Source organism: Silene latifolia, chromosome 3 (assembly GCF_048544455.1).
Source record: "Silene latifolia isolate original U9 population chromosome 3, ASM4854445v1, whole genome shotgun sequence".
Taxonomy (NCBI): Eukaryota; Viridiplantae; Streptophyta; class Magnoliopsida; order Caryophyllales; family Caryophyllaceae; genus Silene; species Silene latifolia.
The window spans coordinates 19077979-19150067 of NC_133528.1; the positions used below are offsets into that span (position 1 = coordinate 19077979).

The 72089-nt window shown below is 39.6% G+C and overlaps 2 protein-coding genes and 1 non-coding gene across 3 annotated transcripts; all 3 read right to left on the reverse strand.

The window, feature by feature from the left end:
* Window positions 1–11135: 11135 nt before the first annotated feature.
* Window positions 11136–11206, reverse strand: TRNAG-CCC (transfer RNA glycine (anticodon CCC)). Its single transcript has one exon. It is a non-coding gene; the product is annotated as a tRNA-Gly (tRNA).
* A 5251-nt stretch (window positions 11207–16457) lies between these two features.
* Window positions 16458–19839, reverse strand: LOC141647345 (formin-like protein 11). The gene is made up of 4 exons (XM_074455487.1): window positions 18067–19839; window positions 17800–17990; window positions 17426–17661; window positions 16458–17312 (listed from the first exon to the last, which is right to left on the reverse strand). The coding sequence occupies exons 1-4, from the start codon at window positions 19440–19442 to the stop codon at window positions 16596–16598; spliced, it is 2520 nt and encodes an 839-aa protein (XP_074311588.1). The 5' UTR covers window positions 19443–19839; the 3' UTR covers window positions 16458–16595.
* Window positions 19840–25042: 5203 nt separating this feature from the next.
* LOC141648783 (uncharacterized) lies at window positions 25043–25726 on the reverse strand. Its single transcript, XM_074457499.1, has one exon. The coding sequence runs from the start codon at window positions 25724–25726 to the stop codon at window positions 25043–25045; it is 684 nt and encodes a 227-aa protein (XP_074313600.1).
* Window positions 25727–72089: the final 46363 nt, after the last annotated feature.

A 72089-nucleotide genomic window follows, 5' to 3' on the forward strand; every position in this document is an offset into this window, starting at 1 on the left:
AAGATCGAACCTTTTTCTTGAGATTATTTACCTCATTTTCAGAATCCGAATCGGAATCAATCGAGTGAGCCGTAAGACATTTGACGCATTCTTTTTTTGATGAATTTGCAACATCTTTAATGAGATGAGAAGAAAGTCACAATTTGGCATCTAATTCTTCATCAAGGATATCATCCTTCTCCGAATCAGACATTCCCCAAATATCCGACATCACTTTGCTTTTGTATTCTCTTTTGGCAAAGTCACATTTTTCCTTAGATTTGATGTCATTCCACTTTGTGCATTCTTTGATTTGGTGACCATTGTCACCACATTTAAAGCAACCAATTGTGGAACTTGACCTTTTCTTTGGAAAACGTCGTTTGTTAGTATTGTTGTTGTACCTTTGAGAGTTTCGACCATTAATCATTCCAACAATGTTTTTAGTGAACATTACAAACTCGTCATCTCCATCCTCCTCATCACTTGAGAGAGCATTGAGAACGAGCCATTTTCCATTAGAGCTTTCACTAGAACGCTTCATGAGGGTTAGCTCATGAGCCATAAGCGAGCCCATTAGTTCATTAAGGGTGAGGAGTGATGGGTCTTTAGTTTCCTCAATAGCCGTAACCTTCGGTTGCCACTTTTCAGTTAAGCTACGAAGGACTTTACGGACTAAGTCCTCGGATTTAAAGTTTCTACCTATACTCTTGAGGTCATTGACAATACTAAAAAACGAGAAGACAAACTATTAATTGACTCATCTCTTGTCATGTTGAACTCTCATATTGTTGCACGAGAAGATCAACATGATACTTTTTAACTTGTGACGTTCTCTCATATGCAAGGCTTAGGGTGTCCCAAATTTCTTTGGTCGTGGTACAACCGGAGATATGTTTAATCTCTTGTTCACCAATGCCATATTAAAGAATGGACATGGCTTTAGTGTTCTTTTCGACGTTTCTATAATCAGCCTCAACATATTTATCCTCGTCTTTAGGGGCACTAGTACTATCGGTATTAGTGGCTGTGATTTCGAGGGGACCCTTTTGAATGATCTTCCAACATTCATAGTCCGCACTTTTGACATAGTGCTCCATGCGGTGTTTTCACCAGGTATAGTTTTATCCCTTAAAGATGGGATACTTAGTGTGTTTTAAATCGTCCAAAACTATAGGATCAACTCTTTGGATTTAACCAATATCAAGAGCACGAGGCTCAGATACCAATTGAAGAGTAAAGAACGATAAAAACCTAAGAGGGGGATGGGGTGAATTTGGTGTACCTTTTAAAAAATTTCTCCTTTAATTGGTTAGAGACTAACACAAGTAAGAGCTATTAAGTACAAACTTGAGAAACTTAATGGATTGTAAGTTCACAAGAGGTACAGAAGGTCTATGCAACAATATGAGTGACTGTTGCACAACACTAGCAGCGAGATTGATGAATAAAAATAGTATGATAAGAGAACGTAAAAGTAAATAAACAAACAAGATGATATTTAAAAATTGGTTCAGCTCCTACTCCGGAGCTTACGTCCAACCGTTATTTTATTGCTTATTTAGAAATTTACTCAAACTTAACTAAACAATTACAATGAAAACAACTCGCCAACCTACTTCGGTTGCAATTGCTTGAAGCTACTCCGCTTCAAGACTTTCTCTTGCTCAAAGCTACTCCGCTTCAAGACTTAAGTTCTATCTCAACGGTTTACAGAGTCAGAATCTCAGTGGTTCACTTAAGAATATGGAGATTACAATTAAGACTTAAACACAAGAATCATGGAACAAACTCATTATGTCACAGTGCAGCGGACTGATACATGGAGACATTTCAGCACTTTTGAAAACAATTGAATACTTTAAGACTTAAAAACGTTTTTGCAAATACTAAATAAAAACGGAATTTTTGACTCTGAAATGCTTTGAAAAGATTACTCAATAAGATGCTCTTGAAAGTTTTAGTTTTGAATGAGGTAATGAGCTCCTTATATAGGCAAGGAACACAAACCCTAAGAGTAAAGAAATTATTATAAAAATCTAAGCTTTGGAAATGATGAAAACTTTTCATTATTTTAAAATAATTTTAGAGTAGTGTAACTGATTAACATCTACACAAGACTCAATGAAAATATTTCATCAACTCTCAAAAGATTTGATAATAAAGTAAAACACATAGTTCCTTAAGTTAAGGAAGACAAGGTTTCCTTCTTTAAGGAAAAGTATGTGTACTTTCTTTGAGTCCAAAAGAGCTTAGATATTTTCATATGATAAAGTATGTTCCTCTCACAATTTTGCTTAAAAGATTTCTGAAATGAAAATTGTAAACATTTGTAAGCTTGAAATTTTCTTTGAAAAATTATCTCCACCGTTTTATCAGAAGCAACAGTGCATTGCACTGTTGCATGGTTTTAAAGTCACTTGACAAATTGAGTATGTTACACTACCTCGTCTACAACATTTGACTTAGGCTAGGGATATTCTTCGTCTTGATCATTCTTGAACCATCTTGATGGGTAATTCTAAGCTTCAAATGTTATTAACAATAACTAAGAAGCAAACCATTAAATGACAATGAAAATTGGCATCATCAACCAAGTGTGGTCTAACACTTGGTGAATCACCGATTTGCCAATTGTTGTTGGGGTTGTATGCATTAGTGAAGGGAGTTGGTTCTTGTTCATTAGTTAATAATATAGTTAGTTAATTATGGTAATTAGTAGGTTAGTTACTAGCTTATAAACATTGTTAGTGAGTTAGTGATTAACATTAGTATATAATGTAAAGAATTTATATAATGTAGGCTCGGACTTGGTTTAGGACAACTTTCGCTCATACTTTACTAGTTGGATTGCGACCATCTCAGGTAGGGAATCCTACTCAACTAATTATTATTGTTTCTGGTTTGGTATATTTATTGTGTATGGAATGTTAATAGAATTCTTTATTATGAACGAATATTGTCATTATGGATGTTATTCTATTATGAGGACATAATTGGTAGTGGAATATTGAGATTGACCGCAGAGTCAATCGGCCATCGTGCCGTGAAATTGTCCATGAAGCCGTATATTAAGTTATAGAAGTTGACCGCTGAGTCAGATGGCCGTTGTGCCGTATATTGAGTTATAGAAGTTGACCGCTGAGTCAGCTGGCTGTTCTGCCGTATATTGAGCTATTGCGGTTGACCGCTGAGTCAGACGACCACTGTGCCATATATTGAGATTTAAAACTATCGTGACAAGAGATTTCATTACGTAATAATGGCCTAATGGGAACGATTTGAATGTTATAGCTGTATTTATTAATTTATTAATTAATATTGTTGTACTATTGTTTAAGATTTCCTACTCAACATTAGTTGACGTGGTTATTTTTTTGTCTATCTTAAAACCACCTATGATGATCTGTATGATATTTTTTTTTTGTCATATTGGAGAGCAGATTGAATTACAGGTTGTTTGATTTTGTCTTGGGAAGCGTGATGGGGATGGATGGATCACTTGGAGAGCTAGGCCTCATTCACACCGAAGTGTGTAGCCCTGCCAGGTTCCCATCGTAACGGGAAACCCACACCGCCAGTGGGGGGCCGCAGCCTTTCCCACCGAATCCCCACTCATCGCAATGAGCGAACCCAGATTATTAATGTGCACATCCTTCTTTTGAAGGGAGCCACAATGGGTGAACATGAGGTTAGAACCATCTCTGAAAATGGTCCCATAAGAATAACCAATCAGCAGTATAAACTCAATAACAATGATAACCATGCCAACCAATCAATTAATATCACATCTTATAAACTATTATGCAATCAACTGAGTAGGGAAACCCTACCTTTTCGCTATTCTGTAGAAACGCATCAATCATACTACGCCAAGCAAGACTCCATATCATGTCCTACAAACAACGACCATAATTTATCACAAAGCTATTCAAGATCTACTGAAAGATAAACAATTATTCACAAACTCACCTTGAAGTAAAAACTGATGCCGATGGCGACGACAACCCGACTCGATGACTCCTGCATATGTTATCTCCCTTCCCGGATTAGTGTTCAAGGCTACTAATGATTGGCAGAGAGGGAGATGAGAGAATTGGGAGAGAAAGGTAATTAGGTTTATAAATGGTGAAATGAATCGTGGAAATGAATTACGTCTTAGTCTCCGTGTTTTATATTAACACGCTGTCAGACGCGGTACTCGGTACATACTCGGCCGAGTACACCACACTCGGTCGAGTTACTCGGCCGAGTGGCCTCTACTAGGTCGAGTATCGAGTTACTTTGGCCACATAATCTCTCCCTTACTAAGGATCTCCCCTGGTCAATAAGTCGGTCAACGGGTCTCTAATAGGGCGGGTATTACAGTATTCCCCCTCTAAAAGGATCCTGTTACCCAAAGTTGATCCCACACACCAACCGTAACGCAACCGATATCATAAAAGATCACGTAGTACTCATTCAATCATCAAATAACTCCAATGTATCTACTACAAAGTTATTACTATTACATGCCTAACACCACAAAGTTACCATGACATGATTATAACAACCATAAAACCAATGTTTGCCAAAAGTAAAATTAGTGCATACCCAAACAACTGTAACGCCCATGCCCTTCCACTAAACCGTTTAGAAAACAAAGTTGATAAAATTAAAATAGTTTAAGTAGCAACGATTAAAATTTATTAGAGCAACAGTTTTAAGAATTAAAAGCAACAATTTAAAGAAGTTTTTGCAAGTCCTTTTGTCGCGATGTTATCTTACCCTCTAAAAAGGAACTTCGTCTCGGAAGTTCACTCCCAACCGTACAAGGAAGGTATAAATGTTTGAAGACAACAATTAATGAAAGCCACCATCACCTCTCTTAACAATTATAAGCATGCACGAAAGTGATCTAATATAACCATACTTGCATGAAATAGAATTAACATAACTTCAAATCACAGATGCTTGTAAAGATGTATACCATTCACAACACTTACTAGTACCATATGATTACCATGTTTCTATCTATACCAATTCACATTTCACATCCGTCTCAAGTCTCAATTATGTTGTTGGATCATCGCAATATCGTCACACTAATACCACAACATTTACACCTCTGTACCCCTAAACCTCGTCAATAAACAAATACTAACCTTAACAAACTCATACATCCACGTAACGGGGTTACGTCGTCAAAACACGGGCCATAGCTAAGGGTACTCGATCGAGTACCAAGGAGCACTCGGTCGAGTATGCGGTACTCGGTCAAGTACCTTGAAGCAGAATTAGATATTTCTTTACTGGACACTATGGAACGCAAATATTTACCTGCAATACGAAGTTAAACCATCGACTAATCATAGAAAATCAAGTCTTAAACACAACGTAACCTAAGAAAGTAAAGTCTCGGCCTTATGGCCATATTACACACATCCACAAAAATTCACGTCTATTAGCCGGGTCGGACTAGCATAGACGGCTGAAAAGAACCCTGGGAGCTCTCCATTTCTCGAAATTTCGATTGTAATAAATTGTTGATGCTCATAAACCGGTTTAACAGAGACCATATCAGTATTCCAGTACAGCCAATTACCGCCACTAAAGCCAATAACATTAACCCTTGAATGTTCTTTATACTCGAGAATATAACCCAATTTTACAGCATGACCACCTCCCATATGAGTTTTAACTAGAGAAAGAACAGAGGGCTTGTACATTCGTACTACTTCTTTGATGGCGCTAACATTAACAACGTTGGGAGCCACCTTTCAGCCCACGGAACTCTCCAATATACCAATTACTCATGTGTTAACTCCAGCTCTACAGAAAGAATTAGAACGCAATCAGCCAGAGGAAGCAACGCACGTGCAACACGTAAATAGAGCAGGAATCCTGGTGTCAGATGAAAATCAGCAGGTGGGTTCATATTGGAGAAAACCTTATATGGAGTGGTTGAAAGATGGGAAACTCCCAGAAGACAAGAAAGAAGTACAGAGTTTTAGGATCAAGGCCTCCAGATTCATGCTAATAGATAACGTGCTCTTTAGAAGATCTTTGGCAGGACCTTATCTCAGGTGTCTGAATAAAGAGGAAGCTAACACAGTGCTATAGGATGTACATAGCGGAGAATGTGGGAATCACGCTGGTGGACGAAATCTATCTAATAAGATCTCAAGGCAGGGGTATTTCTGGCCTACTATGAGGGCAGACACTGTAAACCATGCCAAGCGCTGTGACTTGTGCCAAAAGGCAGCCCCATCAATTCTTCAGCCAGGAGAACCAATGCATCCGATCATCTCCCCATGGCCATTTATGATGTGGGGAATGGACATAGTGGGGAAGCTACCCAGAGCTCCAGGGAACGGAGTATATATGCTTGTCATGACCGACTATTTCTCAAAGTGGATTGAAGCTGAAGCAATGACAGAAGTAAAGAAGGCTTGGGTGATCTCTTTTATAGAACGTAACATCATCAGTAGGTTAGAATACCATCTGAAATCATATGCGACAATGGATCCCAATTCATATCTGATAACACTGAAGGGTTTTGTTCACGTTGGAACATAACGCTGAGGAAATCTGCTCATCGTTACCCACAGACAAACGGCCAAGCAGAATCCAGCAATAAAATCATTGTGGAGAACCTCAGGAAGCGGCTGGAGGAGCTAGGGGGTAAGTGGGCAGACAAGTTACCACTAGTACTCTGGTCAGACAGAACGACACCAAAGGTAGCAACGGGGCAGACGCCATTCATCCTGGTATTCGGGGCAGAAGTAGTAATTCTAACGGAAGTTCTGGTACCAACACACAGATATGGCTGCCAAACAGCAGAGCAGAATCAAATCAAAATGACCAGGAGTCAGGACACAGTTGACGAGCTAAGCGAAAGTGCTTACATATGCATGGCATCATACAAGCAATCTGTAGCCAGACCGTATAACAAGAATGTTAATGTAAGGACCCTTGCAGTAGGGGACCTGGTACTCAGAAGGGTATTTGAAAATACCAAAAATCACAAGGCAGACAAGTTTGCTTACAAATGGGAAGGACCATATCAGGTCGAAAGCATTGTCAAGAATGGGGCATACAGGTTGATGACCATGCAAGGTCAAATCCTGCACAAACCCTGGAACATTCACCATCTGAAGCAGTACTTTGTCTGACAAAGTGGTGAAACCTTAGTGTACAGAGGACCTTTCAACAGTCCATGAAGAAAAAAAAAGGGTGGGGATAACATATGCTGTAGGTTATGGTTTGTTTTTTACTTTTAATTGTTTTTATTTTTTTTCGTTTTTTGAGCAAATTGAGTCTTTTTTAAAACCAAGTAGTCCAGGCTGTGGCTTCCTGGATCCAGCTGTTGCTTTAGAACACCATGAGATAGCACCAGGTAATTTGTACTACTTGAGAATTTTGTGCTTCTAGGAAGAAAGGCTTTGAGTACTAACGTTGGTTACTTGTCAGACAAGATATACTTTGAGGGTCCAACCCCTGCCATGTGGGCCACGAGACGTTACTAAGTCAGCCACATAGAGGGCGTACGGTCTGGAGGTAGCAGGGAACGACGATACAAAGACCACCTGAACCTCACCGTTAATCCCAGATAAAACCATAGCTACGATGTGGGTACTAAAATACCGGGCAATATACATAGGTGCATGCACGAAAATGCAAACGCTGGAACCATAAAGAACGCAACATTCCTTGTTAACCGGAAAAGACAATGAGAGGTACGCTTTAACAAGCTATCCTATTGATAAAATATTTTACGTCATTGGTAAAATATTTTATCAAGCATCTGCCACCAGGGACAGAGGTTGTGTACCTGGAACCAGGTCAGCCTCCTGGAAAATCAAAAGTGGGAACTAATCCCCAGACTAAGAAGGCACACCATAAATCAACACAAAGTATAGCAAAAGGGGCCTATGAACTAGGCCTAATGCAATTCAAAATAAGGACACTTGCTACCCATATCAGGTGCCAAAATAGTTTCAAGCTTGCACACCGGCAGGCGCAAGTAAACATAAAACTAAAGAGTTATAAAAAGTATAATTACAAAACTTGCACCACACAGGGCCAAGTTTCCAGAAATATGATTAAACTTTTTTAGGAGAAGTCAATCCTCTCAACAGCAGCATCCTGACTTTTGCCATGCTCCCCATGCTCCATCTACTCCTTTGATGCAGGTACCTGATCAGCCTCAACAGTCACTGTAGCATCACCACCAACCGCCTGTGCCAGGATCTCCTCTACAGCATTTGCTTCAGAGATAGTTCCAAAGATGTCCATAGAAAGGAATTCAGGCTCAGGATTGGCAACCTCAACATCAGCAGGGAACAAAGCGCTCAAGTACATACCATTGAAGAAAGCACGGGCCAATTCAGCCTGCTCCTCCTCCAGGTTCCAGGAAGTGTGCCTCCCCTCAGTATAAGTCCGGATGCAGTCAATCCTCCCTTCGAAGGCGGTATAGACTCCCACGTTTTTGGCCAGCTCAGCCATCTCTTCAGCACGAGCCTCGGTCTTGGTCAACCTAGTGGTCATAACACGGTTAGCCTCCTGCATCCTAGCAAGCTGGTCCTTGGCTACCTCCTTCTCCCTCTTGGCCGCATAGAGCTGCTCCCTCAGTTTAGACTTTAGCACATGTGGCCGTAAGCTCCTTGTTCTTCCCCACAGACGCCTGACATTCAGTCTTGGCTCTCTTCAGCATCTTGCGGAGGTAAAGAGATGATTGTATAGCCTGGGGCACATAAGGAGGCTATCAGTCAGAAAGAAAGTTGGAATAATAAAAGAAAGGGATAGAGGCAACAGGAAACAGACTTATAAGAAAGTATTGCTCAGCAGTCAGGTCGGTCATCTCTTGGGGGTCAGTCTCATCAAACATCTGGGTGCAGGTTGGTGTCAAGAGCCGCTCCAATAAGGGCCAGTAGTTGACATCTGCGTCCCCAAAGTCAGCAGGAAGACAAATCAGCTGATCATCAGCGCGAGTTGCGGAACCAGGGGCACGGGATATGGGAGTGACCTCGATAGGCTCAGGACTAGGACTGGTTGAAGACCTTCTTTTCGAAGAAGCAAGCGAAGAGGTAGACTCAACAATCCTCTTCCTAGCCTGGCGCATCAGGATCTCAGAGGCAGTTGGACGTGTACTTCCTATAAAGAACGCCAGAAGACATATATAAATTTACATGTGAGTGGCTGCTAGAACAAGCAAGAGTCAGAAACAGACACTCACCAGAAGACATGGTTTCTTCAGCAGCAGGGTTATCGAGGCCAGAGAGCAGTGCAGGGAACATCCTTTGTTCTTCAGGGACGGAGAAGAGCTTGGCGACGGAGGTGTCCTCGTCCTCAAACTTTTCAGGGTTCTTGAGTTCTACAATGAATCACAGGGTAAGAAAGGTAAGTAGTAGAAGAAATCAGAGAAAGAGACATGCAAGCATACCTACTCTTGGCCAGGATCCAGTGCTCAAAGAGGTAATTGGCATGCAGAGGAATAGAATCAAGCTTGATGTAAAAGAAACCCTCGTACCAGCCGTCGTCTTTGCCTTTGGCCGCAGACTGAAGGAAATTTTCAGTCTTCTCCATGGCCCTGAAAGTATATTGGCCATTCCCAAGTGACCGACACTCAAACCTGTGAGCCAAATCTGAAAGCCCGATCTCAGTATCTAGGCTATTTAAGAGCAACGGTGGATAGAAGAATTCTCCATGCATATGGAGCAATTTGAGCCATGGGGAGGGAGTTCAAACGAATAAACTCTTGAATCATAGAAGGATAAGGAAAGTTGAGACCAAGGGCAAAATGGTACGTGTACAAGCAGATCCACCCCTCACGAGAGGCGTCAGCTTTCTGACCGGGGCCAGGGATGTGAATCACCACGTCATCACCTAGACCCAGAAAAGCTTTGATTCTTTGGACGTCGCTCTGGGTTAAGGTGGAGTCGCAAAAGTGTGGTTTTTTGAGGATATCTTAGGAAGGGAAGGTGTTGTCCTCAACGAGATCGACGGTGGCAGACGAGGAGGCGGCTAAGCGAGTTTTTGCCATAATAAATTGAAGAAAAGGGAGAAATGAAATTACCTGAGAGACGAGAAGGGAAGGCGGCGTTGACGGCGAGGAGAGAACGAGGAGGCGTTTTGGAGAATCGAGATTTTGAGGGTTTTGAGGAGTTGAAATGATTGAAGAGAGAGAGAGAGAGAGAGTAAGGGGGGACGGATGAGAATAAATAGGGAGAGTAGTTGGGGGATTTGAAATGTGGAAATTAAAGGATTGGAAAAGAGTATGTGGAAATTAAAGGATTGGAAAAGAGTATGCTGTTGTTGCTTGCTTGCTTCATATGCCCCTGACTCATAGAGTAAGACATGAAAGTTTTACAGAACCAATGGGAACGAGGAACGACTATGCGCCGTTTAGCAAATTAACACTTTCTGGTTATCTATTGAATGGTTAGCTGGCTCATTTGTTCGATTTCAAATTGGAAGCAAAGACTCGCTATTCTTGGGGTGTGAAATATATTAAAATAACTCACAAAACTGCCTATGTGCATCCGACACCTCCTTATTATAATCATAGCTCGTTGAAGAAATGTCTCATTTGTTCCATTTCCTTGTGTCTTCGATTTTCAATTTGCTGTCCAGCAGTCCAAGGACATATTTTCAGTTCCGATTTGTGAATTTCAACTACACTTACATGTGCTGCAACAAATTGCAACAGTTACAAGTACGATTCAAGAGTTCAATGGGTTTTATATTAAACAAACTTAAGCTTCAGCCTTGTTAATAGATTTGAACTCTACCTTAGAATCATGGAATAATGTGAATTTGGAATTTAGATTTCTTCGTTTGAGCTTTTAACTGTGCCTTTGAAAATTCAATGTATTTAATATTTATGTTGACTATATATACAATCACTATAAATAAGAGCTGCTAATATCTTGGTAGAAACACTTCTATTATGCTAGAACCAATTCAAAATGATAATGACAAAAGTAATTTTTAATTTCTTTTCGTTTCAAGACTCCAGCAGACTTAACTTTGGTTTTCGACGGTTTAAAGTAGAAATTTTATCCATTTAATGTATATGTGGAGATTGTGGACTGTGGCATGAAGCTTAATTTAAACTTTAAAGTGTTAGTGAAAAAGTTTAAAGAAAAGAGAGTGTACCGCAAAAAAGAAAACGATGCGCATCCGGGGAATCGAACCCCGGTCAGTACCGTGGGAGGGTACTATGATACCACTACACTAGATGCGCATATGATACTTTCTTTCTACCTTACTTTTTTATATTCTGAACGATCGCCAGCTACGTCAATGCACAAAATCTCATTGAAGACGGGCGATATTCGTCACAAGCTTGTGGTTTCCTTTCACAAAATATTCATTAAAAGGTGAGTGAGAAGCACATGGGGGGTGGCTCACCTTGTTCCCTCTCCCTTTTTGTGAGAGGTCACAAGCTTGTGACGGGATTAGCCCATCACAAACAAGACTAGCTGACGTCAATGTGCCTACTCTACAAATTTATTAGTTGTAATTAGTAAAACCACCGTTCCTAGAATTAAAAATATTGTTTTAATACTTTATGTTAAGATTTTACAAGTTAATATATTCTACAACCAGTTGTACCCAGTTGTATGCTCTAGAATTCGAGCTATATAATAAAGTTTTCGAGTTTTGTTTTAAAGAAGTCGAGCTATACCATAAAATTTCTGAATTCACACTTAAACATAAAAAAAATTAACTTTAAAAAAGCTCAATAAAATTACACATAAGCTCGATAAGATATAACTTGGTTGTATGATACTATTGTACCACTGGAGGTATAATGTTATTTGTGAAGATTTTATATTTAGAAATATTTGGGTAATAAAAATCGATAATTTTAACTATTTTTTGGAAGTTTGAGGTTGCAAGTGTTATCCCTTACTACTAGCTACGTTCCCCCGCATCTATATCTATCTATCTATATATCTATATATAAGAGTATAATAACCAAAGTTGGCTGGTGTGAGTGGTAAGGGCTCTCATCTCTTAAACAAGTGGTCAGGGGTTCGATTCCTGACTCTTGCGAATGAAAAAGCCAAACTTGGGAGGGGTCAACCCATTAAATTGCCTTCAGTACCCCGAAAGAGATTGCCCCAGCTGTCGGTAGGGGATACTCCTGGTCAACACCAAAAAAAAAAAATTGCCTTCAGTACCCCGAAAGAGAAAAAAAAAATATATAAGAGTATAATAGAAGAACCACTAGATATTTTACTGTACACGTGTCAAGTCCTGGTGAGTTATTTTCCCGCCGAAAGTTAACCTCTATTTTTTAACTCTAATTTTTATTTAGCCGTCATATTATAATCTGAAAATATCCTTCCTCCATTGCTCAAAATCCCAAATCTAAAATATTCCAGAAATAAGGTGTATTTTGCTATTCTCAACATTCGATTAGATGCCTAATTGTTTGAATCTATTCACATGTTAGCTTTGTATACCATTTTTGTCATTTTTTCATACATTGCCAAGGATGAAAGGACTGAAGGTAAAAGCTAACAAGGTGCTATTATTTGCACTCTTACTATTCGAGTTGTATAGGCTCTTACTTTGGCTTTTCTATGCGACGAAGTATATACGAATATTATATAGCGAATTTTTACAACTTTGTTTTAAGAATGAATATCGTTCTTTGTAAGAATATACTACACACTCTATTTACTACAGAGTATGAATTTTTTATTAGTGTTAAATTACGGATAGCGAATAAAGTTTTAAATGAAATAAATAAAGTAGGATTAAGGTCACAAGTTATAGTATTAAATGGTATCACACCGTTAGATGGTCCATTTCTCTATAAAATCATTTCATTTATTTGTAATAAATAATTTATCTTTTTACATAATAAGGCCATCTTACCGCGTGAGACCGTCTCACGCAATAAATTAATAATTACTGGAGTATGAATTCTATGCATTTCGCTGCTTCAAATTAGTCGAAATGTTAAAAGGCTTGGGCTTGAATGCTTTCATAAGAGTTGCGTATTAAATTATTATTACAATATCTTCTCCGTTTGCTATTTCAACAGCTTGGTATAGTGATATTATTATTTTTGTTTTTGAGGTAAATAGGTATAATGACATTATTGATATGTCAATGTATAGAGTATTAGAGTGTTTGGTTCTTGAATTAGTTATAGATTTTCCTTAAAAAAATGATCATATTGTAGGTAATAAATGACACTCATGACCGTGAGTTAAGTCATAGTATTGGATTCTAATAGCAAAGGTTCTATCATTTGTGCCCTTATTAATCGAGTAGTTGTATCGGCTTTATTTTCATAAACAGGAAGATTGTTCTCATATTATGCTCTAAAGACTAAGGGGGCGTTTGGTTAGAGAAAGGGAAAGGGAAAGGAAATAAGAAAGGGTAAGAGGGGGAAAGGTAAGGGATTACCTAAAACTTAACTAGTTGTTTGGTTACATCAACAAAATGAATTGTGGTGGGTTGTGGTTTGTTTTGGTGTGCGGGTAGTGGTTTAGGTGAGGTGGTTGTGTAGGTGGTGATGGTGGTAGTGGTGGCAGTAGGTTGGCTGTGGTAGTGGTGATGGTGGTGGTGCCATCATGGTGGTTATGGCGATGGTTGTTTAAGTGGGGTGGCTGTGGTGGTGGCGATGGCGTCGTGGTGGTTGTGGTGGCAGTAGGTTGCTGTGGTGGTGGTGTTATGGTGGTTGTGGCGGTGGTGTTGTGGTGGTGGTTGTTGTGGTGGTGTTTGTGCTGGTGGTGGCGATGGCGTCGTGGTGGTGGCGGTGGTTGTGGTGGGGGTAGTGATGGTGGTGGTGGCATCATGGTGGTTGTGGTGGTGGTGGTTTATATGGGGTGGCTATGGTGGCGGTTTTGAAGGTGGTGGTGGTGGTGGTGATGGCGTGTTGATGGTGACTTGTGTGGTGGTAGGTAAATAAGGTGGTTGAAGGGTAACAGGGGTAATGAAATCTGATACCTTGGGGGGGTGGGGGGTAAGGAATTAGATGGATTGAGGGGTAAGGAAGGGAGTTTCATTCTCTTTGTTTGTGGCAAACAAACACCAACAAAGGAAATCAATAGCTTTGTTTCCCTTTCCCTTTCTTATAGACCTCCAACCAAACGTCCCCTAAGAGTGTACACAAGTAACAAAATACATTTTTGAGTTGTTATGTATTTTTAAGACATCTATTTTTTCAGCACAAATTCTCACTTGTGACGGGGATAAATGACGGGTCAAATACTACCTATGTGGGTAAATAACACAAGAGCAGAGTGTCTAGGGAGTATTAATTTTTTTTTTTTTTGTCTTATCTACCCACATGGCCCATGGGTAGTACTTAAACCGTCACTTTTAGAGTTGGCATAAAGGGCCGCGGGCCGGTGGGTGGCACGGCCAGGCACGGCCCTCGGCACGGCACGACACTGCCCGGTGAGAAAATCGAGGAAGCACGGGCACGGCACGACTGGGCTTGAGACGGGCTCCGGCGCAATTTTCTTCAAAAATCCGTGCCTAGGCCCGGCATGGCCCAGGCACGGTGGAGCCCGGCACGGACAAGGCACGACGGGCTTGGCACGACCCGGCACGAAGAATGACCCGTTGATCATTATTTATTAAACAAAAAGTACATTAATATTTAATAAAATATATATTTAAACCATTAATTATCATTTATTGAACAAAAAGTACATTAATATTTAATAAAATATATATTTAAACCATTAATAATTATTTATTAAACAAAAAGTACTAAAAATATATCAATTATATAACGTTTTTTTTAAATAAAAAAATATTAAAGCACATGGGCCGGCCCACGGACAAGGCACGAAAAGCCCATGGGCCAGGCACGGCCCGAGCACGAAAATGACCGTGCCTTGAGCGGGCCACGGCGTAGGTTTGGATTAGTGGGCCTGGCACGGCACGGCCCGAGGAGCCCAATATCCGTGCCTGGGCCGGGCCAATTTCGGGGGAAGGCACGATGGGCCGGCACGCGGGCCGGCCCAGCACGGCCCATTGCCTACTCTAGTACTCACTTTGTGACTGATATGTCTGCACAAGGGAGACTTGCTAATTTTTCATGCACTTAATTGGTGATATATGAGACCGTTTTATTATTTTATGTGCTCAACAGACTTTTATGATAAATAGGTCATGGAAAATGACTAAGTCTTCTGAGGTACCGTCTCCATTAACATTATTGTGAGACTAGAAAACAGTTTTAGTGTATAAACACGATACTTAACATGAGTATAATTTATAAACATGATATTTGATAAAAGTATAACCATGCGTTCATGATTAAGCATTCGGTAGAATTCAATGTTATAGCTATAAATTTCAAGACTTATTTATTTATATAAATTTTCTATTTATGTCTGTGCAATTTTGCACGGGTCCTAAACTAGTTCAGTATATGTTGATACACAATTTCTCATTATAAACGGACACTATCCGTCTATAATGAATGACGAGCCGAATACAATACCACTTTTCTAATAGAACAAACAACAAGTGGGATAATAGGGCAAAAAATATTACCACTTTCATTGTATTTGGCCCGTCTATAGCAATAAGACGGATATACCCGTCTATAGCAAGACTAGCTGAAGTTGATATTTGAAAACACAAATTCTCACTTTAGACGAACACTATTCATGTAAAATTGTAAACGGGTCAAATATCACACCACTTATTATTTAGGTGGTGACATATTTGACTCGTCTACACTCCAGACGGATCTAAAGTGAGACTAATTGATTTGAAAATCGAGGGGATGTGTCTTGAATGGGTCGGGTAATAAATTTTCAGGTTGAATTGGATTGGGTTGGATTAGTTTTGCCAGGTATAAATTTGCCGCCAGTATTTTGATAATTTTCTTCTTTTTGCATCAAAGTGTTGATATTGGGTAGTGTAGGTAATGCAAAGTGTACTTCCTTTGTTTCATTGAATTGTTTACGTTTTTCAAAAAAAAATCTCACATGTCTTGCTGTTTCAAATTAACACCAATTTGCAGCATTTTGGAAATATCCAGAGACTGTGTAGGTTCGTTTGTAAGGTATGAATGTAGGAGGACGTCTTCGACGTAGATGGTTTATCTTGGTAATTACATGTCTTGCTGTTTCAAATTTGTTAGCCTCCATGAAAGATCAGCCTGGATAAGCAATTCGGGGTGTTTTAAGGTGCGCTTTCTTGTTTTTCATCCTAAACTTCTATTTACTCTTTGCAAATTTGGCTTCTAGTTTCCATGGATTTCGGAGAATATTCATTGCATGAGCTTGGTGATCTATGCTATAGGTTAGTTGGTAAAGTCATTTAGTGGTGATACTCATGACATGGGTTTGAAACCCGTGATAATCAAAACCTGTGTCTCTTTACGCCTTTACCCGGGGAAATAAATTGAACTGCCAAGAGCTTGGTGATCATTGTTCCAAATGCTTTCACTTAACTATATTTGCGATGAAGTTGTACTTAAGGAAGCACTATAAATCGTTCTTCGATTAGTTATTAATGCCATCACACAATCAGCTTGAATCAGAATAATAGACAACTAGACGCGTCTAAGTACAACACATCCCCCCTATCAAAAACGCAAATATGGTTACAAACTCTATCAACATTTAAACAACAAGAGTTTTCATTTATCGGAATGGAGCCAGAGGATTTGGGCTTCTCGGGGTTTTAAGGGTTTTCAGTTCTCTACATACTTGATCTAGCATCCCTAGGAAGTCCCTCACAACTACAAAGATTCGAAGGGGGTTGATTTCCTCTTTGCTCACATCGCCGTGATAGTATTCTGTGATTTGTCTTACGCTAAGGAGAACCATGTTTTCTGCAGTTTGTAGCTCCTTCAAACTGGACTCAGCATGGCTCAAAAATGTCTTCATGACAAGGACAAAATTATCGTTTGCTGCGCATGAGTCTGCCAACTGCTGCAACTTTTGCATTCCGTCTGATAGATTTGAAACAGATGTTGCTAAAACATCCAAGTCTAGTGAAGCAGTTCGTTTCACGTTGTGAAGTTCAGTGCTTAGTCCTGACACCAAGTCTAAACCCATCCTCTTGTAATCATCTTCTTTATCCTCCATTGTTCCGCTCTTGTTAGTTCTATCTATTTGTCCCATGATGCTGTCTGACATGCGGATTCCCTCTGATCGTATTATTTCTTGGACAACAAAATGGAGTAAAGTTGTTTTCCCATCTGTACCTTTCACATCAGCAAGCTTGAGAAGGGCATCTAGCTTGAATGCTTGCGCACCCCCTCTGATCGTTCCAACATTCATTCTGTTTCCTGTCTTCAGCACGGCTTCTAATATTTTTAAGAAAAGCCTGCTTGATCTCAGTTCTTGGCAGGCTTCCTGTCAAGAAAAACATGCTGAATGACATTAACCTCTTGATCTCAGTTCTTGGCAGGCTTCCTAATGCATTACTGATTTTGTATACGCTTATTGATTTTGTAGTTAAACCATACCTCAAGCATCGAAAATGAATTCCTCAAGTGAACAACCTCGTCATCAAAGGTGGCTTTAAACAGCATTGCTTCCACCCTTTCAAAGGCATGTGGTATTCTCAGCAATTCCTTAACAAGCTTCTCTGCTGATCCGAGATCGTAGATCTCTCCCTTGTAACTAGACAGCTTTGCCTCTTCTTCTTTTGTTGGCACCATCTTTATTAACGCCTCAAGTTGTTGCGTGTTTAAACCTTCTCCTGCTCATGGAAACACTCAACTATGTTAACAATAATCATCCAACAGCTAAATATTTGCCAAGGAGCAATAATTGTTCTTCTCAACCCTGCGTAGTTGTTGCAGTAACAGTCTGCGCAGGTTTAGAAGTTTACATGTACCTTGTACTAGAGCCGCGTATACTTTCTCAGCCGTCACATTTAGAGCTTTAGAGAGTATGGTTATGTTCTGAAGTCTTTTGGGTTCAAGGACATGCTTGCTAGGGGAAGGGCTTTTGCTCTTTCCTTCGTCATTAGCAAATTCAGTCTGCATGCTATACCCAAACAGTGACTCTATCGTCTCCTCGTCCAACCTGGATGAAATTCAGTATAAGTTATTTACAAAAAAACGGGATTTCTGTGATACTTAAACAGGAGTTTGGCACTCACTCGAAAGAGCTACATCGTAGCTTGTCCCACACCATGGATCTATCTGGTGTAGCCCTTACTTTGTCCCAGTGAAGTGGTTTCAGTTTTGGCAGCGGATTCCCATCTTTTCCCATTGTTGTATATGAAGGCGGTTGCCCTGGTAGAGTCAGCTGACCTCTAATTGTGTTCCCTTTGTTGTGTGGGTATGGTGGTGGACACGGTGGAGGTGGAGGTGGAATGGTTGATAGACCACCTTGATTTTTTGGGGTTGATGGTAATGAACATAGTTCATTTTCCGCCACCTCCTTTGATCCTGAAGGCAGATCATTATTTGGAGGAGGTGAACTTTTTAGGAAATTGGAAGTTTTAGAAGTCTTTGGTGGTGAAACACGTGCAAATGGTAGTGGTGGTGGAGGAGGAGGCGGTGGTGGTGGAATTGAAGGCATATTTTGTGATGAACTAAGTATATTTGACCGGTTTGGTGACAGAGTTTCCTCTGGATCATTAAAACTACTAATTGAAACATTTGAAAGCCGTAGATTGCTAGAAGTACGCGATTCACAAAAAGAATGAAAAGATTCATCTCCTGAGGAATGGTGATCATCATCAACCACCTTATCACCAATTGAAGAGCTTTGTTCGTCAGAATCGTTTTTACTTGATTCCGAATACTCATGAACTGAGATAATTTCTTCTGCCCGAGCATCGTGCTGCAGATTATTTCTTTCAGGTGACGTACTAGCAATGCTACCTCTGAGACGCATTTCGGGTTCTAAAGCAGTAGTTAGAGTATTCATGTAAAATGTATCATAGCTAATATCATGACTAACCTTGGTTGCCAAATTCTGTGATGTTACAGTTTTTGCTCTAATAGAAGCTATTCGTGTAGCCGCTTTCTTTTGCCGATTAAACCTCCTGATAACAAAGAATACTCCTAGTGCAAAAATAACCAACACTAATCCAGTAGACAAAAGGACTATTAATATGATAACTTTATGCTTCTTTTTCTGTTTGTGTTGAACAGAGAACCTGTGCAGTGGCAGCATTGGCCGAGGCCGGGGTGCTCGATGGTGCTTGTGATAATGATGAAGATGGGAATGAGGCGACAGGGCAGGACCCAGAACTGGCCCTGCAGCATGGGTTTCAGCTGGAGACGGAGCTGGGGCAGGTGATCCATTTTCCCAAACCCCATGATCTGATTTAGTTTTCCTGTGAAAGGTACCAAGCCCTAGCAAAACCCTGTACTTTTCAAACACTAACGGCGTTGTTTGTTCACTCTCGTTTTCCTGAGAATCATAAATTTTCAGAATGCCGACAAACTGAATTGTGACGATAATGATGAAAACCATCATTACCGCGATTATTTTGAAAAAGGTCATTTTATGTAAGATTTTCATTATTGTCCCGGCTAACCAGTAGAAAATAAATGAAAACCCGCTTTTTTGTACCTACAAAACTGGGCACATTTTAACTGCAATTACCATTTGTTGAAGCTGTAGGTATGACAGTAAGGTGAAGGAAATCTAACAGGGAAAAATAGAGAGAGAAAGTCTTTAATGTTACTCCAAGGAACCCCTGAAAATGCAGCTGTAGGTGTGTATACTGGGCCTCTTCTTTATTGTCTTCTTCATTAAATCTTCTGACAAATTACTATTTAAGCTTTGTTATCAATTATCAATTTGCCTAATTCGTCTTCTCGGTTTTCTTTAAGACAGACAATTACGAGTTTAAGTTTACATAATAGTATTAAAGTCCGCCTCACAATAGCATTCGTGTAATGGTCACAAACAATTCAATGTCAACCAACTATACAGTACAATACTGTGTAATAATATGTTATTGTAAGACCGTCTTTCAGGAAACAGACTGTAATTGGTGCATTACAAGTTTTAAGTGTCGGTCTTTAGGAGAAATGTGTAATGAGTCATGATCTTCACAGTTGGGGACATAAACCTTTTTTACAATATGAGTAGTTAAATCATAATATCATCAAAACCATGTAAAAGTTTTTGTGTGTGTGGGTCCCATTGTTGGTTGAGTTTTTGCCAACCATGTAGAGGAAGCTGACCTACTATCATAATCATAGTCAGAATACGGTAAGACAGGTTTTAAGTATGAAGAGACACAGCGGACTCAATTATATCACACTCATTGATCTCCCTTCATACGCTCATTTTCGTCTAAAGGCTTCAGACGGGCCTTATGTGACCCATTTACAATCAAATGTTCTATTTTTTGACAAAAAGTTACCTGAACAACAAACCCTAATTACAACATTGTGTCGTTAAATGGTCACATTTTACCATAAAAATGATCACATAAGGCCGTTTGAAGCTTTCAGATGAAATGAGAATTAGTGATCATAGTAAGAGCTTCAAAGTATACTTGTTAATGCAATTATACAAGCACGACATTGGAGTTTCATCGTCTGTAGAATCGAAAAGTCGTAGGGGCGTTGATAAAAATGACACTTTGGGATAGCAGAAATCGGAACCATTGACTAATTTTTTTTTTTTTTTTTGGGAGTTCTGGGGGGGTGACGGGTGACTGCTTCTCCTTGCTACTAACTCACTCCGCCCCGTGTGATGAGGTATTACTTATTAGCCTATCCCCTCTCCTAGCGTAATCTATATATATATATAAAAGAGAGTTTTTTCGAGCGATTCTAGGCTGTCCACATCATCACAAATTAATTTAGGAAAGTTTTATAAATAATATTTTTGATGTAAAAAATAAAGTGGTAAATCTTTTAATTACTATAATAATATATATTTCCTATTTTATAGTCAAGCGATGTTTCTAATTTTTATATAAAAACTTTTACATTTCATTTGGCAAAATAATGTCGGTAAAAAAATTATGAAAATAATATAAGGTGGATGATCCTATAGTTATAAATAGGAGTTATCATTGGAACCTATATATCAACCAAAAACCTTTTGAGTCTCTTAAGTATTGTTTTGGAGAGCTCTTAAGAGTTTATATCATTATCTTCACAGTATGATATATATATTTTCTATATTATGTATTATATTCAAGTGATGTTTATAATATTTATATAAAAACTTATACATCTCATTTGCAAAAAAGTATTATAAAAAAAATTATGAAAATTATATTATAATAGATTATTGGTAAAAGAAATGCTAGCATTAGAATACAGTATCATATTATTTACATATATTTTTAATTATGATAAAAAATTAAAAACAAACGTACGAATATTAATAAATAGTACTCCCTTCATTCAAGACCAAATACAACATTTTCATTTACAAACTTGCCAAGACACAAATTACAACGTAAATATCTTTAAGTTTACATTATAAAAAATTTAAAAATTTGATATTCTCATTGTACTTTATAGGTGAATCAAATAAGATCTCACATGACCATATTTTGTCTTACATATTGCAAAAAATCGTAAAGATTTTATTCGTTCATGAATAATGTAAAAAAAGGAATGGTGTATTTGGTCTTGAATCGAGGGAGTATAGTATTTGCTCATTATTATTAACTCGGGTTAGATGTCGAATTATGTGAGAAAAAGATGGTGTATTTCTAAGTATGTTATTTGTCCCACATTGAAAAATATGTTGGTGTGGTGAATATATTACGTATTAATAATAGAATTGTCCCACATCGAAAGTTTAGCGTAAGGTGGGGTGATCATATGATTATAAATAGAAGGCATCCTTAGAACCTAAATATTAACCCAAAACCTTTTGAGTCTCTTAAGCATTGTCTTGGATAGCTCTTAAGAGTTTCTATCATTATCTCCACTGTATGATATATATATATATTTTTTATATTATGTCCAAGTGATGTTAATAATTTGTATATATATAAAAACTTATACATCTCATTTAGCAAAAAAGTAACATCAATTTTTTTGGAAAAATTATATAATTAGATTCGTGGTAAATAAATGCTAGCATTAAAATATAGTATCATATTATTGCACATATTTTAATTATGATAAGAAGTTAAAAAAAATGAACTATACGAATATTAATAAATAGTATAGTATTTGCTTATTATTATTAAACTGGGTTAGATGTTGAATTAGGTGCGAAAAAAATGGCGTATTTCTAAGTATATTGTTTGTCCCACATTGAAAAATAATATAGGTGTGGTAAATATAGTACATATAAATAGTTGAATTGTCCCACATCAGAAAATTATCATAAGGTGGGGTGATCCTAAAAATTAATTTAGGAAAGTATCATAAATAATATTTTTTGATGTAAAAAATAAAGTGGATAATCTTTTAATTATTATAATATTTATTTTCTATATTATATTCAATTGATGTTTCTAATATTTATATAAAAACTTTTACATCTCATTTGGCAAAAAAATATCATTAAGAAAATTATGAAAATAACATAATTTGATTCGTGGTAAAAATGCTATCATTAGCGTATATATTTCATATAATTTGTACATATATAAAATTGTGTAGTTTTTAGTATGTTACATGTCTCACATTGAAAAATAATGTAGGATTATATAAAAATAATAGAATTGTCCACATCGAAAGATTAACATAAGATGTGGTGGTCTTATGATTATAAATATGGGGCATCCTTTGAACTTGGGTATCAACCCAACATTTTTTGTGTCTCTTAAATAAGGTGTTTTGACTTTTGATTATATTTTTTTGGTGAATCACTTTTGATTATATCTAAATAAATGATAATTAGACATAAGATGTAAATATTAAGACCTTATAACCATTTTTTGTTACTAAGTTAATTATCCCGTTGCAACGCACGGGCATCCAAACTAGTTTCTATGATTTTGGGATAATGTGTAGTGCAAGTGTTATGGTAGGCAGGGGCGTCTAAGGCCATGTTCAGCCATGAGTGGGGGACCCGGGCCTCAAGTTTTAGCGATCAAATTTATAAGTTTTATTGATAAACAACATACGAGTATTTGATAATGTATACAAATTTCAGTAATTTCAGCCTAAACTAAAGTGTCGAAGTGTTGTGCCAGGTGAACATCGTGTCCGACACACGTCATGTATGATGTACACGACAAGGTACAGAAACAAAGTACTAATTGACATATGTACCTAGAGACTAGAGACTGTGGAGAGGAAGTATGAATGTGGAATAGAGTTAAAAATATAAACTCTAATGTCTGGTCAGAAAATGAGCAAAGTTAACCAACGATAGATATTGCTGGTATTTGCAGGCAAACAGTGTCTGGTATCAATTTCTTCTAGTATTAAACCGAAGGGTAAGTTTCCCATGTGCTTAGTCTTCTCCCTTACCTAACACTTCAAGGTAGAAGAACTTTGGTGTTAGGAGACAACAAGTCGTACAACAACATACTTCTACAATTTAAGCACAATTGCCTTTACTTACCCGTCACTTGGATTCCACCAGCAATTTTTTTTATTTGGTCAGGACCGAACCCGGACCACATTCTTTTAGGTCTTGTTCTCGGTCCTTATTTCTTGAAGTTTCGGTCTTCGGTTCGGTTTGGTCCGGTGCAAGACTGAAATATATGGCTTTCACGTCTATTTATTGAAACTTTGTAAATAAATTGAATATTTTACGGTAAAATCTCATTATAAACTCAATTATAGCGTTTATTTAAAGTAAAAAATAATTTAAATACCTATTTTATTTTATTTGATGAATATAAATTCAATAATTTATTGTCTCATATAACTGTCGTTATAAAATCATACTTCTACACTAAAATCTCATTATAAACTCAATTATACTGACAAATCATACTTTTTCGGTCTATTTCGGCCAAAATCCGTCGCATTTGGGCCAGTTCAGAACCGAAACTTTTAGGTCTGTTCTCGATCCACGAAATTTATTTTTCAATTTTCGGTCCGTACAGTTCTAGACCGACCCTAATTTTATTACACAAATTATAAAGGAAGTTTTACAATAAATGCACAAAATCTCATTGAAGACGGGTGATATCCGTCACAAGTTTGTGACGGATACCGTTTCCTCTCACAAAATACCCATTAAGAGGTGAGTGGGAAGCACATGAGGGGTGCCCCACCTTGTCCCCTCTCCTTTTTTGTGAGAGGTCACAGGCTTGTGACGGGATTAGTCCGTCACAAGCAAGACTAGCTGCAATAAATGTTAGAAAAATTATCTATTGTCTCATTAACTGTTGTTATAAAATGTACTTGTAGTTACAAAGTATATTAGTATAGGCAGAGCTGTTAGATAAATTTGACAGATTTGATTATGAAAGATTGTTTAAGGTTCCATAATATAGAACAACTTATTTCTTGTGGCAGATTGAACTCGAATATGGACATGTAACTAGCAAATTATACTAAAAAAGTGTTAGCGTATAAAATCGATTTTGAAACTCTAATCATTAGCATAGATATGGTATAAGAGCCCATGGTTATGTGACTTGGTTTCATGGGCCAAGTTTGTGTGAAAAGGGATCTTACATGTGAGGGGGGTGTTGACTGTTGAGAATAAAGCTCTAACTCATATGATTTTCACATGTAATGATCCCACATTGGAGAATTAGAGAGAGCATTTCATTATATAAGGAAAGGGATACTCCCTCTATAACCAATTGATTTTAGAGTGGAACCCTCTTGAGCTTGTATTGTGAACTCTTTCTTCTCCGTTTGGGCATAGCCTAGGCCCGTTATTGAATTTAATATTAAGTTTTTGGTTGAGATGGTTTCTTGACTTGGTATTAGGGCCAGTGTGACCAAAAGGTCACGGGTTTGAATGCCACCGTATTTAATTCGAAAGTGGAATATTAAGCATCAGGTTATGGGAAGCTTGCAGTTGCATGACCACACTTCAAGCCCAACGGATATTCGTGAGAGAGACGTGTTAGAGTATAAAACCGATCTTGGAACTCCAACCACATATCAAGCCCAACGGGTATTCGTGTGAGGGGATGTATTAGAGTATAAAACCGATTTTGGAATTCTAACCATCACCTTAAGCAGTTAAACTTTTTTTTTTTGAGAAAACCCGAAAGGGTATTACTTCATAGATAAACGATCACGTGCGATACAGTCACCAATGTTTTGAGGCACATCCTCGTCCCATCTCCTACAACCACTGAGCCAAGGGTCGATATGTGCTAAACTATGAGCGACACTATTAAAATTCCTACGAGTAAAAGAAAACACGCAAGACTCAAAATAAACACAAATATCAAAAATCTCTTCGTAAATTATGAAAATATCACTTTGTCCTTGTCTTCGCTTTTGCAAATCCTGGATGATAGTTAGGCAGTCCCCTTCCACAGCTATTCGCCTCATTCCTCTTCGCTTAGCTTCCCGAACCCCGACAAGAATGGCCAAAGCTTCCGCCTCCGTCGGATCACGCTCCACAGTCTCCTGCTCAGTCAAAGCCCACACCATATGACCTTCCCCATCCCGGCAGATTGCTCTTAATCCCGTCCCAACACCACTAATAACCCCTGCATCAACATTGATTTTAAACTCCCCGCCCTTAGGTCTCATCCAACCGCCCTCTCCCTCACCAAGCAACTCACCTGACCCGCCATAACACTCCTCATCCACCCCCTGACCCTCCAGCATTTCCCGTAAGAGACCTCGGATCCTCCTCACCACCGCCTCAGGATTAATCGTCTTGCCCTCAAAGACCCACTTATTCCTCGCCTCCAAATAGCCCAACACCCCGTCATAAATGTTAAACATTCTCTCGCACTCCACTCCCTCCACTCCTCTTCCACCCACTCCCTCACCCTCTCAATCCCATCTCCCTTATTTAACTCCAACCCGACCCCATCCCATACCCATCCCACCCACCCACCCACAGTCGCGTACGAGATGAAAGCTAGACTCCTCAAAGCTGTTACAGATAGGGCACAGAGTATCCGTTCCATTTCTCATCCGTGTAGCAATCTTAGTTCGCGTAGCTATAGCTAGCATCGAGACACAATTGTCAGAAAAAGATTTTAATGCGGGGGAGCGCGTAACACTTCCAAACCTTGTTCCATAGCAATTGGTCAGCCGTGCCATTTGATTGCCCGAGGCCATCATCATCACCTGTTCGGAGTAGAAGATATGCGGACTTCACCGTATAAATCCCATCCCGTTCTGGGTCCGAACACCATTCATCAACCTGTCTGGTATGACTAACTCGTAAACGAAGGATTCTCTTTTGCTCGAAAGGCAAGAAAACCTCCCTGATCTTCGTCTCATTCCAATCCGTGCCATCCTCATCCATAAGCAGTTAAACTTTTAGTTGAGATAAATTCTTGACAAAAAATTTTAATCTTTTTATGTGTTTTACATATGTAAAACCGGTTATTTACACCTTTTGTATACCGGTCATATTTCAGGTTCCAATCCGAACACATCATTTTTATCATCCAAATTTGTTTTGTGGAAATTATTTTAGGAGCTTTTGACTTGAAAGTCAAATCAAAGGCGACATTATTGCATTGCAGAAAATTTCCGCTGCCATAAATGGAGAATATAAATACAGTAATGGACTTGGTTTGTTCTGGTCAATAAAAGAAATATTTGTTTATTTATCATTTAGGCTCTGTTTGGTAAATGGCATATTGGTCAAATTTCAGCATATTGGAGAGGTTTAGCATGTTTGGCTTACGAATATATTATTTAGAGCGTTTGGTTAATGGCATATTGAAATAGCATATTGGGGTCCAATATGCTATTTTGCAATATGCCGCTCCTACCAGCATATTGGCCCTGTTTGGTAAACAGCGGATTAATTTCAGCATAAGCAGATTGCAAAAGCAGATTATAAATGACAGATTTTATCAGAAGGTTTGACTAGCATATTATAATTAGCAGAATTGATTTGAGTGTTTGGTAATTGGCAGATTACGATTAGTAGATTGTTAGTTTTCTTTGTAAAATAGAGAAAAATTTCCTATTTTACAATATGCTAACCAATATGATGGGGTAAGCAGCATATTGTAAAACAGCATATTGACCCCAAATATGCTGTTTTAATATGTTGTTTACCAAACACTAAAATTAGCATATTGATTGGTCAAACATGCTAAAAGCCTTGAATATGCTAAAATTTGGCCAATATGCTGTTTACCAAACAGCGCCATTGAGTTAGCGGATTAGAAAGAAAAAAATTGTCTTATTTACCCCCTTAAAAAATATTAACTTTCCTTTTATATATTAATTAAATAATTTATTCATATCCTTATTTGTCATTTTACAAATATCTAAACAATCTGCTAATCTAAAACTGTCAATTACCAAACACCTCTAAAACAATTCTACTAAATAAATCTGCTAGTCAAACCTGCTAAATCATTATGCTAGTCAAATCTGCTTTCTAAATCTACTTCTGCTAATATTAATCCGTTGTTTACCAAACAGCGCCTTCGTATTTTCCCTAGTTTTGACGGAGCTCTACTTCAGTTGGAACAAGTCCGCAACAAATAATAATCCATACTATCGTAGTACGAATATTCTAAGTAAATTAGATGTGTTTGTTTTCTAAATAATTGTTCGGATTATCGTTGTGAATCACTCGAAGACGATAATGTTTAGTTGTTAACGTAATACTTTGTAAGCCTAATTCATAACACGTTCAGTTACGTTCTCACAACAAGGTTAACAATGGAAAGTCCTAAGAATTGAATTTCCATTAAAAAATTAGAATTTTTTTTTTCTAAATTGACTTTCCTAAGACACTTATTCTCAATCAAAATCTCATATGAAATTAGTTAAAACGTTTATCTACTCCAAACACAAGGTCGCTTTCATACAATAATCATATAAGTGTTAATTGAATAAGACTCTCTTTGGTAATCAATGGATTAATTTCAGCGTAAACAGATTGTAAAAACAAATTATAAATGACAGATTTTATTAGAAGGTTTGACTAGTACATTATAACTAGGTTTGGTGACCGGCTTCGCCCGGGCTACCTCTATTTACCATTAAATTTTATTTTCAATGAAATAAACTATGTTGGAGTTGTCTAACTCACACGTTTACTATTTGTAATATATTTTTCTACGGCATATCTTACAATTATGATGAAATGTAAAACTTATTTTCAAATTATGAGACACGTTCACTACCCCGCTATTAATATTATTATTTTCACGACATTATTTCTTAATATCATTACGTTCACTACTCCCGTGGTTACTATTGTTTCTTTTACTAATTCCTCTATTTTTTTCTTTTAAATTCATTATTCCCATTAATTTTATCCGGCCTATATTTAAATAAATAAAATATTTTCTTGAGTTGATTGGTTATTTAATTGTTCATACTTTTTCTCATTGTTACCACTGTTACTTTCACTATATTCGTACTTACTTTCACTATTCTCACTATCATTATTATAACTGTCACTACTACCACATTAATATCGTTAATTTTATTAATCTCGTTGCTGCTACTATTACTTTTACTACATTTAATTTAATGTATAATTCTATGATGATACTAATTAATTCCATAAGTGGGACATGCTAATTTTAAGGAAAATCACTATATTCTTGTATTTAATTTCTAAATTTAATTACTTTAATTTAATCTAATTTCCATAAATATTATTCATCAAGGCATCTTTGTATTATACTTTTAACCAAAACTATATAATATTTACATTGAGGTCCCTTTATCAGGTCCATCACACGGTGCTATCGATTTAAAACTATATAGTATAATTAATTTGTATAGATTTCTTTAATTACATTGAAATCCCTTGGTTTCTGGAATTAATATATAGGACTAGTATTGGTGCCCGGCTTCGCCCGGGCTACCTCTACTTACCATTAGTTTTTTTTTTCATTAAATAAAATTATTTAAAGTTGCATAACCCATAAATTTATCATTAATATATTTTTCTATGACATATCCTAAAATTACGATGAAATAAATTTTGAGACAAATTTACTACTCTTGCTATTAATATTTTACTCTTATTAATGAAACAATAGTAATAATATTTCACCACTTGCCCGTAATCATTGTTACTTTCACTACTCCCGCCGTAATTATTGTTACTGTCACTACTGCCGCATTAATATTGATAATTTCACTACTCCCGCCGTAATTATTGTTACTTTTACTATTGCCGCATTAATATTGATTATTTCACTACTCCCGTTGTTTCTACCACTTTCACTAATCTCGCTGATAATATTGTTACTTTTACTATTCAAATGAGTGATTACTATCATATAGCTATATCCAATGTTACTACAATTCTTTTCTTTACTGACGAAATTACTTTTACTACTTAGGCATGCAATTTAAAGAAGATTATATATTTATATAAATATATTACATATATGCATTAAATCAAATCGAAAGAATTATGTAATATTATATATTATGGAATCTAACTTGAATTATTATTTATAACCTACTTATATTATATTTTTGTATGTTAAATAATTAACATCTCTATACATATAATAAACTATAAAATTTAATAAAATTACATAGATTTTAAATTTAATATATAATTTTATGCTGATAATAATTAATACCATAAGTGTGCATGTTTATACTAATTAATTATTTTATTTTAAGGAAATTGGCCATCTTTTAATCTTCTATAAATATTTAGGAAAATTACCAAGCATCTTCTTTCTTTTTAGTCTCCTTGAAATTGACCATCTTAATTAATTATTTTATTTTAAGAAAATTGACCATCTTAATTAATTATTTTATTTTAAGGAAATTGACCATGTTTTAGTCTCTTACAAATGTTTAGGAAAGTTATCAAGCTTCTATATAATTTAATTTTAACTCAAACTATATAATATTTGCATTGAGATCCCTTAATCGGGTCCATGTGCTAGTGATTTAAAACTATATAGTATAATTAATTTATATAACTTTCTTTAATTTCATTGAAGTCCCTTGGTTTATGGATTTAATATATAGTATTGATTGATTGATTAGTTGAATTAGTTTGAGTGTTTGGTAATTGGCAGATTAAGATTAGTAGAGTGCTAGTTTTCTTTGTAAAATTGAGTAAAATTTCCTATTTTAAAATATGCTAACCGATATTCTAGGGTAAACAGCATATTCTAAAATAACATATTGACCCTAAATATGATGTTTCAATATGTTGTTTACCAAATACTAAAATTAGCACCAAGCCTTCCAGATGTATTGATCAATCATCAACGCTCAACTTTTACATTTAACACAAGGCCTTCCAGATGTATTGATGGGCCTATCCATAAGTATTTCGATTAGAAAAGTAATACAACGAGAAGAGTAGAAGACACCACCAAGTTGTCTCTTTCTCAAGGAAGAGACAACTTGAAATAATATATTCACAAAAGCGGAATGATTACCTAAAATGCATTTGATAAAAATAGAATAGCGTTTAGATGCTACAATTTTTTTTTTTTTTTGGTTTGATGCGTTTATAAGCAGTTATTTATAAGTATATTATAAGGGTGAGATTATCAGTAAGACTCTCCCAAATCTTAACTCTGTCACATCAGCTTTCCACTAACTTTTACTATTTCTTTATTGTTCAGACCCACCTTAGACTCACCTCAGACTTTATACATTATCCGTTAAACTCTACTTTTCCACTTTACTCCTTTTTTTCACAAAAAAAATGACACATGGGATTCATTTATTGGTAGTCTTGAGTGAGTCTTATCTCAAGACTTACCAAAGTCTTGTCTCAAGACTACCAATAATCTTACCCTAAGTTTTTGGGATATTCTGTAATATATCCTTGAGTTTTTCGATTTTCTATGTTATACTCCTACATTTTTGAAATTTTATGGTATACTCCTAAACTCCACAAATTATTCTATACCATAGTCCATAACTTTATTTATTGTCTTGCTAACTTAGTTTTTACTTGACCTATTAAATCGTTTATTTACCATTATAAGAGGCTGTTTGGTTCAAAGTGTGTGAATGGAATGGATTGGGATGAGAATCCAGGGTAGAATGGAGTTAGAACCCCATTCTTTTAACACTTGTTTGGTTCAATTTTCTAATGGATTGTAATTGCCATTCATGGTGTTTGGTTCACACTTGGAATGGATTCAATATCCATTTTTTTCTCTATTCATAATAGGTAAGTTTATTAAATTATAAAAAGAGTTGTACATTTTTTTCCATTAACTATAACTTACTAACGAAAAATTATAACCAAAGAACGATCCAAATTATTCATACCAATATTAAGCGTCCAAAATAAAAATATTGTTAAACAAAAAAAACGCATGAAAAATGTTTCATGAAAAATACCGGTAAGTCTAAACATCAAACAAAACAAATATTTGACGGAAGACTTACGTAGAGTAGAACAACAGCAATTTGGGTTTTTTTTTCTTTCTTAATTTTAGGTTTTGTATCCAGGGGGATTGGATCTAGAAACTTAGGGAGGAGTAGAGTATGGGATTCCAAAGGATTGGGGTGGATTGAGAAACCTTTGGGTTTCTAAATCCATTCCAAAAGTGGTCAACCAAACACTTGAATCGGTGATATCCATTCCATTCCATTCCATTTCATACCCCCCAACCAAACACCCCCTAATTAGTTGATAACCTACCCATTTACTTATTAGTTTTTTATGTGCAGATAAGCCCATTACAAGTTAACAATATGGATATTTGAAATTAAAATTCCTATATTTTTCAAAATCTTTACTATATAAGTTATTGGACTAAGACTTGTTCGATTACTCAGACGTTACATGATAATATAAGTAACACTAATTTTGTTTTTTAAATAAACTTTTTTATAGGACTGATCAAAAAGAAGAGAAATCGAAAATTAACATTTAGTTTAATTTATATTTTAATTTTATTTTAACAACACGACATTTTAAGATAAAAACTAACATATTTAAATATACAAGTTATTAATATAAAATTTTAATTTATCAAAATAAAATATTTTTTTTACAAGTCTATTAAGACCCTGTTCTTTTGGATTGAAACGGATCTGATCTGAACTGACCTTATAGGATCTGAACTAGGGATGACAGTCCCACCCTTACCCTGTGGACTGGGTAGCACCAAAACGGACACGGACACGACACAGACACGTGATACGGCATCCCATGAAATTTAGGACACGGGACACGCTATTTAAATTTAATAAAAAAAAATACTCCCTCCTATTCTAAATAACTCTCCCTATTTTCTTTTACGTCTATTCATAATACTCTCATTATTTCCTTATTTGGCAAACTTTTATACTTATTTTAATCACCCCACCCCACAACAATACCCCACAATACTAATATTTATCTTATTTTAATCACTTTACCACGCAACAATCCTTATTTTAATCAACTTACCCCACAACAATACTTATTTTAATCACACAATACCTTTCATCTCTCCAATCTCCTACCCTACTCCAATACTTTATCATATAATACTCCCCTCCCTTAATTCTCGTGCCCTCCATAAAAGGGGAGGGTTATGTAGAATAGGAGGGAGTATATTTTATGGTTATAAATAGCGTATGATTTTATTTTTGTAATGTATTTGATTCTAAATTTAATGTATTTGATACTAAATTTAGGTAATTGAAGGTAAAATTCGACCTTAACTATAACTAATTCTCATTTCTCTCCCAAACCAATATTCTAATCAATCTTTTTTGACAATTTTTTCCTCGTCTAAACAATAAAAATTTTAAGCGTGTGTCCGACGAGTGTCGGGTGTCCGGGTGTCCGACACGGTGTCGGACACGGGACGGCTAGTTAGAAGGAGTGTCCGTGCTACCTAGCCTGTGGATATCCATCCGCCCGAAATTAAATGGGTGGGATATGGATGACGAATTTTTTTCGAATTTAGGGTAGGGTATGGATATGGGTGACTTTAGGGTGGGATATGGATTATTGTCTCTCACCCGCTTAACCACCCTGTGAATACCCGAAATTAATATTTATAATTAATTTGTTATTAAGTTAATAATTATTTAGGTTATTAATGATTTCCTTGCAAAAGTATATTTTTTTTATTAGAAATTTTACTTAATTTTAATATCATATTGTTATTTAGGAAAAGTAAAACTTGTGTTCATGTGAATATTTTTATTTTCACTAATCAAAGTAACTTACTTTTGTTAGTTTAATCAATAATAATGCGTTGGTGGTTTCTTTGTAGTTGGCGTGACATATTTGTATGGTCACTTGTTTTACAAAGACACTTTGTTGTTGGATATATACTGGGCTGCTATTTCCTAACACACATTGTTACTTTAATGATATATGCCTTTTAATTTTATCGCCACAATTTTTTTTACGATATATTATCTTTAAATTTTAAAAGCTGTGAAAATATCCAACGGGTACCCGCTCCACCCGTTTCACCCGGTGAATATGGATATGAATGGATGAAAAAATATTAAATGGATGTAGGTGGGATATGGATGACCATAAATTAAATGGATATGGATATGGATATGGCTTCACCCCATCCATATCACACTCATTGCTATCCCTAATCTGAACTGAACTGAACTGAATTTATAGGATCTAAACTGAACTTACAAGTCTATTAAGGCCCTGTTCTTTTGGATTGAAACACAGACTTTTATTAATCAATCAACTTTTTTTTTTTTTTATTATTATTATTATTATTATTATTATTATTATTATTATTATTATTATTATTATTATTATTATTATTATTATTATTATTATTATTATTATTATTATTATTATTATTATTATTATTATTATTATTATTATTATTATTATTATTATTATTATTATTATTATTATTATTATTATTATTATTATTATTATTATTATTATTATTATTATTATTATTATTATTATTATTATTATTATTATTATTATTATTATTATTATTATTATTATTATTATTATTATTATTATTATTATTATTATTATTATTATTTTGTTTTAAAAATAATAATGTATATATGTATCGAATAATTAATAATGTCAAATGTTTTTGCGTCGATTTTTAAAAATAATACTCTGTATATAACTTTTCTAAACTGAATTTATAGGATCTGAACCTATAGAATTTGAACTGAACTTATAGGATCTGAACTGAACTGAACTGAACTTAAAGAATCTGAACTGCTGAACTTATAGGATCTGAACAGAACTGAACTTATGGGATCTGAATTGAACTTATAGGATCTGGTTAAACTGAGCTGAACTTATAGGATCTGAAGTGAACTTAAATTAAGTGACTTTAAGTTCAAAATAACTTTGGGGTTTTTGGTTATTTGATATAAAAAGGGAGTTATAAATTAATTGTTTGGGATTTTGGGTTATGGCCTATGGTATGATGAGAAAAAGGATCATACATCAGATGTATTACCTCATACTTTACTTGTTTTTGAGCACATGTGTATTTTTTTTCTGAGCTTATTACCTGAAACTTTATTTGTTTTTGAGCATATGTGCATTTTTTCGGAGTTTATTAAAGTTTATAAGTTAGATTTTAATTTTGTTTCCATCAAAACTCAAGTTTAACTAAGTTTGTATGTAATGTTTTTGAGTTTTATTGTAAATTTTTTGAACTTAAATGTTTTAGTGAATGAATTCGGAAACTTTATAGTAAACTCATAATTTTTAAAACAAGACTCAAAAATTTTAGGGTTATTTGACGGGAATAATCCAACATATGACCCATCGCCATCTTCTCAAAATAATCCAAATTACATTTTAACTTGGAATAAACCGAACTTGTAATACCTTTCTCTCAAAATAAACTCGGTGACTTGCTACCTTGTCAATAAGTAATTTTATTTTACTTTTGAAATAAAACCAAACTTTAACAATATACTCTATCATATTCACTGTATTCTTCCCCTTTCCTTTTTTACACAAAAAATAAGCAAGTGAATTTGGACCACACAAAACACACTACCCCACATGCAATTGAATTTGAACCATACAAATCAATCCAATAAAGGAAATAGGGAAGAAAATCACACAAATCACCTTTCATCATCAGTCACTATTAATCAATCACTCAAAACTCACCCGTCAGTCCGTCACCCACTATTAATCACTCAAAGCTCATCACCCGTCATAGCCTAACCTCACCACTGGCGACCACCACACCACCATGGTCATCGACCACCGGAGATCTCCCTAACACTCCTCCACAAGTGTTATAGTCGGCCACTGGTATTTCAGATCTGGCCGACCATCATTCCAACTCTACCACACAAGTCAATCAAAAAAAGTCAAAACTTTCTCGAAACTCCTCCACCAAGTCCAACAATGTAATCAAAGATTTAACCTTTTATCACATATTTCCATTGCAAAAGAGTAAGAGCCCATAAACAGCTAAAAATTACAAGGAACCATCTTTTAGTTGATAAATCTGTTTACACGGTAACCGAAAATTCATGTCAAAGATACAAACTTTCAACTTTCAAGGTTGAAATTGCTAATCAAGTAAGAGTAACATACATAATACTTAGGCAAATATACCATACAAACATTTGAAATGGATCAGCGAAGTTTCGATTTTGATGCTAAAATTGAGTAAAGGATAACTTAAGTATGGAGCTGAGATCCAGATTTCAAAATTTTAACAAAAATTCAAACTTCGGCATAGAGATGAGATATAGAGTACTACCTCAGAGCATAAAACATACACAACCTCTCCAAACTAATTCAGACAATCGATGGCGGCTGTGTAAGTGGTTTTTGGTGGGATTGGCCGATGTTGTGGGGCGGCGGAGAGTACGATGGTGCTTAGTGTAACCGCGAGTTTGTTAAGTAGGACCGCTGATGAGGCATGTCGCTGATTTGGCAGTAGATATGGTGTTGGGGAGGGGAGGGGATGGTAGTGGTGGTTGTTTAGGTGGTCTGGGTAAATTATCATTGAAGGGCAGGAGTTATTTATCTATTAGGACAGTAATAGAGGTTTATTATGAGGTTTGTAGGATGATATGTCTATTATTTTAGCCCGATTCGTAAATATCGACGACGTTTTAGTAAACATCGACGGCGTTTTCATTCCAAAAGACAATTTTGCCCTTCACATCTTACTAACTCTCTTATTTTCTTTCTAAGTCCAAAAATCCCCAAATATTCACAACATCAAACACCATCACCACCTCCTACGACCACGCCGCCACCACATACTGCCAGTACAACACCGCCACCACACGCCGCCACTACCGTTTAATTTTTTTTTTTTTTTTTTTAAATTAGCTTTGCAATTGAAATTAAATCGTTTATTGTTGTTGTTAATAGATTATATGACTTTATTTTTTAGTTTTAATTGATTACTAGTTTTACACCCGTGCAACATTGCACGGGTATATTTTTAGGAAAATGTAGTATAATTGATTGTTATTAACAAAACATAAACGATATAATTGGGTTGAATTTATGTGTAAAACAGGACCCTTCTATTAACCTGTATGCCATACGATTAGAAAATTGGCCAAAGTTTTTAAGCGGTTCAACAACGACCAAAACCTAACTCCCTTAAACAAATTAATAAGCTCCTACCAAGCCGTACTCCATACAATTTTTACGAACATTCCATCTTTCATGTATCAATGACGATAATTCAAACAATTAACTTTTAAATTCTTTTAAATAGTTATCTGCTTCTAAATATGGGTCTCACACATTTTGACCCAGGGACATGTGAGATTCGCATCCAAGTCAGTCTTAGACTCTTAGACGTGGATCCCCCACATCCAGTCATTGTTATATATTATAAATGTTAGAATTATCGCCAATGCGATTGACATTTGTTGAATTTATTCATTTTTTTTTTAATCTGTATAGATTTGTAATTTTTTCAATTGATTTGATTTTAATTTTTTTTATTGGAAGAGTGAAAATGAGATGAAAAGTAATCCACTATCTCAATTATCATTTGTTTATCTTTGACTAAAACATCCCTTAAAAATATAAAAAGTAAATAAATGACCGATACAGAGGGAATAGGATTTTAAAATTAATCCCCCATAAGAAAAAAAGAAGATTTTAAAATAAATGAAAAATTTAAGAAAGTGGGGAAAAAAACGCATAACTATTTATAGTATTTTGTCAACGGTTTATAACAACCCCTATAATAAAAACCATCTACTCGGTATAGTTTATGTTAATTTTTGGCCTGTTATATATTGATCAAATACAAATAACATTGAGACCCAACAATACCACAACTCACCTAAATATCAATATCAATTATATTATTACCGTATGACAATCTCTCTTTGTCTATAGATACCACGCTAACCTATATTCTAGCACAAATCCTTGTTTCAGATTGATTATTTTCGTCTTTTAAAAAAAATGGAATTTTGTGATTAATTATTTAATTTAAAAATCTAAATAATTTCTGAATTTTGGTTAACGTATTATGTTTGGTTGGGGATTGTTGTAAAAATGATGATAATTTTTTTTGTTCTGTTGTGAAGATTTAGTTTACAAACAATGTAAAAAAACTAATTGCAAGGCTGAAATAAAGGAAAAGAATACAAAGGGCGGTGGATAATTGTTTGATTTGTTTGTTCATGATGGGAAGTTAACAATTGTGTAAAAAAGCAAATGTGTGACGTGGTTTAACCTCATGGCTTTAAATGTTTGTGTTTTAATAAAGATAAGATTATAATTTATCGTTATTTAGTGTAATATAAACTTGATGTAATTTATTGTTATTTGATGTAATGTAATATAATACAATAATATAAAAAATTCATAATTTCATAATAAACTATTCACTATTCATAAATAGTTTAACTTTATTTGTTAATAAATATTTAAGTCGTTAAATTATGATTAATTTATTCCGTTAAAATCATAAATCATAAATGTAATATAAATAAATATATCCGGAAAATTTTCCGAAAAAATCATAAACGTAATCATTTACGTACAAAAAGTTACGTACAAAACATCAACAATTTTTTTAAAAATTAATTTCTTTACTTTTATGTGGGTCCCGCATTTCACAATTTTATATAAAAAAAAATTGTATGAAATGATGTGGACGCACAGAAACTCTCTAAATGATCTTGTATTTATGAAGATAAGATATGCTTCGATTTGGCTAGTTAACTGAATTTTTTTGATTATATTAGGTTTTATTAAATTTTATTGAATTAGTTTTGAAAAATAGATTGTTGTTTGTATTATTGTAATTGTATTTTTGTTTTTGTTGTCAATCTTTTGCTAATTAGTTGTAATTGTATAGTTGCTTGCGTAAAATAGATCAATTATATGTCGAATAATGTTGTTGTTGTTGTCGAATTTGAGTCGAAAAAAAATGGGGAAGGGGAGACCATGGATGAAACATGGGAATTGGTTGTTTCATTCATGGTGAAACGTGAATTTTGGACGTTTGGCCATGGAGAAACGATGGTTTTGGCCGTTTGCCCATGGACAAACATTGGGTTTGGTTGTTTGGCCATGGTCAAAACGTTGGAAGCCCACGTTTGGCCATGGTGATTTTTTTTTTTAATTTTTTTTTTAAAAAAGAAAAAAAAACTCCATGGCCAAACGTGGGATTCCAACCTTTTGACCATGGCCAACGTTGCTTCCCCACGTTTGACCATGGCAAACGTTGGTTTCCAACGTTTGGTCCATGGCTGAACGTTAGATTTTAAAGTTTGGTCCACGGTTCAACCTTGGGGTACAAATTTCAGATTTACGCAGAAAAATCGCAATGTTTGATATTACTAAGTTAATACGTGACGTAAATCAATTATCGAATAGATTTAACGGTGCGCAAAAAAAAATTAACCAAATAATGAAGCGATTAAGTTGTTTAAGTACCGGTAATTCGGGATCCGTCATGTTGTTAATTGTTGTTGTTGTTGTTGGTTTTTTTTTAAAATTAGTTGATTTTTAGTTGAATTTGAGAGGACATTTTTTGAGAGAGAGAAAGTGTTGGATGAGTGGAAGGGCAGTTATCGTCTTTTTTTTTTTAAAAAAAAAAACGTCGTCGATATAAATCAGCCCCCTATTTTAGAGGTTTATCTACAAACCTTCTATTATTAGTGATGAGTTTTGAGGCTTAGGGATTAAAGGGGTTACAAATTAGTATGAAGATTTGTGGAGAGAGAATGTGTGAAAAATTTAGTGCGCCATGATATGAACCTTGAAGAGGTTTATTTGTTGTTGGTAGGAGGTTTGAAGGTAAATGAGTTTGTATACTTCGTATTAGCTTATGTGACATGACAACAAACCTCTTTAAATGTTCATCTATTACTAGTGCCCTTATTATTATTATTATTATTATTATTATTATTATTATTATTATTATTATTATTATTATTATTATTATTATTATTATTATTATTATTATTATTATTATTATTATTATTATTGTTATTGTTATTATTGTTATTATTATTATTATTATTATTGTTATTATTATTATTATTATTATTATTATTATTATTATTATTATTATTATTATTATTATTATTATTATTATTATTATTATTATTATTATTATTATTATTATTATTATTATTATTATTATTATTATTATTATTATTATTATTATTATTATTATTGTTGTTGTTGTTATTATTGTTATTATTGTTATTATTGTTGTTGTTGTTATTGTTATTATTGTTATTGTTATTACTATTACTACTATTACTACTATTACTATTACTATTACTATTGATGGGGCATATTCTGCACCCTCTGACCAAGTCAACATATTGAGCAAGGTCAAAGATATCCACAGCAATTCAACGACTTAAAATGACCCTAACAACGACGACTGTCGGCTGCCTCTCTTGTGCCTCGGCTAGGACACCTTGTCATGGGGCACACATCCGCGAACTCATATCCAAGACCCCTCGGCGGTGAGTCAACAGGGCCCGCCGGCCTGCCATGGGTCCCTCGGCCGGGGGTAGCTCAGTCTTTCCACCTGCTAGCCACTTGGCCACTTGGCCACTACGTGACAAAAGGTGAAAGTCTATAAATACTCCTCAATTATCATTGAGGAAAGGATCCACAATTTAACCTAAGAATCACTATTCATCTGGTAATATCTTCCTTATCTCTCTACAATACGTACTTTGCCAAGTAACAACAACTTACCTCTCTAAGTTACTGACTTGAGCGTCGGAGTGAGTTCGCTCGGCCCAAAGCCGAGCCCTCAGTTTGTTCATCGTTTCAGGAGACCGCAAGGAGGATTCAACCAAAGACGTCATTCTACAAGCACGGGTGGTAACATATAACTGCTCTGGAAATTACACCCGGAACAATTGGCGCCGTCTGTGGGAAAAGATACTAGAAGCTAGTCACATTCATTCCCAAACAAAAAAAAAAACAAAACAAAAACCCACCCAAAAAAAAAAAAAAAGCTAAGAAGATGTCAAAACAACAAGAGGCATTCGTAACTGACGAAACCGAGTTCTGCCGAGATGATACCGTCCACAACTCTGGAGTTGCGCAGCCCTCCACCGGCCGGGTAATTCAGCCGGAGTACGGGATGCCAATAATACCAGATACGCCGCTGCCCGCCAACCAGGTCACCATCATGGGACATGTGGTTGATGTAGCGAAACTGAAGCTACTCCTGGACCTCATTAGTAGTACGTCGGCTCACACTGTCACACCGACAAGAGCGGCGGAACTCGTCCAGGAGACCAGGGCCCGTAACGTGACTCCAAGAGACTTGAATGGAGCACCGGAAGAAGCTGGCCCCGTCAAGACGCCGGAGGAGCCCGGCGTGCCGGTGGTAGACCTAAGCTCCTCCCGCACCGCGGGGAGGACAGCGTCGCCGCGGCACCGACGAGGCCTGCCTCAGAGGAGTGAAAGAAGTCCGACTCGTCAGAGTCGGAGAAGAAGCCCGACTTACCATAGTCGGAGGAGAAGCCCCACCCAGTACGAGGAGAGGGGCCGGACTAGGAATGCGAGGAGCCTATCGCCGCGTGTCATTCGACACGTGGTCAGACAGCCCCTCAGTGCCTATGTCCTTGACACCGCCGTGTCAACCAAACTAAAATTGCAAGCGTTCACTTACAAAGGGGATAGCGACCCCACCGACCATGCCGAGGCCTTTGAGTCGTACATGTCGGTGTGGGAACAACCCGATGAAGTCTGGTGCCGAGTCTTCCCAACGACCTTGCATGGGATGGCTCAGAGTTGGTACAAAGGGCTGCCCGACGGCTCGGTATACTGTTACGCCGACCTAAGGGACGCCTTCCTAGCCCAGTACTCTTGCAATAAGAGGAAGGCCGTGGAGACGTCGGACCTCCTAACTATTAGGAAGGAGGGGGGCGAGTCTCTACGAAGCTATGTGAAGAGGTTCGATGCCAAGGTTTAGCAAATTCGGGAGATTAATCTCGAGCTGGCGGCCTTCGCGCTGATGAAAGGCCTCCTAAGGGGAGACTTAAAAAACGAGCTCATCAAGTCCGGAGGCCTGGGCTTAGACGCCGCCAGGAAGATGGTTGATCAAGCCATCAAGGTAGAGGACTATCACAAGACCTGGGTCGGCCACAGCGAAGCTGGGCACTCAGAGAAGAAGAGCCACCGGGAGGACAACCCGGATGAAAGACGCCGTGACAATAATAGGTCACGGTCGATAAACCGCCGAGCGAGCTCGGCGGGCGCGGGGAGTTCGGGAACATACCACCAAAGGCGGTACCGTGATCACACCCCCCTGGTTGTGTCTGCCGCCGAGGTCTTCGCCCTGAGCAAGGGCGAGGGCCAGAAATGGGAAAGGCCTCCCAAGCCAAAGGGAGACGGTGACACGAGCCAGTACTGTGAGTACCACGGCCACACCGGTCACCTTACTGACAACTGCCGACATCTGAAGAATGCCATTGAAGAGCTAATCCGGAAGGGGAGCCTCGGCAAGTATGTTGCCAAAGGCCAAAAGACTGAGGCCGGCGGTTCAAATAAGAAATCCGTCTTTGAACGGATAGGAGTGATCCATGTTGTCATCGGGGGCAACGAGAACGGTGGGTCCGCTCATGGGCACAAACGGCACCTGAACGAGCTGTATCAGGCCATCAACTTTGTGCCCAAAACAGCGGTCCCCGCTTCCAACATCCCCGATATGACTATTAGGAAGAAGGACTACGAGGGAGTCATCGCTCCTCCTCACGACCCACTCATAGTCCACTTGGACATCTCCAACCACCTGGTCAAGAGGTGCACGATTGACACGGGCGCCTACACGAACATCATGTTCGGGGAATGCTTCCTCAACCTCGGCCGAAAGTCAAGGACCTAAGCCCTTGCACCAGTCCACCTGTCATGACTTCTCCGGGGGGACTAGTACCCCTGGGGTCAATCAGACTGCCGGTGATGTTCGGCGAAGGGATTGCGGCTAAGAATGTCCTAGCTGAGTTCGTGGTCATTGACGGCTCGTCCGCCTACAACGTTCTTATCGGCCGAGTCACTCTGAACGAGGCCGACGCGGTGATGTCCATACGGGCCCTGACACTGATGTATGTCTCGGACCGGGGGGAAGCGCATAAGCTCGTCTCCAAGGGCGAGAAGGACGAGGTGGTCAACACGCAGATATCCGCCAGAGGGTGCAACATGCAGTCCCTCAAAGTGGCAAAGAAGTCAGAGAAGGGGAAAGGCCCATCCTTACAACAGGAGGGCGACCTCATGGATGCAACTGACGGCTAACTAGGAAGGTGTGCCTTTAATAAGCCGTTAGAACACTGACGACCTCAGAGAATACCTTGTAAAGTGTCGGGGGTGCCCAAGACAACTGTGGGTACCCCAACACATGTTTATATCTAATGAGGAATCGTCCAAGTTCTCCATCAAAGTGTCCATTTCCCAAATAGTCACTATCGAAAGCAGTCACCGGCTCACACTTTGTCATACCGACAAGAGCGCGACCATCATCAAGAAAGCGGGCGTCGTCGCGGTCACCCCAAGTAGTAGACGCTACGGCGATCACCCCAAGAGGTAGACGCCGCAGAAAGTCACTCCAAGTGGTAGACGCCACGACGGTCATCATCAAGAGCGGCGCCGTCGCAGTCACCCCAAGTAGTAGACGCTACGGCGGTCACCCCAAGAGGTAGACGCCGCAGCGATCACTCCAAGTGGTAGACGCCACGGCGATCATCATCAAGAAGCGGCGCCGTCGCAGTCACCCCAAGTAGTAGACGCTACGGCAGTCACCCCAAGAGGTAGACGCCGCAGCAGTCACTCCAAGTGGTAGACGCCACGGCAGTCATCATCAAGAAGCAAGCGCCGTCGCAGACACCCCAAGTAGTAGACGCTACGGCAGTCACCCCAAGAGGTAGACGCCGCAGCAGTCACTCCAAGTGGTAGACGCCACGCAGCGATCATCATTGAAGCAGGCGCCGTCGTTAGTCACCCCGGGAGGTAGACGCCACGGCGAGTCACACTAAAGACACGGGCGATACTCGCAAAAGCAATCTACATTCGTAGGAACGTTAACGATTGAGATACGCACTCTAGACGCCTCGGCCAAAGCCGAGGCGGAAACAAAAGAGGCGCTCAATTAATAACGTGAGAAGACGAGAAAAGACCTCGGCCAAGCCAGAGGCAAAGTGAAAACGTTCTGATTAAGACGCTCAACTACTAGCGCAAGAAAACTCGAGAAAAATGGGGTAAAGACCTCGGCCAAGCCAGAGGCAAAAGAAGCGAACTCTTATTAAAAATGTTCAACAGATTACAAGAAATGCAGACGACGGCCGTCCCCATAAGGATAAGCCAAAAGACAACCTACCAAAGCTGTACAAAATACAAGGAAAAGAGAGGCAAAAGGTTACAGATATCATTTAAGCGCCAAAAGACGGCAGGGAGGAAAGACTGATCTAAAGCTAAAGCTATCCGAGGCGCCGGGAGAGCCTGGTGACAACCGCCCGTCTCCCTATGCCTGGTGCTGCTCGCCGTCAGCAGCGTTAGCAACATCGTCCTTAATAGGCGACCCAGAAGCTGTCTCAGCGAGTCTCGGCTTTCTCAAGATCCGCAGCCCTCGCAGCCTCACCTGCCTTCATCCCTCTCGGCTTCCTCTTTGGCTGCCCTAGCCTCCTCAGCAAGGGCCGCCTTCTCCGCGGCCGCCTCCGCCTCCCTCTTCGCCCTTGCCTCCTCCTTGGCCTTTTCCTTCGCCTCTTCCTCCTTAGCTTCGAGCTTGTCATCAAACAGCTCGTCAAATCTGTCCCACGGAAAGGAGCTATCGAGAGGGAAGAGCTCCTCAATCACTTCCCTGGCAGCTCCTTCGGCCAGGTCCCGATATTGGGCGCACATGTTAGGGAGAAGAACGGTTTGGAGTTTCTCGATGTCCTCCTCCCTTTGGGCAATGATAGCTTCCTTGTCCCGGACCACCTTCCCCTGGATCTGGAACAGGTCCCTAAATTCGTTCCTCTGTTTAAGGTAAAGGTCAGCGCGCTTCTGAACAAAGTCACGCATCTCCCGCAGCTTGGCAGCTTCAGCCGCCGCAGCCTCAACCTTGGCTCTCTCAGCAAGGACTTCCTTTTCAGCGTCCTCCCTAAGTTTTCTCTCAGACGGACGCCTCTTGACCTCCGCCTTGGCCCTCTTAGCCTCCTTGTTCGCGCGTCAAGTTCCGGCCTTAGCCGCTCGAGGCGTGGGGCGGCCTCGGCCCATGGTCTTCTCTTGCTCCATAATATGGGAGCCGGCTCGCTGAGTCCACTTCGCCAGCCTCTTGGATATTTTGGCACCCTCGGCCACAAGCTCGGCGGGGGAAATCTTCTGAGGTAGGGGAGCGACGGTGACATTTCTATCAACCCGCCTTCTCAGGCTGCTTCTCCAATTGCCGTACGGTGAGAACGGCGGCTGCCGACGGTTGATCTACAAAAAGTCAATTAAAACATCCGTGTCAGTACACATGGACATATCGGAAAGCCACTCATCAGGAACGCCCAATGAGCCGGCTGAGTTTGAGCCATAGGATAAATCGCTACCAGGCTTGGATTTCTTTGTCGGAGGGCCCATTTCCTTGCCGCCCTCGGTAGCAGCAGCGGCAACAGCAGCAGCAGCAGGGGTGGACCTTTTCCTCTTAAGGACGAGGGGAGATCCCTCCGCATCAGAGTCCTCCCCGTTGGTGATGTCAACGATCTCCACCGGCAACTTCTGGACTGAAGGGATGGGAGGTGGAACGGATGTCGACGCCGTCGCCGCCGAAGGCTTTGTTTTCCGCGTTCGACGCGGCATGTTACTAGCAATCCTCGCCTGGGCCGCCTCCACATTCAGGCCTTTAAGCTGCTGATCCATCAGGTCATTCGGCGACGTCCTGCGATCACGGGCCAGAGCCTTAGGGTGCAAATCAGCAACGGTCTTGTCCTTGTGCAGCCCCATCCTCTTGAGAATATCCTCGGACAGGTCCGCGCCAAAATGATCTGCAAAAGAAGCAAGGCAAGAGTTAAGTAAGGAATGAATCAAAATTCAAAACGGACAGAGACATTGAGAGCAGTCATGGGCCTCACACCGACCCCACTCACCCTGTGCTAGGGCCGGTATGAGGCCGACATGGCAGAGCAGCTCATCCTGAAGAATGATCTGCGTCGGAGGGATCCATCTTTTCGACGCCCCACTCTTGTCCGTCTCAAAGAGCCTCATCGCCAGCTTCTCATCCTCATTAAGAAGGACCTTGTCGGCGTCCATCTTAAGTTTTTTGCGTTTAACCCATCTGTCATGCTCCGCCTTAGTCTCGCACCGCAAATTAACTTGGTGCTGGAAGGACCGGGGTAGCGGATAGTCATCAGGCACCTCAATATACACCCACCGATATTTCCAGTCTTTACAAGAAGACAGCTTATCCACGGAGACGTAACCCGGCTCCATTTGCACGCTGTACCATCCGACGCGACCAGAAAATGACGGCCGAAGAGAATGAAGCCGACGGAATAAATTAACCGTTGGGACCTCCCCCTTAAAGAGACAGAGCCAGACAAAGCCGACTATGGTCCTAACAGCCAACGGGTGCAGCTGGGCCACGACGACGTTCATGGCCCTGATGATGGCCATAACGTAATCATTCAGCGGAAACCGGAGCCCGTACTCCAGGTGCCGCATATATACGCCGGTGCAGCCCGGTGGAGGGCAACAGATGGCCTGACCCCTCTCAGGGATAACAATTTTGTATCCCCTGCCCAAGTGGAAATGGCCCTCGAAAAGTGTCTCGCCGGAACAACGGGCGAACTTATGGATCCAAGTACGGTCAGGGCCGACCTTACAGGGTTCGCCGTGATCCATTACGTACTGCCTCCCTTCATTAGGATGAGCCCTTTCAGCGTCATCACCAAAATCGTCTCCGTCGTCATCAATATCATCATCATCCTCCCATTCCTCCAAAATTTGAGGATCAACTTCAGGAGAAGGAGACCTAGGGCCCCCAGAACTTAGCGGGATGGCGTCTAGCATCCCCCCCCTCATCAAGACGCGATGGGGAACCCCCCGGCGTCGGTTTACTAGTTCCGACAAGGTCCCTTATCCGTAAAAGGAAAGAGCCCACCCCTGCTGCTGATACTTCTGCTACTACTGCTGCCGGCGAGGAGATGCGTCCTCCGAGTAAGAAGGCCAAGCATGGTACAGATATATCCTGTGGCCCAGACTTAGCCGGTTCATTAGGCGTTCCTGATGACAGGTTCTCTGATACGTCCATATATACTGACACGGGTGTTTTAATTGACTTTTTGTAGATCAACCGTCGGCAGCCGCCGTTCTCACGGTGCGGCAATTGGAGAAGCTGCCTGAGAAGGCGGGTGATAGAAATGTCACCGTCGATCCCCCACTTCGGAAGGTTTCCCCCACCGAGCTTGTGGCAGAGGGGATGAAAATAAGTAAAAGGCTGGCGAAATGGACTCAGCTAGCCGGCTCCCACATTATGGAGCAAGAGGAGACTATGGCCGAAGCTGCCCCACAGCTCGAGCGGCTAAGGCTGGAACTCGACGCGGCGAACAGGGAGGCTAAGAGGGTCAAGGCTGAGGTGAAGAGGCGTCCGTCTTGAGAGGAAACTCGGGGAGGACGCCGAAAAGGAGGTCCTTTTGAGAGGGCCAAGGCGAGAGGTGCGGCGGCCGAAGCCGCTAAGGCTGCGGGAGATGCGTGACCTCGTTCGAAGCACGCCGACCTTTACTTCACGCAGAGGAACGAATTTAGGGATTTGTTCCAGTCCGGGGAAGGTGGTCCCGGAACAAGGACGCTATTATCGCCCAGAGGGAGGAGGACATTAAGACACTCCAAACCGTGCTCCTCCCTAACATGTGCGCCCAATACCGGGACCTGGCCGAAGAAGCTGCCAGGGAAGTGATTGAGGAGCTCTTTCCTCTGGATGGCTCCTTTCCGTGGGACAAATTTGACGAGCTGTTTGATGACAAGCTCGAAGCTAAGGAGGAAGCCGCGAAGGAGAAGGCCAAGGAGGAGCTAAGGGTGAAGAAGGAGGGGAGGTGGCCGCGGAGAGAGCGGCCCCCTTGCCGAGGAGGCTAAGGCGGCCAAGGAGGAAGCCGAGAGGTTGAAGGCAGCCGAGGCCGCCGAGGCCGTGGTCGCCGAGAAGGCCGAGACCGCCGAGACAGCCTCGGGTCGCTGCTCATTAAGGACGATCTTTGCTAGCGCGCTGCGATGGCAAGCAACAGGCATAGGGAGACGGGCGGTCGTCACCAGGCTCACCCGGCGTCTCGGATAGTTTTAGCTGTTCGGGGGCCAATTATTAAGCCTTTCCTCCCTGCCATCTTTTGGCGCTTAACCGATATCTGTAACCTTTTGCCTTTCTTTTCCTTGTATTTTGTACAAACTTGGTAGGTTGTCTTTTGGCTTATCCTTATGGGGACGGCCGTCGCCTGCATTTCTTGTAATTTGTTGAACATTTTTAATAAGAGCTCGTTTCTTTTGCCTCCGGCTTGGCCGAGGTCTTTACCCCATTTTTCCGAGTTGTCTTCTTGCGCTAGTAGTTGAGCATCTTAACTGTAAACGTTTTCACTTTGCCTCTGGCTTGGCCGAGGTCTTTTCTCGTCTTCGTCTGGGTTGTCTTCTTACGTTATTAATTGAGCGCCTCTTTTGTTTTCGCCTCGGCCTGGCCGAGGCAGTCTAGAGTGCGTATCTCAACCGTTTAACGTTCCTAAGGAATGTTGATCGCTTTTGCGAGTATCAGCTGTGCTGGTAGTGACTGCCGTGGCGTCTACCTCTTGGGGTGACTGCGACGGCGCCTGTTTCTTGACGATGGCTGCCGTGGCGTCTACCACTTGGAGTGACTGCTGCGGCGTCTACCTCTTGGGGTGACTGCCGTAGCGTCTACTACTTGGGGTGACTGCGACGGCGCCTGCTTCTTGATGATGACTGTCGTGGCGTCTACCACTTGGAGTGACTGCTGCGGCGTCTACCTCTTGGGGTGACTGCCGTAGCGTCTACAACTTGGGGTGACTGCGACGGCGCCTGCTTCTTGATGATGATTGCCGTGGCGTCTACCACTTGGAGTGACTGCTGCGGCGTCTACCTCTTGGGGTGACTGTCGTAGCGTCTACTACTTGGGGTGACTGCGACGGCGCCTGCTTCTTGATGATGACTGCCGTGGCGTCTACCACTTGGAGTGACTGTTGCGGCGTCTACCTCTTGGGGTGACTGCCGTAGCGTCTACTACTTGGGGTGACTGCGACGGCGCCTGCTTCTCGATGATGACCGCCGCTCTTGTCGGTATGATAGTGTGAGCCGGTACCTGTTTCTGATAGTGACTATTTGGGAAGTGAACACTTTGATGGAGAACTTGGACGATTCCTCATTAGATATAAACATGTGTCGGGGTACCCACAGTTGTCTTGGGCACCTCTGGCATTTTACAAGGTATTCTCTGAGATCGTCAGTGTTCTAACGGCTTATTAAAGGCACACCTTCCTAGTTAGCCGTCAGTTGCATCCATGAGGTCGCCCTCCTGTTGTAAGGATGGGCTTTTTCCCTTCTCTGACTTCTTTGCCGCTTTGAGGGATTGCATGTTGCATCCTCTGGCAGATATCTGGACGTTGACCACCTCGTCCTTCTCGTCCTTGGAGACGAGCTTATGCGCTTCCCCCCGGTCCGAGACATACATCAGTGTCAGGGCCCGTATGGACATCACTGCGTCGGCCTCGCTCAGAGTGACTCGGCCGATAAGAACGTTGTAGGCGGACGAGCCGTCAATAACCACGAACTCAGCTAGGACATTCTTAGCCGCACTCCCTTCGCCGAACATTACCGACAGTTTGATTGACCCCAGGGGTATTAGGCCGTCCCCGGAGAAGCTGTACAGTGGACTGGTGCAAGGACTTAGGTCCTTGACTTTCAGACCGAGGTTGAGGAAGCACTCCCTGAACATGATGTTCGTGTAGGCGCCTGTGTCAATCAGGCACCTCTTGACCAGGTGGTTGGATATGTCCAAGTGGACTATGAGTGGGTCCCTGTGAGGGGCGATGACCCCCTCGTAGTCCTTCTTTCCGATAGTTATATCGGGGATGTTGGAAGCGGGGACCGCTGTTTTGGGCACAAAGTTGATGGCCTGATACAGCTCGTTCAGGTGCCGTTTGTGCCCATGAGCGGACCCACCATTCTCGTTGCCCCCGATGACAACATGGATCACTCCTATCCGTTCAAAGACGGATTTCTTATTTGATCCGCCGGCCTCAGTCTTTTGGCCTTTGGCAACATACTTGCCGAGGCTCCCCTTCCGGATTAGCTCTTCAATGGCATTCTTCAGATGCCGGCAGTTGTCAGTAAGGTGACCGGTGTGGCCGTGGTACTCACAGTACTGGCTCGTGTCACCGTCTCCCTTCGGCTTGGGGGGCCTTTCCCATTTCTGGCCCTCGCCCTTGCTCAGGGCGAAGACCTCGGCGGCAGATACAACCAGGGGGGTGTGATCACTGTACCGCCTTTGGTGGTACGTTCCCGAACTCCCCCCGGCGCCCGCCGAGCTCTGCTTCCTGGCAGATCTATCAGACCGTGACCTATTATTGTCACGGCGTCTTTCATCCGGGTTGTCCTCCCGGTGGCTCTTCTTCTCTGAGTGCCCAGCCTCGCTGTGGCCGACCCAGGTCTTGTGATAGTCCTCTACCTTGATGGCTTGGTCGGCCATCTTCCTGGCGGCGTCTAAGCCAGTGCCTCCGGACTTGATGAGCTCGTTTTTAAGTCTCCCCTTGGGAGGCCTTTCATCGCCGCGAAGGTGCCAGCTCGGGATTAATCTCTCGAATCTGTTGAACCTTGGCATCGAACCTCTTCACATAGCTTTCAGAGAGACTCGCCCCCTCCCGCCTAATGGTTAGGAGGTCCGATGTCTCCACGGCCCTCCTCTTATTGCAAGAGTACTGGGCTAGGAAGGCGTCCCTTAGGTCGGCGTAACAGTATACCGAGCCGTCGGGCAGCCCTTTGTACCAACTCTGAGCCATCCCATGCAAGGTCGTTGGGAAGACTCGGCACCAGACTTCATCGGGTTGTTCCCACACCGACATGTACGACTCAAAGGCCTCGGCATGGTCGGTGGGGTCGCTATCCCCTTTGTATGTGAACGCCGGCAATTTTAGTTTGGTTGGCACGGCGGTGTCAAGGACATAGGCACTGAGGGGCTGTCTGACCACGTGTCGAATGACACGCGGCGATCGGTTCCTCGCATTCCTAGTCCGGCTCCTCTCCTCGTACTGGGTGGGGCTTCTCCTCCGACTATGGTAAGTCGGGCTTCTTCTCCGACTCTGACGAGTCGGACTTCTTTCACTCCTCTGAGGCAGGCCTCGTCGGTGCCGTTGCAGCCGACGCTGTCCTCCCGCGGGTGCGGGAAGGACTTAGGTCTACCACCGGCACGGGCTCCTCCGGCGTCTTGACAGGCCGCCTTCTTCCGGTGCTCCATTCAAGTCTCTTGGAGTCACGTTCGGGGCCCCGGTCTCCGGACGGGTTCCGCCGCTCTTGTCGGTGTGACAGTGTGAGCCGACGTACTACTAATGAGGTCCAGGAGTAGCTTCAGTTTCGCTACATCAACCACATGTCCCATGATGGTGACCTGGTTGGCGGGCAGCGGCGTATCTGGTATTATTGGCATCCCGTACTCCGGTTGAATTACCCGGCCGGTGGAGGGCTGCGCAACTCCAGAGTTGTGGACGGTGTCATCTTGGCAGAACTCGGTTTCGTCAGTTACGAACACCTCTTGTTGTTTTGACATCTTCTTAGCTTTTTGGGTGGGAATTTGTTTTTTTTTCTTTTTTTTTTTGTTTGGGAATGAATGTGACTAACTTCTAGTATCTTTTCCCACAGACGGCGCCAATTGTTCCGGGTGTAATTCCAGAGCAGTTATTTGTCACCACCCGTGCTTGTAGAATGACGTCTTTCGTTAACTCCTCCTTGCGGTCTCCTGAAACAATGAGCAAACTGAGGGCTCGGCTTTGGGCCGAGCGAACTCACTCCGACGCTCAAGTCAGTAAACTTAGAAAGTATGTATTGTAGAGAGATAAGGAAGATATTACCAGATGAATAGTGATTCTTAGGTTAAATTGTGGATCCTTTACTCAATGAGAGTTGAGGAGTATTTATAGACTTTCACCTTTTGTCACGTAGTGGCCAAGTGGCCAAGTGGCTAGCAGGTGGAAAGACTGATCTACCCCTCGGCCGAGGGACCTATGGCAGGCCGGCGGGCCCTGTTGACTCACCGCCGAGGGGTCTTGGATATGAGTTCGCGGATGTGTGCCCTTACGGCTAGTTGTCCCCGCCGAGGCACATCCGACAGCCGACTGTGCCTCGCTTGTTAGGGTCTGTCTAAGCCGTTGACTTGCTGTGGATATCTTTGACCTTGCTCAATGTGTTGACTTGGTCAGCGGGTGCAGAATATGCCCCATCAATTATTATTATTATTATTATTATTATTATTATTATTATTATTATTATTATTATTATTATTATTATTATTATTATTATTATTATTATTATTATTATTATTATTATTATTATTATTATTATTATTATTACTATTATTATTATTACTATTACTATTACTATTATTATTATTATTATTATTATTATTATTATTAATTAGGGTAATTTGATCACTTATACCTTGAATAACTCACTTTTTCAAATCTTATACCTAAGATAATTTTCTTTAAAATCTTATACCTAAAATAACATTTTCTTCTAAACTTGATACCAAATCTGTAAAAAATCTTTAAATTAACGATTTTACCCTCACCAATTTGATGGTTTTTAGTGGTGGTAATCGTGGATGTGTGTGTTAATAGGTGAGACAAAGGATGATAATGTTTAATTAGTAAGGGTAAGATTGTCAACTCAAGGCTTTTTTTCAGATTTGGTATCAAGTTTGGAAGAAAATGTTATTTTAGGTATAAGATTTTAAAGAAAGTTATCTTAGGTATAAGATTTGAAAAAGTGACTTATTTAATGTATAAGTTATCAAATTACCCTATTATTTATAACAATGACATGTAAGCGCCACGTCATAATCTGTCATCGCCACATAAGATGTTAACCTGAAACAATAGGTCACAATAGGTAAAAATTTGAGTAAGTCTATTTTGGGAGAAAGGTATCACAAGTTCGGTTTATTCCAAGTTAAAATGTAGTTCGGATTATTATGAGAAGATGAGTCATAGTATGGATTATCTCCATCAAATAACCTTAAATTTTATTATAATGCTCAGAAACTATAAAACTGGTGGTACTACATCTGATGTATAATCCACTTACTGATGATCTTATGCTATAAGACAGTATTATACAATAATTTGTGTGTTTTTTAATATTTCTTTTGGATTTTAAAAATTGAACTGCCTCCTTAATAGCCTACTTGAAATGCTCAACTTTAGACAATATTGAGCCCACTTGAAACCGTGTTGAATTTAATAGCCCACAAAAAGACTTGACTTACCTATATATATTCTTGGACTTTTGCAGCCCATTGCTAAAGGTCTCCATGAAAGTCTTGTTTTTATATCCTTGAACAATGAACTCGACATCCACCTTTTCATTTTCAGACTTGAACAATGAATTCGATGATATTCTCTTCGTTTTAGTCATTTGTTCCATTGATTAAAAAATCTCTCTCAAAGAAAAAAAAAGTAAATAAATAAATAAACGAGAAAGAGAGAATACATGTTACCACTTAGATTATTATTAGTAAAGAACGAGGTTTTTGAAATATTTTGAATGGAGCGAGATTTCTCATAACAAAAAAAGCAAAATCTTATAAAAGCAATATAAGAGTCTATTTATTCAAAATGTATAATAACATGATACTCATATAAAGTTTATGAATGCACCTAAGAATTTGTTCTTTTTCGAGAAAATATAACTTTAAAACTATGACATTCGTATGGTCTTCTCAAAATTATAATAGTCTTCATTGTTGACTAACGGTTCTCATTTTGGTTATTTCCTCCATCTCAGTTAATTGTTTATCTTTGATTTTGTTAGGAAATTAGCGCCAATCTCCCACGCGCAACGGAAGCAACCAAGTGACAAGTAAATCGTAAAAGTTAGCTAACACTACTACAAAAAATAGCAAAGAGATCATTAATAAGAAACCGGTTTAATTCTCAAACTGGTCTCTCAAGATAAGAAACCGTTGATTTTGTAAAATTGGTTTCTTGAAATAAGCTAACAAACCGGGTTGTATATAAAACCGGTTTCTTAAATTTTCGGGATTTTTCATTGCGATTTTGTTCAGTATCTTTTTGATTCCTTTTTTATTTTTTATTCATTTTTTTACTTTAATTTGTCACTTACCAGTAATAATAAAATGAGATGGTATTTAGGGTCAAACTCAGGGTAAATAAAACCTTTCAAACCGGGAGTAAATAAAACCTACTAGCCAAATAGACTAGAATCCACTATAATAATAGTACTAGTACATCTTTATAAAGTACCCGCTTGTTCATAGCTAATTCAATGAATCTAATACTCCGTATATTTTATACGTTGTAACTTTTTAATACATGTACATATAACAACTTAACATTAAATTAATTTTGTGTTGAGTAACTGGGTATTACCCAACAAATTTTTAGAAAAATGGATAGAGTATATTTTTTCAAAAATGATTCTAAATAGAATGTACACCTCATTTTCTTAAAAATTCAGCTTATCTTAACTCTATCCATTTATCCTCCCTAAATATCTAAACCATGAATCTTTAATAAAGTTACTATTGTATCATGATTTCATCCCAATCATAACGATTTTAAGACGCTTATCATTAAAACACAAATTCTCATTATAGACGGACACTATCCGTCTATACGTATAGACGGATACCATTTTCCCTCACAAAATACCCATTTGCCATAAAGTGGGAAGCACATGGGGGTGCCCACCTTGTCCCCCTACCCATTTTATTAGAGGTCTTTACCCGTCTGTTCGCCCCACCCGTCTATACCAAGACATATTGTCATTAAAAACAAAGTGGACTCCTGAAGTGTAAACCGTAGAGATTGTTGTGTTTTGGACAACAAACGAACTAGGTGTGACACCCCCATATACCAAGGAGCCTTAATAAAACCTTCCCTAGCATATAAGGACATCACCATCTCGGTTGCCCGAGGAAAATAATCATCAAAAGTCGATAAAAGAACATTTATAATTATTTTACAAGTGATTAAACCAAAACTACTGATACAAACGGCACACCTCATCAATACTAAGTAAACTACTCCTGTCGTGACTCGTGAAGACTCATCCCGCCAAGACTCCAGCTACCATCCAAGACATCACCTGCTAAGACTGACTGCTCACCATAAGGGATCACGACAGACACAACAGAATAAACAAGAAACAACCACACAAGGTCAGTAACTGAGGCAACACATCAACAACCACATACACTACACAAGTACACAAACACACATACACCACATTTCCGATCAATCACCGTCACCGACTGTCCACTGAACCAGCCCTGCCAGTGGGGGACCGCAGCCGTTCCTACCTAAGCCCCACTCATCACATTGAGCGATAACATGTCTCATTAATGTGCACATCCCCTCCCATGGCGGGTTCCACGGAGGGCGAATCTAGGGCGTGAAGCCACTCCCGCAAGTGATCTCACTCAGCCGAGGACGCACCTCGAGAACCATAGACAATCAATCACAATCAGCTGCACCACAACAACAACCAACGAAACAACACAACACCAGCCGATTACTATAACCAATCAACCACACTGACACTACAGTCAATACAACAACCGACACACTAAACAACCAACAGAAACTGAGTAGGCGAACCTACCTTTAGCCAACCGCAGCGATTCCTTGTTCAATCACATGACATCAACCAAGCAAGCAAACCCCTATACAAACAGTACAAACACCTATTACTATTGCTACCACCCTACAAGAAATAACAACGACAAAAATGATGATGATGATGACATACGTACGCATCGTATATCGGCGTCAAGACCGCTACCCGACTCAAGCAACCTATCCCCAAGGCACAAGCATCCTCAAAGGCTTCCATGCAAGGAATTATGGTGAAGGAAGTGAGATAAGGCGACATCTAGGTCTGAAGGAAGGAGGCGGAAATGATTTAAGATTCTATCGAAACACGATTATAAACCCTTGCTGTAAAGACGCTACTCGATCGAGTAACCAACCTAATCGATCAAGTGGCCTCTACTCGATCGATTACCCAAGCTACTCGATCGAGTAGCCTCAACTAGATCGAGTACCACTTATCCCAAGGTCTATCACGACACGAGGTATCTCTTGCACGAATTCCCAAAGGCTATCACATGCCGCCAAGGTCGGTCAACGGTGGTCAACGGGTCCCTAAAAGGACGGGTATTACAGTCTTCCCCCTTTAGAAAGAACTTCGTCCCCGAAGTTCGACTCATCCTCCCCCAAACCACACGACAAGAAACCAGGGTCGACACCACCGTTTACCCGACACAGGTCAACAACTCTCTAGAAGTATTATCCCACTACGTATGTCCATCAAACATCATCATCGTCAATTGTCCAACACACACCACACGCTCAAGTCTCGAAGAACCACTACTTGAATTACCGAACACACAACATGCACCAACTCGACCATCGCTTATATTACTACACCGAATTATGCAGACATACATGAACGCAATTACTCGACTATGCTATCACTGGCCAACAATTACCAACACAAAACATGCACGCAACAGTCCTATCATCGATTCACCACAATGTATGATTCATAGCCGCATAACGCAAAACCACTGATGACACCCCACTACTGCTCATGACATCATATTCTCATTATAACATAATGAATGATTACTGAAAATAAGGTATAACGACATGTCATCTTGTTCGACAATTATTCACTCTCACTCAATTATACAATTTCCACAACAAAACTATTAAAACAATTATAAACTCGTAATTGTAATGTAACAGAGGTATTATAAAACATCACAAACATACGGCAAAATTGTTATGATTACGGCATTTTCCTTTGCGACATTACTCTTCCCCTCTAAAAAGGAACTTCGTCCCCGAAGTTCACCATCAGACGACTTCCCTGTCCCTTAACCCGATACCTATCACATATTATTGACATTATTCATAAACCATCACTAACATCGATTCATATACGCACGGTACATTACTAATGGACATTACGCGATCACAATCCATACCATCGTAAACCATTGGAATTACACACTACTTCACGGACACATACATATACATATATATCTTGTGACAAACTAGCAGCTTCTCAATAACTTGATATTATATAACCACACGGAAGAAGTGAGAATATTATAAACATATTACTCAATCAACCATGACAAATTGTATGCGCATACAGACTAAAAGGTAACGGAAATACTACTATAACTGCGTGAATTGCTCAAAATCCTTGTCCCCCCATGACACCTGACGCCACATAACCACTACTCACAAGGTAAAGATATGTACACATACAAAAATGAACTTTAAACAACATCATTTGCATGCCAAGTTCCCGCAACAATATGTGTCATTGTCCCGTCACCCCTATACCTCATAATATTCACTTATAACTCAAGCACAAGTCAAAACGTGACTAATAATGAGACTAAAACATGTCACGAACTGTAATACTACGGTTTTATGAGTTCGTGGGTACTCTATCGAGTGGGGCTTACTCTGTTGAGTAAGTATGTTTGGTATTCGAAACAGTAGTCTGCCTGTAGGATACTCGATCGAGTAGCCTTGGCACTTGATCGAGTAAGTGACACTCGATCGAGTACGAGACTTACTCGATCGAGTAAGTCGGTTATCGGGTATTATTTGACGGGTTTTGTTAATAAGGCGGATTAATATATAATACTTTTCGTCATCTTCCTTAAACACTTTTACAAACCTAATTCACTGATTAAAAGAGAATTCAAGTTACGTTGCCTTGTTCTTCCGCTTTATTGACAAATCCCGGAGCTAGAGAAGTCGGATTCCTTTGTTCTTTATACCTTTGTAATCCTTGCGTCAAGGGTAAGTTCTACGTACTCTTTTTATAGCATTTGACTGATTTTGGTTAAACCTTAATTTAGGAATTGTATTATGATTATATTGTTGTGGTAGTGATTGTATGAATATGTGTTTAAGAGGAGGGTTCGTAGAAGAAAGGTTTTGAGACAGCTGCTAGATCGTCTGAATTGTGATTGCATTCCAGGTAGGGTTTCTCTACTCATTATTAATTACATGATGTGATTGGTGGTTTTATTGTGATCGTTGTTAAAGTATATTGTTGGTGGTTGTGACAGTTGTTGTCTATTATCGTTGATTGTTGTATCTGTCTGTGGTCTTCGGGGTGCGTCCCTGGCTGAGTGGAGTCACTTGCGGGAGTGGCTTCACGCCCTTGATTCGCCTTCTGTGGAACCCGCCATAGAAGGGATGTGCACATTAATGAAAATGGGTTTATCGCTCGATGGAGATGAGCGGGGCTTAGGTGGGAACGGCTGCGGTCCCCCACTGGCGGTGTGAAGTATCTGTTGCGATGGCCCTGTTGTTGTTTTGTAAAACTGTGGTGATCCATTCGGGGATGGTGAGCAGTTTTTGAGCAGGTTTGATATGATGCATTTGGGATAGCTGGGATGAGTCACCACGAGGCAGTTTAGAGTCTTCCGCTGTTAAACTTTAGTTGTTGAGACATTTGGATTTTGAGAACTTGTATGGTACTTTTGTTAGTTTTGGATTTGAACATGTAATTTGCTATTTAAATTATGTTTCTTCATTGTCATTTGATTATCATTGCCTCTGGTAACCGAGATGGTGACGTTTCTATACATGAGTGATCCTGGTAAGGCACTTGGAGTATGGTGGTGTCACACGAACCATCAACAACCATGACTAATATCGAAACATCCAAAAATAAAGGCATTCAAACAATTTAAATTTCGAAAAGTGCCTGTAACAGTGACACTCGATCGAGTGGGTAAGGCACTCGATCGAGCTGGCCCTACTCGATCGAGTATCTTAGCTACTCGATCGAGTAGCCCGAGATCAGAATACCTCTTAAAGTAGACACACCTGCAGTTACTCGATCGAGTGAGGGACACTCGATCGAGTTGCTACAGGTCAAAATTGCCCATAAATTCCAAACACGAGACATATGATCACATAACCACGAGTCGGAATGATATCCCGACTACAAATCCTGTAAAACAAGTTTAAAATAAGCAAATACGGCCTTATGGCCACCGATACAACCAAGTTCCAAAAAGGTACCAATCGAAACTAACTAATATCCGTCATAAACTACAAGCATAACTGAAAGAAACGGAGTATCACTCCTGCTGCTGCTCGTCCATCACGGCATCCTCATCTCCACCACCCCACGAAGTGCCTGCTCCTGACGCACCAAGACCCGCATCTCCACCGGCTCCAGCATCTGGTCTCATGTACTAAGGGGTCAAACCACCGTAAGGGTATAACTGAGGTGCTCCCCATGTAGACATATCCACCCCGTAGGAGTGAAAAACCCCACTGCTGTCCCCGACTCCCCTCCACCAAACCGGATGTGGTCCTGAGGTCCTAATACCCTGAGTATATGCCATCTCATGCAGGTTCCGGAGTGTCAAGGTAGAGGACACTCTCTCGGCCAGGTAGCTCTCACGCGTCTCCGGGGTATCAAGAGAAGGGTAACTAGGAAACGGATACTGTGGTGGTGCTTTCTGCTGTGGCTGTGTCTCAGTCATCCTCTCCTGCACTCTGCGTGGCCCTCTCCCTATTCTAGGTCGATCCTCCTCAGCTCTCACGTTCTCCCCCTTCCTCGACTCAGGCATGACTCGAAGGATCTTCGGGTCGATGAAATACGTCTGCCTCGCAGGACGCGCATCCTCCTCCTCCTCGTCGTCAGAATCGGCAGATATAACTGCCGCAGGTAAAGGCTCGGTCAGTGGGAAGTGCTCAGGAGCTGGTATCTTCATCCAACTCATGCCCCACACCCTCCACGCTAGACTATCATCCTCCAAGGTTCTCAACCATTTCAGGTCGATGAAGTATGCTCTGTCCAAGGTAGGTACCGGGGTGGCTAAAGGAGTGTAGGTCGAGGAAGCCTCAAAGGAAGTTAGCTTGTCAGCTAAACGTGTGGCAATGGCACCAAAACTCAGGATGCTAGTGTCAGACGAGGCCATCAAAGCTAGACTGGCACACACTATGGCGGGAGCACTAAAGGTCACTCTCTCAGTCCGCTCGGGGTTAAGGTACGCCATCATAAGCATCAACTCATGTGAGTTCAACTTACTCACATCCGATCTCTCGTAGAGGAGACACGACAAAGCACGAAGAAAGATCTTCAAAGTGACATGTTGTACATCATTGATCAACATGTTCCTAGCAGTGGGAGCTGATTTCCCGGTGATACAAGGCATAAGACTAAAAACCCAACACTCGGTCGGTATATCACGAAGGGCTCCCTCGGCAGGCTTAGCCAAGCCAAGGTGAGAAGCAAACATGTCCATGGTCAAGACAAAGCTGGTATTCATGAGGCGGAACTCCATAGTTTGTTCCACCGGCTCGTATTTAAACGAGCTCATGAACTCGAGGGTCAGAAAGGCATACAAATGCTTTCGTAGGCGATATAGTCCGGTCAACCCCAAGATCTCAAAGATGTGTCTGACATCAGTCTCAATACCCAGATCATCCAAAAGGGTCGTGTCAATGCAGTGGGTCGGTCTCATCTTACGAGTCTGTAAAGCCACAAACTTCTTTCTTTGGGTGAAATCCACAAATACCACAGACGGGTATTCGGGTACAGCCGGGACTACCGGTCCACTTCCCTCCCCAATTTCGGGCTCAGAAGCCCTACCCCTCTTACTCTGTCTGGTTCCTACTGTCGGTCTCGACATCTGTTTCAGCATACAAATTCAAATATACTGCCACATATACACGAAAACATACAAAGCATTCATGTTTGATCATAAAAGAATCATCTAAGTACGCACTATCACCAACAAATCCAAAATTATAAGCAAAATTCTCACTTCTTAGAAATCAGACGGTCTCTACACCTGTAAAATTTTTGACATATTTAGCATGAATTAACTTAACCACTACTACTTTTAGGACTCCAACCTTCAAAACATCTTCACATACAACCCAATTTCACAATAATATGAGACGAATTTCAGTTTGGGGCACTTTTAAGACGGAGTTTTAAGACGAATTTTTGGGTGAAAATCACAAAAATCGACTCCATACATGATATATACGGCATAGATTACCCAATTTTCATCCTTTTACATACAATAGACAACCAAAAATCAATTCAATTTCTCAAACCCTAAAATTTTCGGTCCATATTAACATCCAATTTAATTCGATTTTTGCATACTTAACAACATTAATCATCAAAGGAAAGTATCTAGATCATATTGCAACAATTAGAAGCAAGTTTTAACACATGTAAATCGATTTTTCAACACTTTCCATCATCCTATATGATTCTAATTAATTAAAAACATCAAAATAGAGTGAACATTCATACCTTGATCAATTAGGAAGTAAAAGAACGAATTTAAGCAAGAAAATCACCAAATTAAAGCACCACAAACAACAAGGATCAAAGGGTTTAAGAGGAATTTGGGAATTAAGGTTTGCGAAAATAAGGAAGGAATAAGAAGAATGAACAAAGAAAAGGTTTATGAACCCACTACTTTCCGGGTACTGTAGCACTTACTCGATCGAGTAAGTATGGTACTCGATCGAGTGGCCTCCACTCGATCGAGTTGGAGCTACTCGGTAGAGTTTCCGTAGGGAATTCCAACTTTCTCGACGTTATAGCTTCCTAACTAGATCGAATGAGGTCTCCTCGGTCTAGTAGGCACTTATACTCGGTCAAGTAAGGCTAGATACACGGTCGGAAATACGAGATTAACTAAAGTTCCCTGCAAAACAACAACGCGTATCGATTCCAAAATTATAACTTTGGAAATCGTCACAAATTATTATACTCATTCACGTAGTATTACTACTACACAAGCTCAAAACATATATCCTCGCAAACACATTACTCCACTAAACACATTCGTTTTATTTTATGACAACTGTTAACCAATTAAATGTTTAATCTCTTAGTTTTATCACGCACATTTTCACACATATCCTCCTATTTCTACTCATACAACTGTGACTATAACAAGGAAATTCCAATCACGCACTAGTATCGTTGACAATGTAACCACAACATTACTAGAAATTTAACTATACCACAACATATACAAACTAGTTTACTAAACTTAATCATGTCACATGCGGAAGCATTCAACCAATCATCTATCATATTCATCCAATATTATTTGATAATCATCACCACAAATCCACAACTTATAAATTATCAGTATTACTACACACACAAGGCTCACAAGTTCATCATATTGACTACTAACACCAACTATCCGGAACAATCGTTACCACCACTACATCATACCCACTGTCATGTACTACGAGATTTCCATCACTTCCACTACTTCCATGCACCTTCCATCTCTAATCATACATATTATTATCAACGGAGACTTCGTCACAACTAATTCTATCGTACCCACTATTCACACATCTATTCCTAACATAACCACTATACACACTAGGCACATAATTTACCGACTCAACTTTCCCTTACCCAGTGACTGGCTTAAGCATAATGGGGCCATGATTTTGAAATGAGGGTGCCTACTTACCCAAAATCTAGCATCAGCTGGGGCTCCCAAAATACATACACCAGGTTCATTTTATTAGACTCACTACGTTCATTAGGCTCATTTGTTACAGGTTCCAAAATCGTCGCTCTGATACCACTTTGTGACACCCCCATATACCAAGGAGCCTTAACAAGACATTCCCTAGCATATAAGGACATCACCATCTCAGTTACCCAAGGAAAGTAATCATCAAAAGTCGATAAAAGAACATTTATAATTATTTTACAAGTGATTAAACCAAAACTACTGATACAAATGGTACACCTCATCAATACTAAGTAAACTACTCCTGTCATGACTCGTGAAGACTCATCCCGCCAAGACTCCAGCTACCATCCAAGACATCACCTGCTAAGACTGACTGCTCACCATAAGGGATCACGACAGACACAACAGAACAAACAAGAGACAGCCACACTAGGTCAGTAACCGAGGCAACACATCAACAACCACAAACACTACACAAGTACACAAGTACACAAACACACATACACCATATCTCCGATCAATCACCGTCACCGACTGTCCACTAGACCAGCCCTGCCAGTGGGGGACCGCAACCGTTCTCACCTAAGCCCCGCTCATCACACTGAGCGATAACCCTGTCCCATTAATGTGCACATCCCCTCCCGTGGCGGGTTCCAAAGAGGGCAAAACTAGGGCGTGAAGCCAATCCTGCAAGTGACTCCACTCATCCGAGGACGCACCTCGAGAACCATAGACAATCAATCACAATCAGCTGCACCACAACAACAACCAACGAAACAACATAACACCAACCGATTACTATAACCAATCAACCACACTGACACTACAATCAATACAACAACCGACACACTAAACAACTAACAGAAACTGAGTAGGCGAACCTACCTTTAGCCAACCGCAGCGATTCCTTGTTCAATCACATGACATCAACCAAGCAAGCAAAACCCCTATACAAACAGTACAAACACCTATTACTATTGCTACCACCCTACAAGAAACAACAACGACAAAGATGATGATGATGATGACATACCTACGCATCGTATATCGGCGTCAAGACCACTACCCGACTCAAGCAACCTATCCCCAAGGCACAAGTATCCTCAAATGCTCCCATGGAAGGAATTATGGTGAAGGAAGTGAGGTAAGGCGACATCTAGGTCTGAAGGAAGGAGGCGGAAATGATTTGCGATTCTATCGAAACACGATTATAAACCCTCGCTGTAAAGACGCTACTCGATCGAGTAACCAACCTACTCGATCGAGTGGCCCCTACTCGATCGAGTACCCAATCTACTCGATCGAGTAGCCTCGACTAGATCGAGTACCACTCATCCCAAGGTCTATCACGACACGAGGCATCTCTTGCACAAATTCCCAAAGGCTGTCACATGCCCCCAAGGTCCGTCAACGGTGGTCAACGGGTCCCTAAAAGGACGGGTATTACATTAGGATTCACACTTGTTACTTGGACTCGAAATGGGACTCAAATTAGACTCAATTTTGGACAAAAAAACAGAAGAAACAAGGTTTTAAGGGCTGTTTTGAAACACACAAATTAAGCAAGCTTGATTTGGGGACACAACAAGCACTCAAAACCAACTAATTGTGACAAGAACAATGAAAGTAACCAAGGATATGAATTGAGCTAGATCACGAAGCAGACACAAGACTTGGAATCTTGTTCATGATCACTAAGCATGAACTAGATTCCTCCTCAAACACTAAGTAATGAGGGGTTTTCTGCATTAAGAAAGAAGAAAAGAAGTAGAAAACTCGGTTTTCAAACTCATAATTTTAACTCAACATAATCTGATTTTTACATAAGTTTAGAGATCCTTGTATAAAGGCTCCAATCTAATCCTAGCCATACATTCAATATTATATCCAAGGGTCACAAAAATGGCTGATTGTGAGGTACAAAAAACGGCACAATAAGGCCCTACAAAGCCTTACACAACTGAAAATGAAAAGGATATAAAGCATAAAACAAAACAAAGTAAACTAATGAGACAATCATCCTTGAGTCCTTATTTAATGATCGGTGAGACTTCTTGGGAGCTTCAAGGAGACCGGCCATGAGTAATATATGAACCATATAGGAGGAAAAAAGGGTCGTTGGAGTTGGTTTGGACAATTTAGGAAACTTGAAAACGACTTGTGAGCTACCCTTGTAAAACCGTGCATTGTGGACCTCGGTTTTTGTTTGCTCTTTACCGCTTGATATGTGTCCTTTCAAGACAAAAGTCCCTAGACAAAAATGCTCTAAAATCATCCTAGATGAGAATATGACCGGTTTTTGGCACCATATCTTAGACGGATTTTGATTTAGAGCTCAATTTTGTCGAGGTTCCAAAACCGTGCAATTCGAAGCTAGTGTGTGTTTCCAATTCCATTGCAACTCCTTTACTTGCATTTCAACACACGAGACGTCAATTATTCTCTCCATCTCAATCATTTATTTATATTTAATCAAAATATTCTGTATAAAACATAAAAAAGTTAGTCCGAAATAAATTATTGAGACGAAAGAAGTCTTTACTTTTCTCCAATAACCTTAATAAAAAAAGAGAAACGAAATAGAATAATAAATAAAATTGCTATATAATGTACAACCACCTTATCTTTATCCTATTAATTATTATATACCTCTAACAATAATAATAAAAAAATACGGAGTAATATTTATATGGTATGATACATTAATACGAAAGTCTTACAAAACTCATTGAAATAAGAGATAAAGAATCATGTTTATATTGAATTATTGATGAGAAGTACGGAGTACTGTGTAGAAAATTTAGTCAGCCCAATTATTGTTGGTTTCTTGTTTTAGTACGCTACTACACTTCAGATAACTGCAATACGTATTCATATTTGCATCAATATAGAATGATTGCAGAGTAGCACGTCTATGTCCAAATTATGCTTCCCAAGATTTATGTTAAAAAAAAAAGGGTATAACTCCTAATTGGAAAATAAAATATATATTAACTGAAATCAACACAAATACTACTGATTGTATAGTTTATTAATTATAAAATTCAAGAGAACATGAACAAATAAATGGATGTAATTTTGGTTTTAGTTAGGTCGCCCTTGTGCTTTTCTAGGCAGAACGTTTTGAATACGTGATAAATATGCGAGTTAATTAAGACCTAAAAGTGTCAGTTTAACCTAAATTTATAACAACCTACTTAAAAGTATTAAAATGTCTTGATGTTAAATTATAAGTTTATAACACATTCCGGGCCGATTGGTCGAACGGACCGGACTCCATGCCTAACTTCCACTTGAAACCATGTGGAGAATATACGCAGTTAGAGCTGGCAAGTCTGACCCGACCCGAGTGACCCGACCCGAACCCGAGCAAACCCGACCCGACCTGAACCCGAAAATGTTGTGACCCGAAACCGACCCGACCCGACGACGACCCGTAACCCGACACGACCCGATTATCAGTGACCCGAACCCGGCCCAGACCCGACCCGATATTGACCCGACCCGATACTGACCCGATTAAAGTGATGACCCGACAATTATTAAGCTTAATTTTGATCAAAATGAAAGTGATTTTGTGTTTAGATGGATATGTTTGACTTAGTAGTGAATTAATTAAACCCAATAATAGGTTAAAAACTAAATTTAATGGTAAAAAATTATAGTAATGCGATTAAGTTACCGGATCCGATAATGACCCGACCCAAACCCGACCAGACCCGATACATCATTTGACCCGAAATGATAACGACCCGAACACGACCCGAAAGAGTATGCTGACCCGATATGACCCGAACCCGACGTGAACCGACCCAAACCCGACCCGACTGACCCGATTGCCACCTCTATACGCAATAGCGTAAGACTGAAAGAGACACATCTCTGTTACATAATCTGATGTAATGCTCATTAACTCCTTGCTTTAGGCTAGCAAAAGAGACACTTAAATTTAAAGAGGGAAAAAAAAAAAAAAAAGATAAAGCACAATTATATAAAGCGTTGTCCAGCTATTAAAAGAGGAGTAAATCTTGTTTAAGACGGAGTATTCGTCTTAAATTTTTAAACATGTTAAATTCTACTACAGGGTGGTAATAAAGACAAAACTTGGTCATTTTTTAGATAATTTTTCATGTGATTTTGTATATATTTGACTCGTTTTAAATTTAGGACAGATAATGCTCGTTTTAAACAAGAATTTGTGTAAAAAGTGAGTAATAGTATGTAGCTATTCCGTAAAAAGTTTGGACTGCCGTTTTACATAAAAGTGATATAAGGTTGATTTTTCAAAATCAATTCAATGAACGTGTTGATGATGCACTCCATGAGTCCATGGTGGTGTGTTACCTAAGACGCGTACGTTCCAAAGGAAACCAAAATTTCACATCGACAGATAATTTTACAGTTTATCTTGGGTGAGATCCGATATTATTAAAGACTGTTGAGAATTTTGTGTAAAATATTAGTTTTCCAAATATAGAAAACTATACTAAATAAGTAAATAGGTTCCTTGCATATACCAACCTACTCGGTAAACGACATTCACTATACTAAATAGTTCACATTGAAAGGGATATAGCACAAAAAAAAAATGTTTTTTTTTGACAAATAAATAAAATGTTATTAAGTCATCAAAATAACGCCTTTATTTTTTACTATTTTTTTTAGTCTAATCCAAGGTTAGGGCAAAGCACCGACCTTTTTGAAGACTTAAATTGGTGTTTACAGATCGCCTACCAACATAGTTATTTTAACTTAACGGAAATCGGACCCTGACTTCATGGTCAGACAGCGCACTCTTCACCATTGACGCCAACCCTTATTGATACATATTATTGTTGGAATAAAATCGTAACAACGGATGAACGACAGAGAAAAACTGAAACAAACACAGGGAGAGAACTTATCGAAACAGAATAGCAGTGCCGTGGTAATGAAGCCGCTGACTTGAAAACAATATCGGCACGACTCCGGTGGTTATCGCCTACATGCCGTATGTTTCCCAAGGTTAACACTGCAGCTTTCGTACTTGACCACTAAAGCAAGAAAGCTTTGGAAATAACAGATACTGTACCCGGAAAAAACTCATTAGCAACAGAAGGAGAGCATATTTGAGAAGAGAGAAAGAGGAGATTATGTTGTGTATATTCTGTGAAGTGAACAACTCTATTTATAGGGAAAAATAGCGCTGTTACACAGACAAAATCACAGTAATTAAGGGTTAATTACGCTCCCTTAATCTCTGCAATTAATAGTCATAAAATATTTTGACTGTCACAGATACACTGAACCTAGACAAAGACCAAAAACACACAGCCCAAAAAGAGAATAAAAGAAGGCCTTTGGCCCGCCTTGACCCGAGCCCGAGCCAAGCCGAGCTGCGCACGCGTGTGTGTTCAAACTCACAAGCCCAACACTCTCAACAAAAGTCTCCTTGGTCCAACTCTTATCCACTAGGAGAGAGAGTAGATATATAAACATCACAAATCTACTTCTCCCCACCGATGTGGGAGGAAGGCAAAACTCCTTTTGAATTTTTTTTGGTTTTACTTGAAGCCATTACTACCAACAATTATACAATCATATGGAGTGATAGATTAAGCAATGTTTATCATGACATTAAATTTAAATAATAATAATAATAATAATAATTCATATATGAAGTGGAAGAAGCTAGTTCATACTAAAGTTGACAATCTATGTCTACATAATACTCTACTTGTTCAATAAACAAATGTTAATGCTGCATATCTTCTAATCGGCTAATCATTGCATTATTTGGATAATTAAAACTAGTCCATTGTTTTTGCATTGTTTAATTGCTTGGCTAATAATATAATCACAATGTGGATTGTCTATTTTCCATGTTTGATGTCCTATTTGTCGGGTATTATTACAAGCTTACGTCTCACTGATGTAATAATAAGTGCTCTTTTTCAAATATCGAGCTGATTCATCGATCGATCGATCGTATACGTATACTTCTTTTTAACGTGTATTGTAGGTTTGACAATTAGCACTTTACCTAAACGTTTCATGTAAATTTATAGGTTTGACATTAACGTATCTGTAAATTTTTAACGTGGGTTGTATAAACATTTGAAGTAAATGTATAGATTTGACGATTATAGCAGTTTACATAGTGAGCGTGGAATTAAGGACAGTCATATCTCCATCGTTACTTTGTGTTATATCACAGAATTATGCAAAGAGAGGGACAATGACATAGTAAGGATGCTGCTATGGTGCTATCTAAGGGTTTTTATAATGATAGTGGTTTTTAGTTCAATTGGACTTTATAATATGGGATGGATTATCTTAATTATTTCATAACACAAAATGAATCTTAATTCTGTAATTAATGGACCACATATTTGATTCTAGATATTATTGAAGGGGCAACATCTAACCCAAGGACCTTCCTCTTAAAAGGTATCTATCTATCCATTAATAGTTATTACTTGATAATTACGTTATCGTCCCAATATTCACTACAAAGAATACAAAGGATAGTGACGGTCAAAATCCGTCAATAACAGCCTTACTCCGTCAGAAAAGCGGGATACTGACGGTTTTTCCGTTTGGAATGAGCGTCGCTACAAATCGTCACGAAAAGCGCGTTACTGACGGAATTTCCGTCAGGAAAATCAAATTCTGACGGATAATCCGCCAACCAAACAATGCTTTTCTGACGGAACATCCGTCAGTAATACACACAGGGGTTTTGACTAAAAGTCAATTTTTTTTGAAATTACTGACGGAAAATCTGTCAATAGTTATCAATTACTGAAGGAAAATCCGTTAGTAATTGACAATTCTTCACAGATTTTCCGTCACTAAGGTTTAATTACTGACGGAATTTCCGTTAATTAGAAAAGTCAACGGAAATTCCGTCAGAAAAGTCAATGGGTGGTTGACTTTCTTGACTGATTTTCCACCGGGATTAATTAAAGCATGGGCTGGAAATAGCAGGTTATTGCCCAGCCACAATGCGTTTTTACATTGTTTCAAATCCAACATACACAACCAAATCTTGCAAAACACAATATACAATCGTCGACCGCGAACCGGGAATCTATTTTCAAGTTGACCGCAAGAGCGGGAATCAACAGTAGTCAACGAAAGAACTAGAGACATCCGAACACGGTTGGAAAAAAAATTAATTACATCGAAAAGTTTGTCAAATTCGTACAAAGTCTTACTAAGATAAAAAAAAATAAGCCATTTCTTATACATATTAAACTTCCGTCACCAATGTCATAAGTTTCTAACCTAATATAAAGACTTAACATACTAACATACGACAAAGACTAATTAATATATATATTTACACAGACAATACTAACCTATATGAGTAATAGGACCACTACCTCCAAAACCATACTCGTCATTCGCAAAGGCGTCTCTGCGGTGTGGAATAGAGAAACCTGAGCATGCCTTCGGGGGAAGATATGCCTGCCTCTTAGCCCAAGACATTTGCATGACCGCCATTTGCTCTTGAGTGTTAAGAACTTGTTGTTCAAGAGCTTCTCGTGCGGTTCACTCACTTTCTCGATCTTGCTGCATTTTACTCAATTGTTCTTTAAGTCGAGTATTCGCATTTGCGAATTGAGTTGCCATGGTAGGTGCGTAAGAGAAAGATCGGCGACTACCTTTGTTACAAGGAGGTTCATACCACACTTCCGCCCCCTTATCTCCGGTCCCGAAAAGCCTTGACTTCTTGTCGAAGCCCTTGATGACGGTGTGTAGTACGACGGCACTCGTCGAAGCCTCTTCGGTGGGTGTTGGTCGACTCATCTCTTCCTTGTAAGCGGCCTGAAAAAACAACAAATAAGGAAGATATGATATATATTTAAAAATTAAATGCAATAAATATAACCTTTCTTTCTAAGAAAAATAAACATTAAATCGATTAGAAAAAACTTACTCTGTCTCAGCAGCTCGAGGATTAACTCACACGTCTTGCTTGTTTTTCTTGATCTTCTCAAACAACTTGTAGGGTGTGGCCGACTCACCCTGAAAGTATCATAAAAATATAAATTGGCTATATTTGACAATCATTAATATTAAAAAACTTGTGAAAATAATAAATACAATACTTTTACCAATTCCTTAAAAGCATCGAAGCAACTCTTCCGACTTATAGTGTGGGTGCAATGCTTTCCCGTATTTACCACCCGACCTTATATTTACACTATTTATTTTATAAAGTTTGGCAAATTCAGGATCTGATTCTTCCCTAGTCTTCGACTTCTCCCACCAAGTGACGGAGACCTATCCCGGGTGTAACACCCCCATACTCCAAGTGTCTTACCAGGACCACTCAGGTATAAGGATGCTACCATCTCGGTTACCCGAGGCAATGATAGTCAAATAGACAATAACGAAACAACATTTAAATAGAAATACTTTAGCGAAAGGTTACAATCTCAAAACCAAATCCAAAATACGAATACATGCTCTCAAAACCAATCGCGTCTCATCGAGTTAATCGAAATGTTTATTAAACTATCGGGCTACAGCGGAAGACTTCTATCATCGACGGTGGCACATCCCGGCCTATCCCAAAGAACTCGACTCATACCTGCTCAATAATTGCTCACCATCCCCGAATGGATCACCACAGTTTTTTTAAAACATTAAACGGGGTCAGTACTAATCACACAATTTATATAAACCAACAATACAGTAAAACAAACAGCTCAATCATCACAGATATCCTCCGAACTCCAAACCCAACTCCACAATCCTGACTACACACTAAGGTGTGTAGCCCTGCCAGAGTGCCCATCGCAACAGGTCACTCCTCGCCGCCAGTGGGGGACCGCAGTCGTTCCCACCTAAGCCCTGCTCATCTCCATCTAGCGATAAACTCAAATCCATTAATGTGCACATCCCTTCTGTGGCGGGTTCCACGGAAGTCGAATCATGGGCGTGAAGCCACTCCCGCAAGTGACTCCACTCAGCCAGGGACACACCCCGAAGAACACAGACAGATACAATCAATCACAACTACTATCAGCAACCAAATCCAGCAATCGTCACAATACGAGTATGATAATATTCAACAACCACAAAACACCACAACACATTATGGGACTAATACTGAGTAGGGAAACCCTACCTGGAAAGCACAACATAATCAGACGATCTCACGGCTGATATCAAAATGCTTCCTCTACGAATCCTCCTCCTAACATACAAACATACAATCACTACCAAACATAAAAGTACAACAAAACCCCCAAATCCCAACATTAGGGTTTAACCAACTTTAATGAAATACTATAAAAACGGTATATAGATCTTACCCTCGACGCAAGGATTACAACGGTATAAAGAAAGGTAAAATCCGACCTTCCAAGCTCCGGGATTTGCCAACAATGCGATTGATGCGAAGAACGTAGTTTGATTTCTCTCTTTGAAAGTAATTAGGTTTTAAAAGTGTTTAAAGAAAAGTGATGGAAGTTATTATATACTTAATCGCATTATTAACAAAACCCGAGAAATCATCCCCCGTAAACCGGCTACTCGATCGAGTAGCTGAGGTACTCGATCGAGTGCCCCCTTACTCAATCGAGTATCTACGTTACTCGATCGAGTACCCAACAGGCCAGAAACTATTTTAAACTGCAACTCACCCTTACTCGACAGAGTAAGGCCTACTCGATAGAGTACCCAGAGACTCATAAATCCGTAGTATTACGGTCTTCCCTCCTTAAAAAGAACTTCGTCCCCGAAGTTCAAACCACAACAAAACAAAGACTCACACTACAACACTCCCGACTCAACAACCAAAAAAAACTCAACATAAAACATGTTACTAACCCAAACTCAACCCGACTCAACGACAACAACCATACCGACACAACATAAAAAGGGTATAAAAACTCTTAAAAACTCTTTGCGATCATCTCCTACCCCCTAAAAGAAACAAGGTTACGTCCCCGTAACCATACATACCTGATAAAAAAGGAAAGGGTAACGCTCTCTCATGGCCTCCTCTGCCTCCCATG

Excerpts from the sequence above, each read along its gene's own strand:
- LOC141647345 (XM_074455487.1), bottom strand. The coding sequence starts at position 19,442 with ATGAAAATCTTACATAAAATGACCTTTTTCAAAATAATCGCGGTAATG. Across the intron at positions 17,991-18,066 it reads CTACGATGTAGCTCTTTCGA|GTTGGACGAGGAGACGATAG; the intron begins GTGAGTGCCAAA and ends AATTTCATCCAG. Across the intron at positions 17,662-17,799 it reads ATACGCGGCTCTAGTACAAG|GAGAAGGTTTAAACACGCAA; the intron begins GTACATGTAAAC and ends TTCCATGAGCAG.
- LOC141648783 (XM_074457499.1), bottom strand. The coding sequence starts at position 25,726 with ATGTTTAACATTTATGACGGGGTGTTGGGCTATTTGGAGGCGAGGAAT.